This window comes from Mustela putorius, unplaced genomic scaffold (assembly GCF_011764305.1).
Source record: "Mustela putorius furo isolate JIRA1106 unplaced genomic scaffold, ASM1176430v1.1 tig00000083_pilon_pilon_pilon, whole genome shotgun sequence".
Taxonomy (NCBI): Eukaryota; Metazoa; Chordata; class Mammalia; order Carnivora; family Mustelidae; genus Mustela; species Mustela putorius.
Genome location: NW_025421273.1, coordinates 3,753,749 through 3,825,837, shown reverse-complemented (window position 1 = coordinate 3,825,837; position 72,089 = coordinate 3,753,749).

Here is a 72,089-nt window from a genome sequence, read left to right as displayed (position 1 = left end):
CCCTGCTCAGCAGGGAGCCAGCTTCTCTCTCTGCCTGCTGTTCCCCCTCTTTGTGCTCTCTCTCTGACAAATAAATTAATAAAACAGCAAAACAAACAAAAAAAAAAAAAAAAAAAACAAAACAAAACCATGATTTCTTTCATACTTTGAGATTTTAATTTCATAAGTTAAAATATCATAAATGAAACAAAATAAACATATATATAATAGTTTGTATAAGTGGTTAGTGGAATTCTCCTTTATTATTTTGTTAGTGTTAAGGAGAAAAAAATGTATTTTTTTTAATCTTCTCTTTTTTATACGATCTATATTGGTTATAAATTTATAACAGTCAGTTGGGTGGGGGTATCTGTAGCAGAGGCTTCTTGGAATTGCAATAATTTTAAAAATTAAAATTAAAATTTAATTTTAAATTTTTATTTTATTTTAAAATTATTTAAAATTAATAATTTTAAAAACAGGTTTGGGGGTGCCTGGGTGGCTCAGTGGGTTAAGCCTCTGCCTTCGGCTCAGGTCATGGTCTCAGGGTCCTAGGATCAAACCCCGCATTGGGCTCTCTGCTCAGTAGGGAGCCTGCTTCCCCCCTCTCTGCCTTCCTCTCTGCTTACTTGTGATCTCTCTCTGTCAAATAAATAAATAAAATCTTAAAAAAAAAAAGGTTTGGAACATCTTGTTTGATTACCATTTTATTCTTGCTAAAAGCACACGGAAGTGTTTGGCCTCTCACTGGAGCTTCATTTTAGAAAAACACATTATGAACATTATATAACATATGTATTTTCTTTCAACCTAAAAAACCTTTTAGATCATAAAAAGAAAATGAGGATTATTATCAGGTGCTACAATAAAAGGATGAACTAAAGAGCTGCTCTTGGTTTTATTCATGTAATCTCATTTTAAGAAATGATGCTGGAATCAGAATAAAGAACATAAGCAGGAAAGTCTGTGGTATTTTCTAATGACTAATCTTCAGTCGACTTCTCAAAGCATCCTTATATTAAATTATGAATCTCTGATAGATGTTCCTAACCCAGCTCTGACAAAGATCCTAAAATAAAATATAGTGATACCACAATATTTCCTCATTGTAACCCAATTTCCCTCAGATAAACAGCTTTTATGCCAAATAGAATATGAGGAAAAGGGCACCTGGGTGGCTCAGTGGGTTAAGCCGCTGCCTTCGGCTCAGGTCATGATCTCAGAGTCCTGGGATCGAGTCCCGCATCGGGCTCTCTGCTCAGCGGGGAGCCTGCTTCCTCCTCTCTCTCTCTGCCTGCCTCTCTGCCTACTTGTGATCTCTCTGTCAAATAAATAAATAAAATCTTAAAAAAAAAAATATGAGGAAAGAAGACAGTGTTTATAAGAAAAGAAACAGAAAAAAATACGAAGATGTTTGGGGAATCTGTTTCAGGATGTATTTATATGGACCAAACTATACTCTTAATCTTATTTTTTTTCTTCTAAACAGAGAGATCTACAGGTAGAAGTATAAGGAATTATCACTGTTATTAGAATAATGTCCTGTAATGGGTTAGTGGTCAAGATCTTGGGAATGACCCAATATGAGAAAGACCCAGTGTATTTCAGTACATTGATTAAGACAAGAGAATGTAGCACAACTAACTGGATGCCTAGTACTATTAACAGTATTCTTTGGGTCACATAGTATTAACAGCTGGTAGTGAGGGGGATACCTAGAAAAACTATTATGCCTTATATATTAGTATGTTGAGTAGACTTGACAAGGCTTCATGTAATGACATGTGAGAACAGAAAAAAATGTTTGGTGGGGGATCAAAGGAAATAACAGAAATTGCTTTAATCTTGAAAATATTATTTCTTATAGTGTTGTCCTATATATGTATATAATATATATGTATTATAATACATTACATATGTATATGTAAATTAATATATATTAATTTTCTCTCCAATATTTTGTTTTGAGAGAAACAATACAGTTGGCAATTCTTAAATAAAGGTACCTTTAGAAGTCAATAATGTACCTAATGAATCAGATCTTTCCTTGTCTGTACTCAGTTTCTTTCATTCTTTACTTAATAAACCTTTGAAGTGTGTTTACTCACAGCTGAGCACTGGGTACAAAATGACAAAGCATGACTGAGAACATTGGAGAGTAACGTTAGTAAAGTAACTGTAATAAAATAAATAAATACTTGGTATAGAAAACAAATTGCCACAGGAGTACTTCTATTGCCAAATTATGGGCACAGAATTCCTAGAAAGAACAACCAGTTTTTAAAAGACTTCCCATAAAAATTCAGCAACATTTCTCTTGTAAGCTATAATACTTATCAGCAACATTGCAAATATTGGACAGAGGAAATTATATCATTGGGAGATGTGAGGGAAACTGAAAATGGCTGGGAAACTGAAACAATAGGAATAATGAAGACATGTTGGGAAGCTGGCAATTGGGAGTATTTAATGAGAATACTGGGTATTCAGTAAATATCTAGATAAGCAGTTTTCTCTTCTAGAGTAAATAGAGTTTTATGATGAAGTCAAGAGTCTTATGTTTTGATGAGATTTGATTATATGAGACATGTGATTGAAGAAAATTCATATTATTTCTTTATACTAATGTTCTTTTTCTAAGGTAAGTAGTTTTAAGACTAATAAAATCACAGAGACTGATAAAAACATGTGAAATCTTTGGACATTTACTTCCATACTGTGTTGGCTTATATTGCTCATAAAGTTGTAATTTTTCTTATGATTAAGTTATAAAATGCCCACCTTAAAATCTGGGTATTATTACTTGTGGGTAAATCTGTCAAATATCATGGCATGATATATGCTAATAATATTGATTAATATTAGACCTGGAAATACTAAGTTGTCTTTATTTATGCATTATTTAGGTATATTATTTTGGATAGCTCTAAGGTTGATAGACATAATATCCATGAAACATTTGGTGAAAGTATTGGCTATATCTTAATCGAGATTTAAGACTCTAAGATTTATTAGAGTTATTTATTATTATTATATTATTATATATTATTATTATATATTATAGTTAGTTATTATTTATTATAGTTAAAGTAATTTAGAGTATGTTATTTTTGCCAATGAAATAGATCAATAGAACAGAATAGAGAATCCAGAAATAGAAGCACACAGATATGCTCAACTTATTTTTTAAAAAGATTTTATATATTTATATGAGAAAAAAAGAGAGTACAGCAGGGGGAGCAGAGGCAGAGGGAGAAGCAGGCTGCTCACTGAGTAGACAGCCCAATGTGAGGCTCAATCCCAGGACACTGGGAACATGACCTGAGCCAAGGGCAGACAGTCAACCAACTGAGCCACCCAGGTGTCCCTCAACTTTTTGTTTTAATAAACTTAGATTTGATAAACTTAAGTTTTAATAAACTTAGATTTAGGTTCACAGAAAAACTGAGTGTAAAGTACAGAGAGTTTCAGACAAGCATCGCTGTGTAAGTTTAAGATATATGGCATGATGGTTTGCTTTACACATATTGTGAAATGATTACACAATAGGTTTAGTTAGCATCCATCATCCCATACAGATAGAATGAAAGAAATTTAAAATTCTCCTTGTGGTGGGAATTCTTAGGATCTACTCTCTTTGTACCTTCCTCCAGTTCTGCCTGAAGGCCAGGGTTGGTGGGAGGTGTGCTGGATAATATTCCCTTATGTATATGGATACTACCTCACTATCTTTTCATCCCTCAACACATACTTGGGTTGTTGCCATCACTTGGTCATTGTAAATAATACTTCTATGAACATAGGTTCGCAGATATCTTTTCTAAGTTAACTGTCATTTCCTTTGGATATATTCCTAGAAGTGAGATTGTCAGATCATATGGTGGTTCTGTTTTTAATTTTGGGGAAACTTTTGACACTGGCTTTTTATCCTAGTATAAAATTCCCTTGAGATACATCCAAGCATTATTTACAATGACCAAGTGATGACAGCAACCGAAGTATATGCCCCACCCTCTTTACCCCCCAGCAATCCTGGCCTTCAGGCAGAATTGAGGAAGGTACAAACTTCTAGTGCTAGGGATATAATAATGTACAATATCGTGACGATAGTTAACATTACTGCATGGTACATGGGAAAGCTGTTAAGAGAGTAGATCCTAAGAGTTCCCATCACAAGGAGAATTTTTAAAATTTCTTTTATTCTATCTGTATGAGATGATGAATGCTAACTAAACCTACTGTGCAATCATTTCACAATATATGTGAATCAAACCAGTGTGTTATATACCTTAAATGTATATAGTTATGTATATCAATTATTTCTCAATAAAACTGGGTTGGAAACATGAGCTGCTACTGAAATATTGTCTTGTAAACATAGCAAACTTAAAGTCCTAAATTATCTTTCAATTAGAAAAGTAAAGATTAAAAGGAAAATAATTCTGTATGAACTCATTCATGAAATATTTTCCAAATGCCAAAATTATAGAGTTGAAGAACAGATTAGTCAGTGCTGGGGTTCAAGTATAGTGGGATAAGATAGATATGACTGTGAAGAAATAATGAAAGAGATCTTCGTGGTGATGAAATTATTCTGCATTTTGATTGCAGGGCTGATAATATTTTACACATCTGATAAAATGACTTGGAACTATTCATAGACATTGTACTAATGTCAATTTCCCAATTTTATATTGGGTCTCTGAAATTTCCTGTGTATCTATAATTATTCTAAAAACAAATGTTGCAAATTAAAACATGAAATTAATTTAATATTTAATCCAACAGGCCAAATATTGTTTCACTGTACAATCAAGACAAAAGACAAATGTATCAATTAAAATAACATAATTTCCCCCATTCTATTTGAGTTTCTCTTATAACTTTCTAACTCTATTCTATTAATCTATGTGTGGGTTCTCTAAACAGTACTACACTCATGATTTTTGTAGATTTATAGTATATCTTGAGATCAGGTAGAGCTAATTCTCCCATTACAGGTGAAACTTTTTTAATTTATGCAGTCAGAAAGCTTTAAAATACTTGAGAAGATTAATTATATCTTCTAAGTATACTCTGTACTAATGTCTTTAAATTCACTGTCTTTTTTGTTATTTTATCTCTGATTTCATCTAGTGAAATTGTCCAAATTTTCTCATTGCAGGCTCGGTCATGAAACTATAGGACACCATTTATACATTTCAATAATGAAATTCAAAAGAGAGGCTGCTAGTGGCTCAGTCAGTTAAGCTTCTGCCTTCAGCTCAGGTCATCATGTCAGGGTCCTGGGGTAGAGTCCTGCATTTGGCTCTCTGCTCAGTAGGGAGCCTGCTTTTTCCCTCTGCCTGTAGCTCAGCCTGCTTGTGCTCTTTCTCACTTTCTCTGTCAAATAAGTAAGTGAAATGTTAAAAATTTTTCAAAAAATACGTTGATATTAAATTGTAATGAAGACATTCATCAAATTTTAATAACAAATAATAAATAATTTTATTATTTAATAAATAACAATGAAAGAATTTCAAATTTATTTATTTATAAAATAAATAATAAAAATAATTTTTAAATTATAATAATGAAGATATACACCAAATTTTAAATGATTCACTATTGGGATACTGCTCAGTACAGATTGAAATTTAGTATCATATATGTAACTCTTAAATTTAATCCAAGAGAATATAATCACAGAAGTCCCAAGAGAATTTGACCTATTAAATTTATAATGTACACTTAAGAAAAGAATTAAAATAGTTTCCAACTACTTTTGAATTTAATTTTACACACATACATCAAATACAACTTATGAGTAAAGGAATCAGATGTAAAAAATTGTGTGTGAATAAAAAAAGAAAAAGAAATGAAATTATTTTTGTTTCAGGTAAGACATACTGTTTTCTTTCCTGGCTCTCTTCCTTGATCTTCAGCTTTCAGTCTCTTGACATCTACATTAATGATAAGAATTCAAGAACACATAGGTATGGGAATCAGTAATTATAAAATTAAAATAAGTTACTAACAACGGTTTGTATGACAAAACTGTTAAAATTACAATAGCCTTTAAATGTATTTGCCAACTCCTTTGATATTCTTACTTCTGAGGAAATAGCAGATTATAAGCATAGTATCTGCAACATGGTAGAGCACAATTCTGAATACAAACAAACAAAAATAATATTGAGACCAATGTTCTTGGTATATTAAACATTTGGTGTCTGGAAGAAATCCCAAAAGATAATTTTGAGGAATATTTGTGTGATTATTCTATACTCTTATTACTTTACTTATAGATCAGTGGAAGATAACAGAACACAGAAGTAGAACCTCACAAATAAGCCCAAGTGATTTCTGACAAAGGTCCTAAAGCACAGTTCATTAGAGAAAAACAGTAATTTTTTTCAGCAAAAAACGCTGAAGCAGTTTGATGTTTATAGATAAAACAAGACAAATTAAGAGTTACATTTCTTCCTAAAGGCAATGGAGGGGGCTAAGCAATATTATTTGTGTTTTGATTTACAGTTTATTGTCAATTACATTGCTTTTAGTTGTAACTAACAGAAAATGCAAGTAAATCATCTGAAATAATCAAGACTTATTGGGTCATTCAACTGAAAGAGCTAGATCTAATTCATAAAACAGACTTGATTTGATCTGGAATCTACTTTGTTTTTCTCCAAATTCTTATGTATCTGCCTCTGTTGGATATTGGCTTCATGTTTAGTCTGGATCCCTTAAAGGTGAAGATGACTAGAGAAATCATCCATCCTCACTAGCATGGAAAGAAGTTTTGAGGCTTTGTGTTTACCAAACTATTTATTCAATGTTTATTATCTATAGAATGATATGGGATAATTAGATTGGTACGGTTACCATAATAATCTAATTGGCTCAGAATCTGAGTGACTGGGGTTCCACATCATTCCTGAAAATGAATGTGAAGTTAATTCTGCCTAACCAACTGAGTGTTCTTTTTATAAGGAGGTTGTTGAGAAGTGATTGTTGTGTTGAGATATGCTGGATATTTTGTATCTGTTTCTCAGTCAGAGAGACAAAGTGAGCCATGAAATTGGGATAAATTATGGGTGAGATTTGGTTGCAGTGTTACAGCTAAAATCCTTGAGAACTTGCTTGAATAATGGGATATTGTTTCTGTAAAGAACTGGGAAGATAAAGATGAGAAAGAAAAAGAAAATAATGTAATTGAAAATATTGTGTATCTCAGTTGTTGGTGCTGTTGGAATTTTGTGAAGGACAAGTTATTTTTAAGAACATGTTTATGAATATTTGATACTTTATATGAAACACTGACAGTACACTGAGACTTGTAGAACTGATGAAAAGTGATCCAGGCAGAAAGAGGAAAAAAAAAATGTTTGACTCAACGGGGCATCAAAAATAAGCACACATATTTCAATAAAATATGATATTCCCTCCTGACCCCCACTATTCCCCCACTAAGATATTTAGGTATAAACAAGTTGCAACAAAATAATAGGGATACATATTTTGGAATACATACAGAATCAAAAATGGTTTTATAAGGGCCAGTGTAAAATGTTTAAATAATCAACTATATTAGAAAATGTTATGGAATTAGAGCAGGGCTTAAGAACTGAATTAAACACTACTTCCCTAACCTTGAAGTGAATGAACAAAGAGTTGTTGGTCATAATCTAAAGTGGGGTTGAGGTAGCAAGTCCATAAATGTGTTATTAATTTTCCCCATAAAGATAAAATGAGAATGAATGTTTGGAATCAAAAGAGGGAGGAAAGTCAGAAGGTGCCAAAGAGCTCAGAGACACTAAAAGACTAAAGCGTAGTCTGACCTAAAGAAATTCCAGGAATTCTATTGATTTTTGACAGATTTCAAAGAAAAAAAAAACATCGTGAGAAGAGTGACATATATATATATATATATATATATGTTAATGGACTGAACATGTTCAGTTGAACCTCCCTGAATTTTTGAGCGAGTATGCCCCAGGAACAGATTTGTTTCCTTCCATCTCTCAGTCAAAATCCTCAGCAGGCTTTTTCTTTTTTAGAAGTTGACAAAATGATTCTAAAACATATATGAAAATAATAGCTAAGAAAAGTTTGACAAATAATACAGTTGAAGGATTATGCTACCAGATTTCAAGCCTTCCTGTAAAGCTACAGTTTACGAATGGTGAAAGGACTGACAGATCAACTAATGGAACATAAGAGCACTCAAATAAACTCACTCATATATGGTCATTTTCTTTTTTTTTTTTTTGATTTTTTAAATTTTTTTATTTTTTATAAACATATATTTTTATCCCCAGGGGTACAGGTCTGTGAATCACCAGGTTTACACACTTCACAGCACTCACCAAAGCACATACCCTCCCCAATGTCCATAACCCCATCCCCCTTCTCCCATTTTCTTAAAAACAAATGTGACAAGCTAACTTAATGGGAAAAGGATAGACTTCCCATCAAATGGAGATAAGTAAACTGGATATCTACAATATGTTAAAAAAAAGAATTTGAACAAATTTTACATGATATGCAAAAATTAAGTTCAGATGGATCATATAGGTAAATGTAAATTATAAAGGTCCCACAAGAAACTAAAAAGCATAATCTTAGATATGATATAAAGAATACTAACAATAGGAACAGAAATAATGCATCAAATTTCATCAAAACTAAACATTTGCTTTTTAAAAGTCACTGTTAATAAAAATAAAATAAAAACCATGTACTAGGATATAGCATGATATTTACCATATAAATATCTAGTTAAAACTTATATCCCTAATGATATATTTATATCCAGAATAATATATATATAGATAGATATAGATATCTTGAAAATGATTGGCAAAATTATAATCCAATAGCACAGAGGATTACTTGGAAAAAGAAAGACTTCAAAAAAGGAAATGTATAAATGGCCAATGAAAAGACACTTGACCCAATTAGTCTAGAGAGAAATTAAAATTAAAACCATAATGAGATTATACTTCACACCCCTAAGGATGTCTAAAATCAAAGGGATTAATAATACCAAGTGTCTTAGAGGATATAAGAGAATGAAATCATAAAAATTAGGAAAAAAGTTAACATTTCCTTGCAAAGTTAAATATGTACCAGCAACATAACCCAATAATTCCATTCCTAAGTATATACCTTAATGGAATGAAAAAAATGTACAGAAATTTCACAGAAACTTTAATCATAAAAAACAAAAATTGGTGAAAGACTGTCCATCTTTAGGTGAGTTGATATACATTTATATAATAGAATATCACCTAGCAAAAGGAGCAAACTAAAGCTTTTCTAAAAGCATGAAGAAAGAGTATCATTTGGCTGAGTAAAAGAAACCCAACACACACTAAAATGTGCCCTACATATTTACAGTTAATATTAAGTTCTCAGGGTGTCCAGGTGGCTCGGACACTTGGTTAAGGGTCTGCCTTCAGCTCAGGTCATGATCCCAGGGTCCTGGGATGGAGTAGGGCATCGGGGTCCCTGCTCAACGGGGATCCTACTTCTCCCTCTCCCTCTGCTTATACCTCACTCTCTCTCTTCTCTCTGTCAAATAAGTAAATAAAATCTTTAAGAAATACGTTAAGTTCTCAGTCAGCAGAATTAAGATTTGAAGAAAAGTATCAAGTCAGTGGTTGCCTGGGGTTGAGGGACACAGAGAAAATTCAATGGGGTACAGGAAACTTTTGCGGATGATGGAATATGTATCTTGTTGAGGTGGTACTTAAACTAGGCTTATATCTGTCAGTACATATTGATCTGTAAACTTAAATATGTGTATTTTATTTTATGAAAATCAGCTCAATAAATGGATTATAAAAAACAGACAATCTTAAAAAACAGACTTTGTGAAGTACAGAGCTATAATTCTTTGTCACATAGTAGCTCAAAGTGATCTTACAAATCCTAAAGAAATTGGGAAGCTTGGAGACTAAACAGTATCCTTCTAAAGAATGAATGGGTCAACCGGGAAATTAAAGAAGAATTGAAAAAAATCATGGAAACAAATGATAATGAAAACACAACGGTTCAAAATCTGTGGGACACAACAAAGGCAGTCCTGAGAGGAAAATATATAGCGGTACAAGCCTTTCTCAAGAAACAAGAAAGGTCTCAGGTACACAACCTAACCCTACACCTAAAGGAGCTGGAGAAAGAACAAGAAAGAAACCCTAAGCCCAGCAGGAGAAGAGAAATCATAAAGATCAGAGCAGAAATCAATGAAATAGAAACCAAAAAAACAATAGAACAAATCAACGAAACTAGGAGCTGGTTCTTTGAAAGAATTAATAAAATTGATAAACCCCTGGCCCGACTTATCAAAAAGAAAAGAGAAAGGACCCAAATAAATAAAATCATGAATGAAAGAGGAGAGATCACAACTAACACCAAAGAAATACAAACTATTATAAGAACATACTATGAGCAACTCTACGGCAATAAATTTGACAATCTGGAAGAAATGGATGCATTCCTAGAAACATATAAACTACCACAACTGAACCAGGAAGAAATAGAAAGCCTGAACAGACCCATAACCAGTAAGGAGATTGAAACAGTCATTAAAAATCTCCAAACAAACAAAAGCCCAGGGCCAGACGGCTTCCCGGGGGAATTCTACCAAACATTTAAAGAAGAACTAATTCCTATTCTCCTGAAACTGTTCCAAAAAATAGAAATGGAAGGAAAACTTCCAAACTCATTTTATGAGGCCAGCATCACCTTGATCCCAAAACCAGACAAGGATCCCACCAAAAAAGAGAGCTATAGACCGATATCCTTGATGAACACAGATGCGAAAATACTCAACAAAATACTAGCCAATAGGATTCAACAGTACATTAAAAAGATTATTCATCACGACCAAGTGGGATTTATTCCAGGGCTGCAAGGTTGGTTCAACATCCGCAAATCAGTCAATGTGATACAACACATCAATAAAAGTAAGAACAAGAACCATATGATACTCTCAATAGATGCTGAAAAAGCATTTGACAAAGTACAACATCCCTTCCTGATCAAAACTCTTCAAAGTGTAGGGATAGAGGGCACATACCTCAATATCATCAAAGCCATCTATGAAAAACCCACCGCAAATATCATTCTCAATGGAGAAAAACTGAAAGCTTTCCCGCTAAGGTCAGGAACACGGCAGGGATGTCCATTATCACCACTGCTATTCAACATCGTACTAGAGGTCCTAGCCTCAGCAATCAGACAACAAAAGGAAATTAAAGGCATCCAAATCGGCAAAGAAGAAGTCAAATTATCACTCTTCGCAGATGATATGATACTATATGTGGAAAACCCAAAAGAATGCACTCCAAAACTGCTAGAACTTATACAGGAATTCAGTAAAGTGTCAGGATATAAAACCAATGCACAGAAATCAGTTGCATTTCTCTACACCAACAGCAAGACAGAAGAAAGAGATATTAAGGAGTCAATCCCATTTACAATTGCATCCAAAACCATAAGATACCTAGGAATAAACCTAACCAAAGAGACACAGAATCTATACTCAGAAAACTATAAAGTACTCATGAAAGAAATTGAGGAAGACACAAAGAAATGGAAAAATGTTCCATGCTCCTGGATTGGAAGAATAAATATTGTGAAAATGTCTATGCTACCTAAAGCAATCTACACATTTAATGCAATTCCTATCAAAGTACCATCCATCTTTTTCAAAGAAATGGAACAAATAATTCTAAAATTTATATGGAACCAGAAAAGACCTCGAATAGCCAAAGGGATATTGAAAAAGAAAGCCAACGTTGGTGGCATCACAATTCCGGACTTCAAGCTCTATTACAAAGCTGTCATCATCAAGACAGCATGGTACTGGCACAAAAACAGACACATAGATCAATGGAACAGAATAGAGAGCCCAGAAATAGACCCTCAAATCTATGGTCAACTAATCTTCGACAAAGCAGGAAAGAATGTCCAATGGAAAAAAGACAGCCTTTTCAATAAATGGTGCTGGGAAAATTGGACAGCCACATGCAGAAAAATGAAATTGGACCATTTCCTTACACCACACACAAAAATAGACTCAAAATGGATGAAGGACCTCAATGTACGAAAGGAATCCATCAAAATCCTTGAGAACACGGGCAGTAACCTCTTCAACCTCTGCCGCAGCAACATCTTCCTAGGAACAACGCAAAAGGCAAGGGAAGCAAGGGAAAAAATGAACTATTGGGATTTCATCAAGATCAAAAGCTTTTGCACAGCAAAGGAAACAGTTAACAAAATCAAAAGACAACTGACAGAATGGGAGAAGATATTTGCAAACGACATATCAGATAAAGGACTAGTGTCCAGAATCTATAAAGAACTTAGCAAACTCAACACCCAAAGAACAAATAATCCAATCAAGAAATGGGCAGAAGACATGAACAGACATTTCTGAAAAGAAGACATCCAGATGGCCAACAGACACATGAAAAAGTGCTCCATATCACTCGGCATCAGGGAAATACAAATCAAAACCACAATGAGGGGCGCCTGGCTGGCTCAGTGGGTTAAGCCGCTGCCTTCGGCTCAGGTCATGATCTCAGGGTCCTGGGATCGAGTCCCGCATAGGGAGCCTGCTTCCTCTCTCTCTCTCTGCCTGCCTCTCAGTGTACTTGTAATTTCTCTCTGTCAAATAAATAAATAAAATCAAAAAAAAAAAAAAAAAAAAAAAAAAAAAAAAAAAACCACAATGAGATATCACCTCACACCAGTCAGAATGGCTAAAATCAACAAGTCAGGAAATGACAGATGCTGGCGAGGATGCGGAGAAAGGGGAACCCTCCTACACTGTTGGTGGGAATGCAAGCTGGTGCAGCCACTCTGGAAAACAGCATGGAGGTTCCTCAAAATGTTGAAAATAGAACTGCCCTATGACCCAGCAATTGCACTATTGGGTATTTACCCTAAAGATACAAATGTAGTGATCCAAAGGGACACATGCACCCGAATGTTTATAGCAGCAATGTCCACAATAGCCAAACTATGGAAAGAACCTAGATGTCCATCAACAGATGAATGGATCAAGAAGATGTGGTATATATACACAATGGAATACTATGCAGCCATCAAAAGAAATGAAATCTTGCCATTTGCAACAACATGGATGGAACTAGAGCGTATCATGCTTAGCGAAAAAAGTCAAGCAGAGAAAGAACTATCATATGATCTCCCTGATATGAGGAAGTGGTGATGCAACATGGAGGCTTAAGTGGGTAGAAGAATAAATGAAACAAGATGGGATTGGGAGGGAGACAAACCATAAGTGACTCTTAATCTCACAAAACAAACTGAGGGTTGCCGGGGGGAGGGGGTTTGGGAGAAGGGGGTGGTATTATGGACATTGGGGAGGGTATGTGATTTGGTGAGTGCTGTGAAGTGTGTAAACCTGGTGATTCACAGACCTGTACCCCTGGGGATAAAAATATATGTTTATAAAAATAAAAAATCAAAAAAAAAAAAACAAACAAACTTATAAATAAAATAAATAAGTTTCAGCAAAAAAAAAAAAAAAAAAAAAAAAGAAATTGGGAAGCTTGAAAACAATTAATGTTAGCAGGGAACCAAACACTTTTACACACTTAATAGTTTATAAAAATTTTAAAAATTATTTTCACATATTGTAATTAATGGAAAAGCTTTAGAAGCTTGAGGCTTTTAGGATGCCACTATTGGCAGATAGCAGAGGCAGAAGAAAAAAGGGGGATACACAGATTAATAGGCTTTATCTTTTCTTTGCTTTATAAATCACTTTGGATTTGAAAACATACAAATAATATTAATAAGAATAGCTAGGCCTTTGGAGTAATAAGGGGAAGCCAGACAAGTTTTTACTTCAAAACATGTCATGCTTGACTAATAAGTGAACTCTCTCCAGCAATAAGATCAAGTTTAGCTTGAAATTATGGCCCTGTGAAAATTATGAATTTTGTAAAAATCTCCCCTCAGATGTATCGCCTTCTCCTTCTTTTGCTCTTTCTCCCTCTCTTTCTTCCTCTTTTTATTAGTAATGCAATTTTTTGTCAGTAAATTGGATTATACCCTGTGTTCTCATTTTAATGCAATTTATATACAACATGCTGCTGCTATTTTTTTTAAAGATTTTATTTATTTATTTGACAGAGAGAGATCACAAGTAGGCAGAGAGGCAGGCAGAGAGAGAGGGAAGAAGCAGGCTCTCTGCTGAGCAGAGAGCCCAATGCGGAACTCAATACCAGGACCCTGAGATCACGACCTGAGCGGAAGGCAGCTGCTTAACCCACTGAGCCACCCAGGCGCCCCGCTGCTGCTATTTTTAAATGAAAAAATGATCCATTGTTATAAATTAAAACTTGTCATGTTTCTTTTTGTCCCTGGAAATTAATTTCTATTACTAAGAATTTTGTCTTACTTTTCCCCCTGACAAGGCAAGGCTTACAGGTAGAAGTGCCTGTAAGAAAATACCTCGTGCTAAGTTTCTGCCTCTAGGCAGAGATCCTGGCAGTGTTGCTCTATGTACAGTTAATGGACCATATCATAAAGATATGTATTGGTAGACAATAAGAATTGATGGATACATGAATGTTTGCAACATTTAGGTAGAGTTTTAGTCAGGAGTGTTTTGACCCTTTTCATCTGGGTACAGCGTATAAATCTGTACATAGATCAGTTTTGAATACATACTTTTGCTTTTGTGATGCTAGGTAGATCTACTTTCCAGCAGGAAAGGTAATCAAAAGTACACATTTGGGGTGCCTGGGTGGCTCAGTGGGTTAAAGCCTCTGCCTTTGGCTCAGGTCATGAACTCAGGGTCCTGGGATCGAGCCCCACATTGAGCCTTGCATCGGGCTCTCTGCTTAGCCGGGAGCCTGCTTCCTCCTCTCTCTCTCTGCCTACCTCTCTGCCTACTTGTGATCTCTGTCAAATAAATTAATAAAATCTTAAAAAAAGAAAAAGTACACATTCTACTTCCCTTAAGGGCTGCCAAAAAAATTTGCATTTAAGTTGTATATGTGGCCTTGAACAATAGGTTCTAAAAGACACAAGATTTTGATTGAAATTGAAAATAGCTTTGATGTTATTTTGGTGTCCTTTGTGTGTGGGTATGCATGTGCATGTGTGATTTTAGAGTGTCACATTCTACCTGTAAATACTGTTGTGAAACACACAGACTATTATGTAACTACTACACAGTGTGTTTGTCAAAAACAAGTAAATAAACATGCAATGCTTTAAAGTAATGGCATAAACAAACATTATAGTCTCTTAATCTATGCTATCAGGGCCATTTATTTTTAAGGTTGCCACTTTGAATTTCACTGAATCTGAACAAAACACCACTGAAGTGATAGTCTTCCTTTATAATTGTCAGTATCTGCTCAAAAGCTCTCTTCCATCATACTTAAACAAAACTGTCATTTTGCAAAATTGGGTTATTAATTTCCCCAAGGAATGAGTCTCAACCTTTGTGGTACTTTTACAATATAATTATTAAGAGAAAGTTCCTGAATGCTTAACGAAAGGTATTTACATCATATAAATACCTTCACTCTTCTGGTCTGTATGCAGTGGCTGCATTACCATCTGCCAAAGGTTTCAGTTGACTGATGCTGAAGCAATAAATTAATACAGTAAAAGATGGTACCAACAGTTTTAAACCAATTAAAATGTTTGAAGCAGGCTCAATGCATGTTAAAATATTATGCCTATTCCTGCCAATAGTCATGCAGGAAAGAGATATAATGAGTCAATCATAGCTGAAGAACAGAGAACAATAGAGTCAGGGGTGTTCATTGCAGGCTCTTGTAGCAAAGGATCATATAATTAAAAAGTAAATCCTGGCAGGTGCCCACCCTCGTCACCACATCACCCATAAATCTCAGGCGAAGGTGCAACTTCTTTGACAAAGTTTGGTATTTCATATCTGTTTGAGAAATCTCTACTGATTGGGATCTATTTGTAGAAAATTAACATTTAATTTCCAGAATTGCCAGATATCATTATAAAGAGAGGATAGACATTGGCCACAAAATGACTTTGAAAAATATTTTTCTGTGTAGTTTGTTGTTTTGTTTTAAATCTAGTTTTTATTTTTTAATGCAAATGTCTAAAAAGTAAGCAAGTGAAGATTTTATAAAATTCTCTCAATGCATAGGTGAGTCCCATCAGGTCATTTAAGATTGGAAAAGCAAGGGGTTTATCAGGTTTCATATACACGATAGTAAATGTTATCTCTCAGCACAATTTTAAGTATTTGCAAATATGAACAGCCAGGTAAATTCACATTTCTAAGGCTGGTAATGTGCACCTTAAATTCTGATTATTAAATAAAATGGATGGGTCTTAGTGGTGGAAGTTTAGTTCTGTAGTATTTCTGAGAGGTGTGCTCTGTTTGATGGCTACTTAACCTTAGTTTCATTATTTGCAGTTGAATTTAATTATAGCTGGCACTTGAAAATTTGGGTTTGAACTGTGCAGGTCCACTTATATGCAGATTTTTTTTTTTTAACATTCCCAGTCAAAAGTAGGCTATTAGTGGTTAAGCTTTGGGGGAGTCAAAATTTATTCTTGACTGCTATGGGGTTGGCACTCCTAATCCCTGTGTTGTTTAAGGGTCGACTGTATTCCTTCCTCAAGCCCAAATAGTTGATCCGGTCTTTTGATTGTGTGGGCAATTTTAGGGACACTAACATAAAAACAAAACAAAACAAACACTAGGAATTCCTAAATACCGTTTTATCTATATCTATCATTTATTTCCTATCTCTACTTATTTTTTTGAGTATAGTTGACATACGATCTCTTACAAGTTTCAGGTATCCAACTTAGTGATTTGACAAGTTTATACCTTATGCTATGTTCACCACAAGTTTAATTACTATCTGTCCCACTATATAGCTATTGCAATATCAATGACTGCATTCCTTATGGTGTGCCTTTCATTTCCATGACTTATTGATTCCATAACTGGAAACCTGTATCTCTCTCTTCTCTTCACTCATTTTGCCCATTGCCCCACCTCATCCCGTCTGGCAACCATCAGTTTGTTCTCTGTATTTATAGGTCTGATTCTGCTTTTTGTTTTTTTATTGATTTGTTCTATCTTATTAAACGAGTTTTATGAGTACTATGGTGATGACGCAGCCTGTTTCAAATGTCAAGTGTCTCTGAGAAATATGCCTAGACAAGCTTGGCTCACATGTGGCCCCCCTGAGTCCTGGAGTGCAGTGAATGGCCTGATCACAGTCATGTGTGCACAGCTGAAACCAAGGGGTCAGGCAGATTAAACTCCATTGAAATATAGAAACAACCTTACTCCCAAAGTGGGAAAATACTGTTCTAGGAAAACAAAACAGTTAATGTCCACTACAATGCTGATTTGATACTCCCTTTTCTGCTCACATATTTTTTTTTTTTTTTTTTTTTAGTTTCCTAAACATATCTTGCCATGTAATTGTTTATTTGGCCAAACGCGCAGTAATTACATGCATGGGTGAGTAATTACATCACACAGGATGATGTCACACTTCCATGATTGCTCCTGTGATGACCTCTAGTGCCACTGCCTGCAGACAATGCTTCACTGTCATCAGTTACAATCAAAATAATTGGCAAACCTAATATCAAATATTTCTGAGTGCTATGTGCCACACACTTTTCTAAGCATCTTGCTAACATTGAGAAAGAACCATTATATTAATTAAGGTATCTGGAAGAAGAAAAGTTTGGGTTTGAATTGTTCCTCCTGATGGGAGCTTACCATTCTAAGTTTTTATTTTTATATGGAAATTATGTAGCTCTTATTCCATTGCCTCATGATGATATTTATTTATTTGTCTTGTGATATTTAAATGAAAACCAGAAATAATTAATTTATTTATTATGTATTTATGTGTATATTTATTTTAGAGACAGAAAGAGAGTATAGCAGGGCAGGGAGAGAAATAAGAAGAGGGAGAAAGAGATTTAAGCAGGCTCAATGCCCAGCATGGAGCCCAATGCAGGGCTCAATCTCAAGGCCCGGAGATCATAACTTGAGGCAAAATCAAGGGTCAGTAGCTTAACCGACTGAGGCCCCCAGGTGACCCAGAAATCTACACATTTAGCATAATATCTGGTATATGCCTAGGTTCCAGCAAATGTTATTTGTTAATATCATATGCGAAGCCAAGATTTTGCATAATTATGTTATTTGTTCATTTCCACAAAGGTAAAAGATAACATGACTAAAATTTTATCTGACTTCAGAATCCTTATTTTAAACATTGCATTTTTCTTCCAGGAACTCATTATTAATGAAATAGATTTTCTATTATATTTTAACTATAATACATAAAGTCAGATTTTTTTTTCTTTTTTTCTTCTTTTTTTTTTTTAATTTTTTATTTTTTATAAACATATATTTTTATCCCCAGGGGTACAGGTCTGTGAATCACCAGGTTTACACACTTCACAGACCTCACCAAATCACATACCCTCCCCAATGTCCATAATACCACCCCCTTCTCCCAAACCCCCTCCCCCCGGCAACCCTCAGTTTGTTTTGTGAGATTAAGAGTCACTTATGGTTTGTCTCCCTCCCAATCCCATCTTGTTTCATTTATTCTTCTTCTACCCACTTAAGCCTCCATGTTGCATCACCACTTCCTCATATCAGGGAGATCATATGATAGTTGTCTTTCTCTGCTTGACTTATTTCGCTAAGCATGATACGCTCTAGTTCCATCCATGTTGTCGCAAATGGCAAGATTTCATTTCTTTTGATGGCTGCATAGTATTCCATTGTGTATATATACCACATCTTCTTGATCCATTCATCTGTTGATGGACATCTAGGTTCTTTCCATAGTTTGGCTATTGTGGACATTGCTGCTATAAACATTCGGGTGCATGTGTCCCTTTGGATCACTACATTTGTATCTTTAGGGTAAATACCCAATAGTGCAATAGTGCATAAAGTCAGAATTTTTATGCGAAAGATACAGTTGGATGTATAGGAAGCTTAGATGCTACTTTACATATGAGGATATTAGAGCAAGAAAATATTTAGTTCCATGTCAAATATCACAGAACTGGCTAATGGATGAATTGAAACCAGAAATTAGGGCTTTTAACTCCCAGTTTAGTACTTGAAAACGATGTTACATTGAAAAAATTAAGAGAAAGTTTGTAACATATATGTGGTTTCTGAACTATCATAATAAATTAAAAATCAATACCAGTGATTCATGACCAAATTTTAAAAAGAGTATGTTCAATAATACTGAAGTTACCCCCTTCCTCCCTGATAAACATCTTCACTATCTTGAATTTTACTAACACCTTTTTTTTTAATGCTACCATATCTGTATTTGTCTACTTGTTTAATTTTGCTTGTTTTTGAACCTTATACAAATTGCATCAAGCTAACTGAATATCATTAATCTATTATAATGACAGAAGTCCTGATTTGTTACCCCTATCATGTAGAATATAGAGCATATTGAGGGGGGGAAATAGTTTATTGAAGGACTTCACTGTAATGTAGTTTCTTAGCTGTATTTGTCACTTTCTGAGTATCTGTAAATCATCTGAAGCCGTCAAGAAGAGAAGACTCACATGGGATATTTATCTATACTGGAAGGACAAATGTAATTCTTTAAATAAGACAACCCACTTTTTGGAAGGAATCTGTTAGTTTTCAGAAATAATCATGAATACCAACCAAATGGAAACAGAACACTCAGGTGAAAAATGAGGCACTATTAAAATATAAAATATTAGATAGTGTGAATGCTTTTGTCTGGATGTCTGCTCACTCAATAAACAAACGCAGCGTGTTAAAGCCAGCGAAATCTCTCAGTGACACACCTAAATAAAAGTAGAATCACATTTGAAATCATGTGACCCCTCGTGATTTGCCCATTTCTCCCTTATTCTTTTGAATTCTCTCCAGACCCCCTATCAAATCCTGTATCAATTTGCATAATATATTTCATTTGTTATCACTGATTAATAATGTGATGAAATAAAATAAGTAACATATTTTGTTCTCTCTCAATTCCAATATATTTATTCACATATACTGAAATAAAAACTGCCAAAGATATGCAAGGACAACATGAGTAATAAAAATATTGTGTTCCATCTCCTTAAACACCTTTGGTTTCACATAGAGAAAGTCCTAACTAGGATCAACTGGATAACTTCATACATTCACAGTGCTACTCTCCCAACACTGCCTGAGGGATTTTACTCCCCTTCAACCGTTTTACCAGTTCTCCAAAACTGCAGTCCAAGAATTACCTTCTCTAGAAAGCCAGCTTCATCGTCGAGTCAGAGAATCTTTTCCTCTAAGAATCCATAGCGCCCATTCATATGTCTGTTATGAGCCATCATTACTTTGAACTGTGATCATGATGTTTTTGACTACAATAGCTTTGAAGATGGGAATTATGTCTTATTTATCCACTCTCAACATGAAACAAACTATGGAATACTTTTGAGGACTGGAGAGATGAACTAGTGGAAAGAATTTCTTAGGTGTAATCAACAAAACAGTTTCTATACAACAGTGGTCATATATTCTCTTCTCCTTGTCTTTTCCAAATTTTACTAATAATCCTAATGCTTCTTAGCAGTTTGGGTTAGATTACATTTATTTATTTATTTAAAATCAGGGCTTCTTTTATGAATTAGCTTAAATATCAGTATACTAAAATAGTACACATACTATGGTAATACATAAGCCTTTCTTTGAATTTAGCAATAATAATGCTTCTAAAATATAAGCTATATTTTGCATTATCCTGTACGATCTTCATAGCTTATAGCCAATATGGCAAAAGTTCAGCAGATTTTGAATGGAAACAAAGTGGATCACCCTGGAAAGGTCAATGATCAAATAATAGCATAGGTTTAATATTGTTAAAATTGTGACTGTTAAATCAGAAGAAGAAACTGTTGATTTAACCTCCTTATATGAAACATAACACTGTGTTTACCTACTTTTCAAATAAAAGTGTCTTTTTATGATCACATGCCTAACATTAAATTTGGGAAGCAGCTATGTGCATGAGTGACTTTTGAAAAGGATAAAAAGGGTTCTGCAGATCAGGAAATACCAGTTTAATCACAACCTTACCTATTTTAAAGTTTGCGAAACATATTTCAATTTAAAATAAATACATTCCATTGAATGCTAAATGATTGGCATTATGCAAATTAGAGATAGACCATTATAATAGTGCTTCACACAGGTGTACTGTATTTCAAAACTACCATCACAATAATCGACTCAGTTTTCATTTGACAAGCATAGAAACTGTATTGTAAGCTTGCCATGCTTTGAGATTTATCACTAAAAAGCTGTCTTTAAAGCATTTCTGAGTTGCAAATTAATTATAATGAAGCACCATTATGAAGTTATTATTGTCAATGCATTTTACATACTTTGCAGAGTGCTTTTACAAAAATAGTCATGTTTTTAAGGACCATCATCAGACACATATTCTGATTGCCAAAGAATGAATAAAATAAATAAAAGAGTCAATTACATTTGGAATAGAATTAGAATTAGGTACAGATGAAATTGACTAAAACAGTTTATAGCACATTTGAAAACTTTGATAGTGTAATAGTATTCTTGATAATGATAACTAATATTTATTGAAAGGTTACTGAATATTCTAGGCACTATGATAAGGCAAAATGGATCTGAATTATTTTAAGACTTTATTTAACACAGAGAGAGAGAGAGAGAGAGAGAGAGGGAACACAAGCAAGGGGAGTGGGAGAGGGAGAATTAGGCTTCCTGTGGAGCAGGGAGCCTGAAGTGGGACTCGATCCCAAGACCCTGGGATTATGACCTGAGCCGAAGGACACACGTTTAATGACTGAGCCACCCAGGCATCGCAGATTTGAATTTTTTTTAGTGATTTTCATGTTACTTGAAAGTTATTTGTGTCTTTTTCCATTAATAATCAGTATCAATGCTGTTCATTTAGAGATGATGGAGATGAAAGGTACATGTAGATAGGTAGATAGATAGTCTTATTTTGCCTTGTAAAAATATTGAAATTTCTTGGGCTGAGAAATAAATACTTACATTCTTCTAATGTACTGATCATCAATGTATACCAGTATGCTAGACATACACTATGAAAATGAATTATTCCCTGATCATTCATTTTGCACTATTGTATAAGTCCATATAGATATAAGTGGAGTATCATTTTGCTAATATTTGGATTGTAGATATGTTTCATCACTTGCTTTTTTTTTCTTGTTTGAAGTGAATATGTTAAAGTATTCTTAAAATGTGTTAGAATATAGTTTTCATTTTGACTGTAGTAGTAAGCAAATACTTTGACATTACTAAATCTTCTTTTGTTATCACATCACTTACATATTATTGCCTAGCCAACCATTACAAACTTAATGGCCAAAGCACAACCTTTTTTTTAAAATCACAATTCTGTGGTTTGGGAATTTGCAGAAGTCAGACTTATAGGATCTTTCCATAGTTTGGCTGTTGTGAACATTGCTGCTATAAATATTCAGGTGCATGTGCTCCTTCGGATCACTACATTTGTATCTTCAGGGTAAATACCTAGTAGTATGATTGCTGGGTTATAGGGTAGCTCTATTTTCAAATTTTTGAGGAACCTCCATACTGTTTCCAGAGTGGCTACATCAGCTTGCATACCAAGAGTGTAGGAAGGTTCCCCTTTCTTCGAATCCTCCGCAACACCTGTCATTTCCTGACTTGTTAATTTTAGCCATTCTGACTGGTGTGAGGTGGTAGCTCATTGTGGTTTTGATTTGTATTTCCCAATGCCAAGGGATGTTGAGCATTTTTTCATGTGTCTGTTGGCCATTTGGATGTCTTCTTTGCAGAAAAATGTCTGTCCATGTCCTCTGCCCATTTCTTGATTGGATTATTTGTTCTTTGGGTGTTGAGTTTGATAAGGTTTTTATAGATTTTGGATATTAGCCCTTTATCTGATATGTCATTTGCAAATATCCTCTCCCATACTGTTGATTGTCTTTTGGTTTTGTTGACTGTTTTCTTTGCTGTGCAAAAGCTTTTGATCTTGATGAAGTCCCAGTAGTTGATTTTTGCCCTTACTTCCCTTGCCTTTGACAATGTTTCTAGGAAGACGTTTCTGTGGCTGAGGTTGAAGAGGTTGCTACATGTGTTCTCCTCAAGGATTTTGATGGATTCTTGTCTCACATTGAGGTTTTCCATCCATTTTGAGTCTATTTTTGTGTGTGGTGTAAGGAAATGATCTAGTGTCATTCTTCTGTATGTTGACTGTTTAATTTTCCCAACATCATTTGTTGAAAAGACTATCTTTTTCAATTAGACAGTCTTTCCTGCTTTGTTGAAGATTAGTTGACCATAGATTTGAGGGTCCATTTCTGGGCTCTCTATTTTGTTCCATTGATCTATGTGTCTGTTTTTGTGCCAGTTCCATACTATCTTGATGATGACAGCTTTGTAATAGAGCTTAACGTCTGGAATTGTGATGCCACCAACTTTGGTTTTCCTTTTCAATATTCTTCTGGCTATTTGGTGTGTTTTCTGGTTCCATATAAATTTTAGGATTATTTTTTCCATTTCTTTGAAAAAAAAAGTTGATGGTATTTTGCGAAGGATTGCATTAAATGTGTACATTGCTTTAGTTAGGGATTTATTCCTGGACTACAAGATTGGTTCAACATCTGCAAATCAATGTGATACAATGCATTAATAAAAGAAAGAATAAGAACCATGTGATACTCTCAATAGATGCTGAAAAAGCATTTGACAAAACACAGCATCCTTTCTTGATCAAAACTCTTCACAGTGTAGGGATAGAAGGTACATACCTCAATATCATAAAAGCCATCTATGAAAATCCCACAGAGAATATCATTCTCAATAGGGAAAAATTGAGAGCTTTTCCCCTAAGGTCAGGAACACAACAGGGCTGTCTACTATGTTATTCAACATAGTACTAGAAGTCCTAGCCTGGGCAATCAGACAACAAAAAGAAATAAAAGGCAACCAAATCTGCAAAGAAGAGGTCAAACTCTAACTCTTTGTGGTTGAGTTCTGTTTTTAATAGAGTCTTTTCAGTTGCCTGGATCTTATCCAGGGAAAGATCAACAGTAGACCTGAACCTTAGACTATAAGATTGCGCTGGAGCTAAATATTTGTAAGTGGACAGCATAGGAGTGGTAGTGGTAGCCATGAGTATAAATAACAAAATCTGAATCTCAAAAACTGTTAGTTAGAATAGCAATTAAGAAGGGAAAAAGGGAGAGAAATCCACAGAGAAACTGAGGAGGAAAGCAGAAGAGTAGTATCCCTGAAACCAAGAAAGGAAAGTGTAGAAAAGGAGCTCATTAACATTAGTGGGTCAAGGTAAAATCAGCACTTAAAGTAATCTGGGAATTGAGCAATTGGAAGGACACTGTTAATTTTGGCAGTACTGGCTTCAGTGAAATGGCAAGGTGAAAGCCTCAGTGGACGGACTGAGAGACACATGACAATTTAAGGAAGTGCCAATGACATGTGAAATTCTCAGTACAAGGGGATGGGGGTAGAAAATGATTGTTCAAGTGAATTCTGGAGCTGATAGTTTATTTATGTTAACGTGAGGAATTAGAGGCAAAGCAAGGGAATATAGACAGTAACTGGGAGAGGTTGTGGATGGTTAAATCTGGTTTTTAGATGGATGTCAACCTAAATCTAGGTTATGCATTGAAAATTGAGAAAACTTACATCCATTCTTTTAAATTAACTAGGGTAGATGTGTTGTAGATAAGTTTATAAGGGCAGGAGAATAACTGAGGTATCTCATCTTAAATAAACTTTCCCTTTGTAGTGGGTTAGTGTCCCCCAAAAAGATATGATCAAGTCTTAACCCTTTGTCTCTGTAAGATTATTTAGAAATAGAATATTTTCCCTAAATGCAACCGTCCTGGGTTAGGATGTCCAAAGAAGGTTATCCTTACAAGAGCCAGAAAAGAAGGCACAGAAGGGAAAGCCATGTGAAGATGAAGACAGTGATTGCTGCCATACAGCTACAAGTCAAAGAATCCCAAGGGTTGTCGACAGCCAGCAGGAGCTAAGAGAAAAGCATAACACAGGTTCAGCCTCAGAGTCTCCAGAAAGAACCAGACCTGCCAACAATTTGGGTTTGAAATTCTGGCTTCCAGAACTACGAGAGAATACATTTCTTTTATTTTATGTCATGCAATGTGTGTGTGTGTGTGTGTGTGTGTGTGTGTGTGTGTTACAGGAGCCCTAGGAAAGTAATACAATTCTATTTAATGTTTGTGAAAGCATATGTGTTCAGTCACAGTTACTTGCCTGGCACCTTGGCATTAAACCAGAGAAGGAAGCTTTTTGCTGTATGAAATATGGGGTAAAGAAACTAAAGACTGAGCAGTTTATACTTAGTTATTTATGGTTCAATTCTATTCTTACTGAGAATATATTTTTAATATATTTCTTTCATTTTGAATTTATATATGAATCTAACCTGGACTGTAATTTTTCTAGAGAAAAAACTCATTTAACTTATTCCTATCTTTAGTGTTGCTGTGAGGATAGGCCTATTATCCATTAATTCTCAGTTATTTTTATATATTGGTACAATTTGCAAGAAAATATTTTTTAACAAAAACATTTTTCTTTATTTATTTTTTTTAATTAATGTATAATGTATTGGGACGCCTGGGTGGCTCAGTGGGTTAAGCCGCTGCCTTCGGCTCAGGTCATGATCTCAGGGTCCTGGGATCGAGCCCCGCATCGGGCTCTCTGCTCAGCAGGGAGCCTGCTTCCCTCTCTCTCTCTCTCTCTGTCTGCCTCTCCATCTACTTGTGATTTCTCTCTGTAAAATAAATAAATAAAATCTTTAAAAAAAAATGTATAATGTATTATTTGCCCCAGGGGTACAGAGCTGTGAATCATCAGACTTACACATTTCAGAGCACTCACCATAGCACATACCCTTCCCAATGTCCATAACCCAGCCACCCTATCCCTACCCCCTACCCCCCAGCAACCCTCTATTTGTTTCATGAGATTAAGAGTCTCTTATAGTTCACTTCCCTCCTGATTTTATCTTGTTTCATTTTTTCCCTTCCCTACCCCCACAACCCCAGCCCTGAATCTCAATTTTCTCATATCAGAGAGATCATATGATAATTGTCTTTTTCTGATTGGCTTATTAAGGAAAAAAAAAAAAAAACCTTTTTTTTTTTTATTGAAGAAGTACAAGTTTCTTTTTTATTTGAAGGTAAATACAGACAAAAGTGAATATTTTCTATAATTTCCTTCATTGTTTCTTCATGAAAAAAAGTCATTACTAAAGAAAAAATGAGATAGAAATAATGTATATAACAAAACAAACTTTTTTCAGATAAGTGAGCAAACACTCAATATTTATCCAAACAATTTGACTTGTAGTTACATGAATTTTAGCAATACAGTCTGTAGAAATTAAAAATTTTTTCAAAATTATTTCTGCTAATTTTTATTTTAGGGACATTTTAATTAAAATAACATTGACTATTTGGAAACCTCCACTGTAAATAACTAATCAAAATCTGCTGCCCTATGTGCTATGGACGGAATATTTGTGTACTTGCAAAATTCATATATTGAAACCTAACCCCCAGATGATGGTATGAGGAAGTGGGGTCTTTGCAGGTGATTAAATCATTAAGATAGAGTCCTAATAAATGGGATTAGTGTCCTCATATGAGAAGCCAAGAGAGATTCCTTACCCCTTTCATCATGTGAGGTTATAGAGCAAAGGAGGCCATCTATGAACTAGGAAGCAGGCTGTCTTTAGATACCAAATCTGCTTGATTTTGGACTTCCCAGATTCCAGAACTCTGAAGAATACATTTCCATTGTTTATAAGCCACCTTGTCCATGGCACCCTCTTATAGCAGCCCAAGTAGACTCGGAATTCTAGTTTAAAAATACAGCATATAGTTTCACTTATTTGTGGAGCATAACAAAAAGCATGGAGGACATGGGGAGTTAGAGAGGAGAAGGGAGTTGGGGGAAATTGAAAGGGGAGGTGAATCATGAGAGACTATGGACTCTGAAAAACAATCTGAGGGGTTTGAAGTGGCGGGGGGGTGGGAGGTTGGGGTACCAGGTGGTGGGTATTATAGAGGGCACGGATTGCATGGAGCACTGGGTGTGGTGAAAAAATAATGAATACTGTTATGCTGAAAATAAAAATTTAATTTAAAAAAAAATACAGCTTGTTTCAAGTTTCTAGCCATTCTTTATAAAGCTTGTAATCACTGAGCCACATGAGATTATGTGCTGCAACAGAGACTGACAGCTTTCCACAATTACTCATTCCACTTCTTCTTTGTAGTCGGGCACGGAGCTATGATGTTGAAGACTTTATTCTTAAGTCTCTTTGTAGTTTGATGTGGCCATGCTACTAATTATAACAAAGGAAATGAAAATGACAGTGATGTATATAGTCTCAGAATGTACATCTCTAAGGTATTGTTTGCCTTCTACTTCCTTTCTTTCCCTTTTCTGACAGGTGTATAAACAGGACAGTGAGGGCAGCATCACCAGTTCACCTGTGGTTTGGAAGCATCTACCTTAACTAAACGTCACCACAATGTGTTGTGTAAGAGACCAATACATATAATTCTCTGGTATTTGTGCTGCATCTTTGTAGGTTATGTTCTTTACAACAAGACAATAGCTCACTAAATAACAAGCTATATAAACATTTGTTGAATTATGTACCTGGATATTATGTGAAACAAATGACATTGACCTCTTGAGAATTCAGAAGTGTATGCCAACATTGGAAATTATTTTTAGTCAAATTTATTGCTTTGTGGGTTTGTTTTGTTTTTCCCCAGGAGAAAAGAAAATAGAAAATTCAGACTGGAAATCACATACCTGCTGAAAAGTTAATGTAGATCACTGCTTCAGACAATTTCTTAAACAAAAAGACATGGTTTCAAATTAAAGGGTGGAAACCTTTAAAAAAATAGGAATCAGGGAAAGGCAAGAGGTGGTAATTAATTAAATAGGAAGTGGTAGTAAAGTGCCACTGTGAAAAAAGGTCAATGTTATTCTCAAATGTACATACAGAATAACTTCTTGTAAAGCAGACAAGTTAATGTTTGAGAAAACAATCTTGTTCCTAGGACATCTAAATCTTACTGTGATGCATTATCCTTTTGCTTAAGGAGATAAAATAAATTTCAGAAGAGGAAAATAATTCTGGGCTTAATAAAACATATTTTCTATATTTACAGTGGACCTATAGTAGTTATCATCCTCAAATTAATTAAGTATATTTCCCCTTCCTTAAAATAATCCTTGTTTTATTGTCTGTATAAATACCGAGTCAGTTACACCCTGATTTTTAAGGAAAAAATATCACCTAATTTACATGTGACATCCAAATGATATATTTGATGTTCACTATGTAACTGAATTGCTGTGATCAAATATTTGAATTAAGAATAAAAACAATTTTAATATACTATACAAAGGAAAAATAATAGCATTACATGGAAATTATTTTAAATGTTTATTTCGAAATCAAGCATGAGTATTTTTAGAATGATTTTAATTAAAGCCTAATTTAGGACTTAGAATTCAGAGGATTCTTTATAATGTGACACGGTGTATTAGTTGGGGAGGGAGATAATTGGCTAATAATTTAAAAATCAGCCATCTACCTGACTATTCCTCGTCCCTCCTCCCCCCGTCACCCACACAGAAAGAAGGCACCCTTCATCTGTATCAATTAGGTTTCACCAATGATAATGGTTTTCATTTAAAATAAACACGTGTTTAATTGATCTTACGTGTAAACACAGGTAAGAAAATTCTCCCCAACCTGTTTTCTCAGTTCTTCTGCTAGGAGTCTGAATAGGACAACTTCCAATCATTTATGCCAGGTTAGAAGCCCTGTTAAAATATGTGTCCCTCTCAGGGCACCTGGGTGGGTGGCTCAGTTGGTTAGGCAACGGATTTGATTTCTGCTGCGGTTACGAGCTCAGGGTCATGGGATTGAGCCCTGCATGGGGCTCCTTACTCAGTGGGGATCCCACTTGAGATTCTCTCTCCTGCTTCCTCTGTCCCTTGCCCCCCTTAAAAAAATTCTACTCAGCTGGGGACCCCATCTAGTAATATTTATCATGTTTTACAAGCAATAAATACTCTATCCTTGTGAAGGTAGATGTATTCACCAAACTCAAACTCAAATCTCTCTCAGAAAGTCATGAGGTTTTGCCAAAACTTCGGAGGCAGAAGCACAGGTGGCTTCATGTCACACCTACTGTGATGGAGTTGCCTTATCCTTCCTGGATACCCTTTACTCACGCTGCTACCATCCATGGCTCAAAGTAAGTGGCAACCACTTCAACAGTGCTCTTCATTCACTTCCCCACTGAAAAATACTACTCTCTACAGCACTAGAACATTCCGTTGTCTTTGTCCTCTTACGAAAAGTGAACTGGTCGCATCCAGAGTTTATGTAGGGAAAAGTAAAGCAGGCAGAGTAGAGAAGATCAAGGTGTGGGTCACATGGTCCAGACAGAGGTTTGGTAGAACATCAGAGAAAACTGGGAGAGTTCTGTACCTTCTAATATTTATTTCCATTTACCTTACCAGAAAATTTAAAACATATTTAGTGGTGGGAGGTAAAACACAGAACATAATGAGATTTGGCACAGTGTACTCCCCCTCCACCCTGGGAAGGGCCCAGAGCTAGAAAATGCATTCTTTCCAATGCCTAGCTGGGGAGATCTTTCTCTAATACTCCTCTCCTTTCTTTTAACTAAGTATTCATAGACTAAATACTTCTGGGGTTTTGTTTCTTTTCTTTAAATACATATTTGGTAATGTTTAAAATACAATGTTAGTTTTGAATGAAATCTCAGAGGACACAAATATGAACCCTAGCATCACCTCAGTCTTTCTCGGCAGTTACTCTGTGCACTAATCTGCTTTCCAGTGAGGTTTCTGTCAGATGGGCCCTGCATATATTCCTAGACTCAGCAAAATGCCAATCAAAACAAAAACAAAAACAAAAAACACCAAAGCAAAAGCAAAAGCAACACCAAAACAAACAAAAGAACTCAGCAAAAAACAAGCAAACAAACAAACAAAAACATTTTCCTCCAGCCTGGGTTAGATGCTTGCCACATATTTCCACAGAATAGCATGCTTACTTCTATCATAACAGTCCTTCCCACAGGTTGCAACAGTCGCTGTCCTCACTCGATTGTAAAACGTTACTGAATTGCAGCTTTCTTTCATTTGTAATCTCAGGAAACTAGTGTAGGTGTCCTCAACAGTTACTTGCTGAACAATCAAATGAACTACTTACTTTACACATATTAAATTTCAGTTCCTATGGATTAAGGGACTCATGGTTATTAAATTACTTGCAAACTGAAGACATGGCTCCTGCCTGTTAGGTCAAATCTCTCATCATTTTGAATTATGTCCACTGGGAATCAGTTGCTTTCTCCTTCAACTTCTCTGTGTCTTACCAACGTCTATTTATAACTATGAGTATTTTGACCAAGAAAAACATTAGCTAGGAAAGCTAAGTGCATAAAGAGAAACTGTTTAAGAAAACCTTTACTTGTGTTTTATCGCTCTGTGATTTTCTACAGCAACTGTTTATAAGTCTTCCCTAACCTGGTGTCACATCTGTAGGAAACTGTAGGGGCAAAAAAAAAAAAAAAGTGCAAAATACGTGTCTCAGTTTGGTGAACAGCAGTCTGATTAGACAGTGCTGAGGCGCATATTGGCTCTGTCACAGAAAACTCGTGAAATGTCTTGAAAGAATTATTGGTGCAAGGTCTTAAAGAATTAAACACCTGCCAATTTCTCACCCTTTTTCTTTCTGATACATAAGAAGATTACAGATTATAGAATTTAAAGAGGTTTGCTTTTTTCTCCTAAGATTCTTTTTTTCCCCAAGGTGGACTAATGGATTTTGTTTTATTCAACCAGTCAGAACAATCAATCAGCTTTTCTAATGAAGCAGCTATCTTCAGCATGGAATAAATTTTATGACAAAAAATAAATAAATATTGAGATCCTTTAGGATAATCCTTCCTTTAGATATAAAGCAATTGAAGCTCAGGGAAGGTAAGCCATGAGCTCATGATCATACTAATTAAGGGCTAGAATAACATTAGTTCCTGACTTGAAACCCGTTTATTTTCATTATATTAGCTTATTTCATTTCATAAAAACAAAATTGTCAAACTCTTTAAGGATTTTTATTTAAAAGAATCTAAAACTTTGATAACATCATGTCTGATTGATGTCAATATGAAAATGAGAAATAAATGCATCAGTGGTTCTCTAAGTAGGATAAACCACACATTTCTTAAAGTTGGCTATTATTCAAAAATGTAAAAAAGAAAATAGGTGGAGTTCATTTTATCCTTCTATCTCATGATGATCTCTACTTTTGTCATGTAGTCAATTATGATTTATTTGTAGTTTTCAAGTTTGATCTTCCCCACACACTAAGTTTTATTTTCTTGGTTGTTTTATGTATAGCATTCTTCCATGTAACCTAGAAATTATAGGAGATCTTGGGGTTTGGGTTCCACACCAGATCGAATATCACAATAAAACAAGTCAAATGTTTTTAGGCAAACGGGCTTGAGCAGTGAAAACTGAATAAGGTAAAAGGGCCCACAGCAGAAACCAGACTGAATGCAAACAGATTCATTACATGGCCTCCCTCAAAATTTCCAAAGGCCCTAGCTGATCAATAGGGCTACTTGCAACCAGGCAAAGATACCCCAAAAAAGGGGGCGCCTGGGTGGCTCAGTGGGTTAAGCCGCTGCCTTCGGCTCAGGTCATGATCTCAGGGTCCTGGGATCGAGTCCCACATCGGGCTCTCTGCTCAGCAGGGAGCCTGCTTCTCTCTCTATCTCTGCCTGCCTCTCTGACTACTTGTGATTTCTCTCTGTCAAATAAATAAATAAAATCTTTAAAAAAAAAAAATAAAAAAAAAAATAAATAAATAAATAGATACCCCAAAAAAGGAAAATTCCATATGCTCTCATTTCTCTTCCCTCTCCCCTATAACTATGGCTCCCCAACACAGTCTCCTGCAGACAGTCTCCCCTTTGCTGTCCTGCCTGTTACTCCCCTGCCGTGGATTCAGTAAACTTCTATCTCCTCTGTTCTGTCTTGGGTGAATTCTTTCACCTCCCATGCCCCCAGCTTGCACATGATAAGGTTTCCCCACATAATGTATTTTTTTTTTGGTTCCCTAGTGCATATAATACGTTATGTTTACAGTATACTGTAGTCTATTAAGCTTGCACTAGCATTTTCACTAAAGAAACAATACGTATCCCTTAATTATGAAATATTTTATTGTTAAAAAAATGCCAACCATTATCTCAGCTTTCAGCGAGTCATAATCACAGGCTACAAATCACCAAAACAAATATAATATTAATAAAACATCTAAGATATTGTAAGGATTACTAAAATGTGACACAGAGATATGAAATGAACAAATGGTGTTGGAAAAATGGTGTTGACTAACTCGCTCGATGCAGGGATGCCAGAAATGTTCAGTTTGTAAAAAACTCAGTATCCAGAAAGCAAACTAAAGTTAACCAAAATAAAATGAGGTACACCTGGACTTCTCTTTTTCTAAGACAGCAAACTCCTTTCATGTCAGATTGAATGTGCTGATTCAAACGTAGAATTCTATGGAGAGGTTGCACTTTAAAAATCTTATGTGTAGAAGTCTATCATAGAATGTATACTCTGTCACCTTTTGACGGCACAGTAGAGAAGAATGAGACACAAACAAGTTAGCTTTAAGAGAATGGGAGAAGGGGACGACAGTAGAAAAGACTGTCGCCCCGAAAAACTTTTTAGTTTTATATGTATTAGAAAGTGAAAAACAACCAACAAAGAAGTTGGAGTAGATTATACAATGACATGAGTCTTGTAGATGCATAAGAAGAAAGACAAAATACGTCAGGTTATGTAGTACATGACCTATAGTGAGCAAGCCCAAACAAAAGAATTGTCTGACTAACCGCTGATGCTCTCCAGGGAAGGGGAGATAATGGAAAAATGAAGCAGGCTGAGCCCCTTTCTGAGCAGTCCAGGCATTCCCAGCTGCTCGGCTTCAAGAATATCTATCATCTTTTCCCCCAGAGGACTGTTGCCAGTACATGTTTTTCTTAAGGCTATATCTAAGCATGCTTGGTAACTAGCATAATTTCTCATAGGTTGTATTTTAAACAGTACATTGTTCTAAGGAATGGTTACAATATTCTAGTTTGTATAATTTAGGGAGTGAATTAATTTGTTAGAGCTGCCCTAAAAAAGTACTACGGACTGGGTTGGTGACTTGAACAACACATATTTATTTTCTCATAGTTCTAGAGACTAGAAGTCAGAGATCAAGGTTTGGTTTCTTTCTTTTATTCTTTCTTTTTTTTTTTTTTAATTTCTTTTCAGCATAACAGAATTTATTGTTTTTGCACCATACCCAGTCCTCCATGCAATCTGTGCCCTCCTTAATACCCACCATGTTGCTCCCACAACCTCCCACCCACCTCCCCTTCAAAACCCTCAGATTGTTTTTCAGAGTCCATAGTCTCTCATGGTTCACCTCCCCTTCCAATTTCCTTCAACTCCCTTCTCCTCTCTAACTCCCCATGTCCTCCATGTTATTTGTTATGCTCCACAAATAAGTGAAACCATATGATAATGGACTCTCTCTGCTTGACTTATTTCACTCAGCATAATCTCTTCCAGTCCTGTCCATGCTACAAAAATTGGGTATTCATTCTTTCTGAAGAAGGCATAATACTCCATAGTGTATATGGACCACATCTTCCTTATCCATTTGTCCATCGAAGGGCATCTTGGTTCTTTCCACAGTCTGTCGACCAATGTTTATAGCAGCAATGGCCATGGTTGCCAAACTGGAAAGAACCGAGGTTTGGTTTCTTTTGAGGCTGTCTTCTTCATTGGCTGACAGATGACTTCCTTCTTGTCCTTCCTTACATGGTCTCTCTGTGTGCCCTCCCCCCTCTGGTATCTCTTTGTGTGTAAACTTTTTTATAAGGACACCAGTGAGTTTGGATTAGGGCCTACTCTGAGGCCTCATCTTATATAATCACCTCTTTCAATGCCCTGTTTCTCATTACAATCAGACTCTGAGGTATTGGGGGGCATTAGATCTTCAACATATACATTTTGCAGAGAACACAATTCAGCCCTAACAGGCAGCATATACTTCAAACATATTAAGGAATAGGTTCTGCAGTGTGATGAAGCACTGACACTGAGGAAAGCTCTCTGGTTTAAGAGTTAATAGCTCTGAGTATTAGACCTATTTCTGTCTACTCTTGTACAAGTCAAAAATATTTCTATATTTTGATAACCTCAATAGTGAAATGAAAAGGTGGGACCAAAAGACTCACTAAAGTTCAATGATCCATGAAATTTTTAAATATGTAAAAATTCATTTTGATTTCATACTACTTCTGATATATTTTCCATAATACAAAATAATGAAGTTCCAATTTCTCAAGGTTCTTAGGCTATCTTTTAAAATAAGAATATAACTCTTTCCACTTTGTTGCCTTCAAAGTTTTGCTATCAGGACTGTGTTAAAAATGCAAAATGAATTTTTAACAGAGCATTGACACTTGCATTGTTAATGTGCCTTCAGGCATGTAATTAGCTGAGAAGTTTAATCTTTTATATTCCAAAGTTTGATCAGAATGCATAAGTTCAGAAAAGCTATAAAGTATTGACCAGCATCTTTGATAAAAAAAAAAAAAGTTTTAAACAAGCACTTGAAGTTTCTTTCTGTGAGTGCCAATGCTCCTTGTTGATTCTCAATAACTATATTAAATATAATAAGATGTTTATTTTTCTCTTATGAATATCAACCAAAACCAAAACATCTATTATTTTTCACTTTTTGAGACATTTATTTTGTTTGGGGATATTTGAAAAGGGTCATATGTAACTTTCTGATAAATGAATAAAGATGAATGATTCATCTTTAACAAACCTTATCATCCATTAAGGAAAATTAAAAAAAAAAAAGTCTGCTAGGTGACTATATTAGATAAAATTATAGTATAGGCTATTTAGATAAATTTAATGTATTTCCCACTTACTTATGTTGTGTAAATAGTAACACACACTTATTTCTGTAACATTCAATTTCATATAGAATGGGTAAGAGTTATTTCTTATATGAGATTAGAAAACATTAAGATTGTGCTGGAAACTGGTGATTCAGTTGAGTAAAGACCAGAAAAAGATCTCTTGCATAAGAATTGAAAACATATCTGAATTGGAGATAATTAGAGATATTAACCACATCAGTCTGGAGGTAATTTTCTTTCATTTGAAGAACTTATGCATAGGTATACACTCTAATTGTTCAAAAGCTGTCTCTCTAATTACTTTTATATCAACTCATTGTTCAACAGAGAGTAGGTGGTAAGTAAATCTTGTTCATTACAAGTTGCACTGGCTTAAGAGGAAGGTCAGATTTATATGGTGTTTCTGCTTTAGGGAAAATGTGAGATTAGTTCTGCTGTGATTATGCTGTGATTATGTAGAGGTTAAAGTTAAGAGAGGTTAAAGTTTGGAATAGGAATAATGCGGACCATTACAGCAAGGAGACATAATATTATCACGGTATAAAATAAACTTTAGTGGTAGGAAAACTATTAAAAACAAAACAAAACAAACAAAACAAAACAAAACTCTTCTAAGAAAAGGCCACTCCTATGGCTGAGATAATCCTGATCTCAGTATTTTAAAAATATAATCGAAGTTTATTTGCAATCCATTCTCTTCAGAAAACAGCTATTCACAGATTAATGAGATAATACAATTACTTTACAAAGAATTCTTGGATCTAGTTGGAAACAGAAACAGAAATATGAATGAAAAAATGTGATCTGTCCTATTTTTGTGCTCCCATAATATTGGATACATCTTATTGGGATGGTGTAGTACTCATTACATTCTACTTCAGATTTATCTATTGTATAGCCATTTCATTCACTACCTTATAAGCTTTTTGAGTTATAACTTGGTCTCAGTTGTATTTTATTGCCCACAACACCATTGATTCTTTCAAAAAATATTTGTTAAATCTTTGCTATGTGACAATTACATTGTTATGTACACTTTATAATTGACTGGAAATACACTGTTTCTTCTGTCTTGTGTTCCATGGGGATGTGCATGTGTGTGAGTGCACGCGCATTCATGCGCGTGCACGCGGACACACACACACACACACACACAATACATGACCAATGTCTAATGTATTTAAAGAACAGCAGTATTGGGGAATGTGTATGGAAATAGCCCTGTGGAAGTCAGATAAGGGTATCCAGCTGCAGAGTGCTTCACATAAGATTAGAAAGATGGGTAGGATTTTATGTTGTGGACAATAGAGAACAAAAATTTGCAAAGCATGGCATTGTAGGAATCCCCTGTATTGGGGAATTACAGGGATTTTAATATTATAAAGGATCCTCAAGTTAGAGTAACGGGATATATATTTCAGGTGGTGATCTATGTATGGCAGAATGAAAGTCAGAAAGGAAGAAGGAGATGAATAAAAGAAAGAGGAGATGCCCTTGATCAATAGAAAACAGAACAGATCATAGAAGGATCTTCCATCATGGTACAGTGTTTGCATTTTATACAGTTGAGAAGAAAGATATGTTGAAGAAATTTAGTGGAGAGTGACTTAGTAAAATACTGTACATCAATTAGATTTTTTGACAGGCAAGAGATGCATAGATTTTTGAATTGAGGAAGTATAACACTTGAAAGTCTACTCTAGACTTTGAAGTTATATTAACTGGCGATGGACCTACGTATCTTTATTTTAGCAAGCACTGCCAGGTTATTCCTGGGTAGGTAGTTGTTGAAATATACTTTGACAATACTGCTTTAGAAGCAGATTTGAATGTTGTTTCTGTGGATCATATTAAATATTAAGGAGGTGGGTTTGAAATCTCACTCCTAACTAAGAGTAGTGAGGACAATAATTTGTCACAAGTGTATCTGTGTACACATGCGGGTTGCCTCCAAACCTTTAAAATCTGTATCCTATTTTATTCACCTACAATTCAGTGATTAATGTTGGTTAATTTTTTCCCATTTTAAATGAGGAAAAGTGTGATTATAGTAGATAAATGATTTATTCCAAGTCACACGGAAATTGAGAAAAGAGGAAAAACCAGCACTAAATATACATGATTCCTTGGGTCATTGGAATTTCGTCTCCATCTCACTACATTGAAGACACCAGACAAATTCTTGACATTTCTTCTTTTCATAAGTAAAATGGTCAGTTCAGACTAGGGGTTCTCAACTAATTGTATTTTGGCCCCCGAAGGGCACATTTGGCAACCTGTTTGATTAACACACATTGGGGCGTGGGAGTGCTACTGACCTCTAGTGAACAGAGGCCAGGGTTGCAGCTGAACAATCTGCAGGGCAAGGACAGTCCCACAGCCACAAAATAACCCAGGCCAAAATGTCAATAGGAAGTACATATTAAGGTTCATATAGCTATTCCAGCTGTAAATTTCAGTGAATATAAAATTAGTTGTGCACCCAGTGCACCAAATAGGACACATTTGAGAAAATGTTAATGTTCTAAGACTTGGATTTCTTTTTTCTTTCCCCCTCCCCCTCCCCCTCCTCCTCCTCCATCTTCTTCTTTTATTCCTGAATAAATATTTCATAATCTCTCAGTTTCTGTTTATTCCTTATATCTTTTAGGCTCAACACCTGTGTTACTTCATTTTTTGTGTGGTCTAAATATTCTGTTGAAAAGTAAGGAATGCATTAAGGTTCACTGATTTCTTACTATGTGTTAGGCAATTTCACATATGTTGATGCACTTTATCTTTAAAACTATATATTAAAATTGGCATTAATACTGCTGCTACCCTTATCGGGCTTAGAAATAATGGTTTGGTTTTCCTTGGCAAAGAAATGAGCTGATCATTCTTGTCTACATATCTTTTATTTTTTTAATTTTTTATAAACATATATTTTTATCCCCAGGGGTACAGGTTTGTGAATCGCCAGGTTTACACACTTCACAGCACTCACCATAGCACATGCCCTCCCCAATGTCCATATCCCCACCACCCTTCTCCCAACCCCCACTCCCCCCAGCAACCCTCAGTTTGTTTTGTGAGATTAAGAGTCACTTATGGTTTGTCTCCCTCCCAATCCCATCTTGTTTCATTTATTATTCTCCTACACACACACACACACACACACACCATACACATATACTTTCTTCTAAGTTATACAACTTATACATGTTAACCCCCCATGCTGCATCACCACTTCCTTATATCAGGGAGATCATATGATAGTTGTCTTTCTCTGCTTGACTTATTTCACTAAGCATGATACCCTCTAGTTCCATCCACGTCATTGCAAATGGCAAGATCTCATTTCTTTTGATGGCTGCATAGTATTCCATTGTATATATATATACCACATCTTCTTTATCCATTCATCTGTTGATGGACATCTAGGTTCTTTCCATAGTTTGACTATTGTGGACATTGATGCTATAAACATTTGGGTGCACATGCCCCTTCGGATCACTACATTTGTATCTTTAGGATAAATACCCAGAGGAGTCAAGATGGTGGAGAAGTAGCAGGCTGAGACTACTTCAGCTAGCAGGAGATCAGCTAGATAGCTTATCTAAAGATTGCAAACACCTACAAATCCATTGGCAGATCGAAGAGAAGAAGAACAGCAATTCTAGAAACAGAAAATCAACCACTTTCTGAAAGGTAGGACTGGCAGAGAAGTGAATCCAAAGGGACGGGAAGATAGACCCCAGGGGGAGGGACCAGCTCCCGGCAAGTGGCGGAGCAACGGAGCACAAAATCGGGACTTTTAAAAGTCTATTCCACTGAGGGACATCGCTCCAGAGCTAAACTGGGGTGAAGCCCATGCGGGCTCAGCGTGGCCTCAGGTCCCGCAGGGTCTACATATCTTTTTAATAGCTGGGTCTGGTTAAACAGTCTGAACCTCAGCATCAACTCACATTGTGCAGGATTTTCATCATGCTGCAGAAGTGAGATTTTCAGGAAGAAAGGCAGATCAGCATATGTCTCACAGGACCCAATCACAAACATTGCAGAGAAACAGAATGTTAAAGTTTTTGTCATTTTTAGGAGACTCTATCAGTAGCAAGCAAAGGGTTTATTCGGCAAATGGAAAAAAAAATACAAACAAACAAACCAAAAAAAAAAAAAAAAAAAAAAAAAAACCCAGAGGATTTAATCAATAAAACTGAGTATTTACAACTCCAAACTTGTCACTAATTAGCAATGTGATTGGGAGAAATTCAATATCTTTGTTCTCATTTTTTTAAACTATAAGCTTGGAATGGAACATTTCTAACATCCTTTCCAGTTTTATAAAGCAATTTCTGTTTTTGTAAATCACTCATTTGGAATTCACTTGGAGAGGGTGATATTTGTTTCACAATGATCATGTATAAATTGTATAACTTAGAAGAAAGTATATGTGTATGGGGTGTGTGTGTGTGTGTGTCTGTGTGTGTTTTAATTTCCTACAACTCTTTAAGGTCTGATGATTTTTAAAATGTACATATACTTTCTCGTTTTAAACAAAACTTGATGGTGCCTGGGTGTCTCAGTGGGTAAAGCTTCTGCCTTTCCCTTAGGTCATGATCCTAGGGTCCTCTGATGAAGCCCAGCAGGGGCTCCCTGCTGAGAGGGAAATCTGCTTCTCTCTCTGCCTCTGCCCCTCAGCCCTGCTCATGCTCTCAGTTTCTCTCTCTCAAATACATGGATAAAATCTTCTAAAAACAAAACAAACAAACAAACAAAAAACCCTCGATTTTCCAGTCACAGTGCAAATATTTTTAAACTATGTAATAATTTTAAGTAAAAGTTTTTAATTGGTACTGGAGATAAAGGGTCATATCTAACAGGACAATTAGAAAGACTGACTTGGGATAGAAACTTATAGGATACTTCAAGATAACTCATCTCCATTCTGAAGAGACCAAATACAAAAAAGCCATGACTTTTTAGAGTTTTCCTAGTCTGTCCTTCTCTAGATTCTGGACAGTTATCTGTTCATGCGGGTGTGTTGAAGCAGTAGTGTGCATATTGGATTAAAATAGAAAAAGAACACTGGAAGACTGCATTTTCATAGCAAATACAACAGCTTCTGGCTTTATTTGATATTACTGTCATTATGAAAAGAAGGTACAGTATTTTGGCTAGTTCTACTTTTCCTTCACTCCTAATCCAGACGGAACCTCAGCTGTGCTTTTTTTTTTCTTTTCTCTTAGGCTTTTTCGCTCTTTCTTTCTTTCTTTCTTTCTTTCTGTCTTTCCTTTTTTTTTTTTTGAAGAATAATTGACATACAACATTATATTAACTTCAAGTGTACATCATAATGATTTGATATTCATAGGCATTATGAAATGGTACACATAATAAGCCTTGTTGCCTTTTGTTACCATACAAAGTTATCACAATATTATTGACTGAATTCCATGTGCTGTACATTACCTCCCTGTGTCTTATTTATTTTATAACTGGAAGACTGTACCTTTTAATCCCTTCCACCTATTTCATATATCTCTTCACACTTCCTCCCTCTGGAAACCATCAACATTCTCTATATGAGCCTGTTTATATTTTGTTTTGTTTTGTTTTGTTTTTGTTTTTCAGATTCCACATGCGAGTGAAATTATATAGTATTTGTCTTTCTCTGACTTATTTAGCTTAACATAGTACCTTTTGGTATATCCATGTTGTCACAAATGTCAAGATTCTGTTTTTTATGGCTGAGTAATATTTCATTTTATATACTACATCGTTTTTATTCATTCATTAACGATGGACATTTAGATTGCTTCTTTGCCTTGGCTATTGCAAATAATGCTGTGATGAACACAGAGGTATATATGTCTTTTTAAATTGGTGTTTTCATTTCCCTTGAATGAATGCATACAAGTAGAATTGCCAGATTATATAATAGTGCTGTTTTTAATTTTTTTGGAGTATAGTTGACACATGGAGTGATGTTAGCTTCAGATGTACAATATAGTGATACAGCAACTCTGACCAAATGCTTTGCTCACCACAAGGGTGAGCATACAATGTTCTTATAGCACCATTGACTATATTCCCTATGCCATGCTCTTCATTCTTATGACTTATTCATTCCATAACTGAAATGATTTCTACTTTTTACTCTTCTTTACAATGTGACTTTATTTAGAAATAGAATCTTGGAAGATATATTTAGTTGAGATGATATCACACTGGATTAAAGGTGAATACTAAGTCTGAAAACTTATAAGAAAGAAGAGAACACAGCCATGCAGAGAAGATCATTTTAAGATGGAAGTAGGCAGAGATTGGAATTATGCTATCAAAATAATGTAAAAACTACATGGGGCTTGCAGAAGTTGGAATAGATAAGAAAGTGTCTCTCCCTAGAGTCTTCAAAGGGAGCACTGTCTTGCTGAGGTCTGCATTTCAGAATTTTATCCTACAGAATTATGAAAAAATAAATTTCTGTTGTTTTAGGGCACTCAGCTTGTTATACACCGTTTTGCCAGGTCTAGAGAAGTAATTAAATTTTGGTACTCAGAAACGGTGTGCTTTTGTATCATATATTTGAAAATATGAAAGTTTCTTTGGAATTGAGTAATGAGTTGACAACAAATATAAAAGCATATGATAGAAAAAGACTGGGTCTCTTTAAAGAGACTACTGGAGGAAATATGGACATAAAAGGTGCTTCTGTTGAGCTCTCAGAAGTAAAGAAGAAAAAAAATGAGTAAAGGAGAAACACATTATTGGACATTGGGGAAAAAAAACAATCTGTGTTATTTAAAAAAAAAAAAAATTCTTGGCTGCACGGTATACTTCTGTTGGGCAGAAAGTAGAACATGTGAGCAATGAACTTGAATATTTAGCTGAGGACATTTCCAAACCAAATGTTGAAGTTGTAGCCTGGTTTCTCCTGCTGCTATAGTAAAATGTGAAGAGAATGAGATAAAATAAGGAAGAATCTGTTAAACAAAATGGAATCAGAAACTGATGTTGTGGAAAATTCTCAGCTTATTTTTATTTTTAAAAAAATGCTAAAGCATACTTTGGAAAGGATGCCAAGAGTGAGGATGACAATCTTTTGTTGGAGATATTAGGTATGTGACTCATGGATCCAATAACTCATCTCAGCAGAGCCAGAAGTAGAGATGAAGTTGCCCAGAGAACCCTTGGAAAGGGAGAATCCATGGAGAACACTTGTGTCTAATGGTATGGATCCTCTTGACAAATACAGGTAAAAGGCATGGTTCTCAAGAATGTCAAGCCAGGGAAACACTGCAAATGGATTGTACCTCGAGTTTCACCCATAACTGATTTATATAATGTGTTTCAGGAGTTTTTGAGTTGATGATATTTATATGAGATTTTGAACTTAGAGTTGATAGTGGAATGAGTTAAGACTTTTGAGAATGTTGGGGTGGAGTGAACTTGTTTTGCATGTAGAATGAATGCAAAATTTGGAGGAACAGAGGATGACCTGCAGTGGGTTAGTGTACCCCAAAATTCACATCCAGCCATCCAATTTATGGTAGTTTGTTATGGTAACGTTGAAGGGCACAGGAATTAACTCAGAAAGATTTTCTGAGTTTATTTATTTTGATAAAATATTTGATATATTTTATAATATTTATAATATTTGATATTTAATAGATTTATTTTTTATAATACTCTTGCCCGTTCCCTATCCAGTACATTCCCAAACAGGTAACATTCTTCTCAACTAAAACAGGACTGAGATTAGCTTTCAAACTGTTACATCGTGGTAGTCTGCATCAGTGAAGTTCATTCATAGTGCTAACTTGTTACAGATAGTCAAAATTCAACATTGGCTCCCAACATTGAATGCACAAGCAACATCAGCTGTGTAGTCAAACAAAAGAAATATCTAGGATCAAACGTTTAAATATTTCAGTCCTAGCTGAGGCCTTCCAGAATCATAGTTAACACAAGAATCACAAATGCATCATGGTACATTATGCTTCAAAGTTGGTAATTTGTATTCTTTAAGATATAGTTTATGTTCATTTCTGCACTTTAAGTAACTTTACATCTTTCTAAAGTTCTAATGTAAAATAAATAATCTCTTAAAAGAATGGCACAGACCTTGCTTACTTTTGTAGCACCTTCCTCATTCTCAGAAAGACTGGACACACAGTTGAACACTTCATATTCCTGATAGATGATGAAAAAAAAATCACAAAGTCTTCATTGAGTGTACAGTCTCTTAAACTGTCTTTCATATGTATGTAAAGCAGCAAGTAAATGCAAATAATTTTTCTCTTTAACACTGATTTCTTTCTGCTTTTCCTGGTAGTCAAAAGAGGTTTAAAAATATTCCCTTCTTAGCTCACTCAGGAGAACTACAGATTGTTTAGGACAGAAAACAAATAGTGAAATAGATGTGAAAAAGGAGTTCCAAAGCATATAAAAAGCTAATATAAAGAACTCCATAAAGGCAGAGTATATTGTATAACCTGTACTGTGAATAACAACCCTGAGCGCACTGAGAATATAATATGCTTCTTTATCCCTTTCTAGAGCTGTTGATGCCATTAAATATCAGGAGATCCTGAGGCTAGTTCTGTGAACACCTTTAATAACAGTGAAGTGTAAGGTAAGTTATTGACATGATAGCTCTTTATTTTGCTTTGATTTGGCAATAAATAGTAGGTATTTAGGTAAATTATGCAAAGAATAACTGACCACTATATTTCAATATCTATTCTATTTTCAATTCATTGCTTGAAGTAAATTGTGTGCAAATATACAAACTATAAAACTAATAAAACTACAAATTAATAAAAATAAAATATAAAATTAATCATGAATAATATTGTATGTATTTAGTATTTTATTCCAGAGCTTAAAATGTGTCTCTTCAATCACATTTCTTTGCCCTTACTCTATGCCAATTCTGATTAGGAGCTATTTTAATAACTCATCTTAATAAAAGAGATTGAGAAGGCAAATGTTTGTTATTACAAATATATACCCTTTTCTGAACAGCTTGAGAAACATAACAATTATAAATATACTTCATTCACTTATGTGTTCTTACATATGATAAATTTGAGAGTATTCTACTGAAGATAGAACAATGTATGAATAAAATCTCAAGAGATAGAGATAGATAGATGATAGATAGATAGATAGATAGATGATTGATGGATAGATAGACAGATAGACTGTTTTTAGGCCTGAAAGCAGGGAACTCAGGTTGGTTTTGGTCAAGGTTTAACTATAAATGGAAATAAAAGGGAAAAATATTTCTGATTTCATATTCCTCTTATTCCTCTGAAAGCTTTAATTTTTCAATTTGTTTTATGTTGTATTGAGAGAATATTTTTAATGGAAATAAAGATTCCAACTCTTCTAGTATCTGTGATTGTTTCTATGATGTTAATGTAAAAAGTAGATGTCTTTTCAAGATAAATAAAGTATTATTTTACAGATTTCCAGTCCTTAAAATTATACATTAGTTGGTTGAGTTAGTTGAGCACTTAGTGGAGCACTTTATAATATCATATGTTATTTTGATGTTTTATATTTCTATTAATATTAAATATGTGTATACATGCCTGTATATATATACATCTACATATGCATAACCATACATATGTTCATACATATGCATGTGTGTGTGTGTGTGTGTATGTATGTGTATGTATATATTTGTATCTTGGGATTTAGGCATAAATCTCCAGCACATGATACAGATCTAGTTGTGATTTAGGTGGTGAGGAGATTCCCAAAAGTGGTGCGAATGCTAATCTAAACACTTATAAAATTTAAATGATAGGCAATGGTGGATATATGGGAAGTCTGGTCTCAGATTTATGAAAGCTTCTATAAACTGAAACATTATTCTTTTCTAAAGGTAGTCTAATTAATTAAATATTTACTTTGATAGTTTTTGCATTGCTTTCTATTAAGTTGTATGTCAAAATTGAGAAAGGCAATGATTTAAGAACCATATCTATATTTTTATTTTTATTTTTTTATTTTTTGTTTTTATTTTTATTTCATGATGATAAATGATGTTGAGCTTCTTTTCATGTGTCTGTTAGCCATCTGTAGGTCTTTGGAAAAATGTCTATTCATGTCTTCTGTCCATTTCTAAACTGATTTGTTTTGGGGTGTTGATTTTGATAAGTTCTTTATAAATTTTGGATACTAACAGTTAGATATGGCATTTGCAAATAAATTCTCCCATTCTGTAGGCTATCTTTTAGTTTTGCTGATTTTTTCCTTCTCTGTGCAAAAGATTTTTATATGAATGAAGTCCCAATAGTTTATTTTTTGCTTTTATGTACCTTGTCTTCAAAGGCATGTGTAGTAAGACATGCTTGCTACAGCCAAGGTTCAAGAGGTTATCTCCTGTGTTCTCCTGTAGGATTTTCATTGTTTCCTGTCTCACTTTAGATATTTCCTTCATTTTGAATTTATTTTTGTGTATGGTGTAAGATAACATTACATCAACACTTGGTATGGTGTAAGAACATTCTTCCGAATGTTGTCACCCAATTTTCCCAAAACTACTTGTTGAAGAGACTGTTCTCCATTGGATATTCTTTCCTATTTTGTCAAAGATTAATCAACCATATAATTGTGGGTTCATTTCTGGGATCTCTATTCTGTTCCATTGATCTGTGTGTTTTTGTGCTAGTACCCTACTGTCTTGATCAATACAACTTTGCAGTATAAATCTGGAATTATGATGTATCCAGGTTTGCTTTTCTTTTTCTTTGATGTATCCTGGTTTGCTTTACCTATTCAGGGTTTTTTCTTGTTCCATACAAATTTTAGGATTGTTCTAGCTCTGTGAAAAATGCCATTGGCATTTTGATAGAGATTACATTAAATGTGTAGATTACTTTCAGTAATATTAACATTTTAACAGTATTTGTTCTTCTAATCCATGAGCATGGAATGCCTTTCCATTTCTTTGTGTCATCTTCAATTTATTTAATCAGTGGAACATTCCATTCTTTTTTTTTAAATTAACATATAATGTATTATTTGCTTCAGTGGTACAGGTCTGTGCATCATCAGGCTTACACATTTCACAGCACTCACAATAGCACACACCCTCCCCAATGTCGGTAACCGAGCCACTCTCTCCCTCCCCTCTACCCCACAGCAACCCTCAGTTTGTTTCCTGAGATTAAAGTGTTTTATGGTTTTTCTCCCAGCAGTCCCATCTTGTTTCAATTTTCCCTCCCTTCCCCCCATGACCCCCTAACCTGCCTCTCAAATTCCTCATATCAGAGAGATCATATGATAATTATCTTTCTCTGATTGACTAATTTTGCTTAGCATAATATCCTCTAGTTCCATCCATGGGATTGCAAATGGCAAGATTTCAAGGGGATAGAGAGGGAAAAAATGAAGCAAATTGGGACCCAGAGGGAGACAAACCATAAGGAACACTACATTCTTAACATAGTCAAGGTATTTGTAAACTCAATCATTCATCCATGCAAATGGTTTTCAATTAATAAATGCTTAATAAGTTTAAATATGCCATTGCCTTAGTCCTAATTGGTATTCTACCAATAACCTTGCTTGAAATTCAATTATATAATATTCATGGAAACTTCAACATAAGTCTACTATCTAAATCAGAAAAGTATTCAGCATGGAATTCACTGATAAATTGCAGCCTGCCTGATTTGGAGGAACAATTGTCATGCAATTTTTAACAAAGGGCAGGTGTCACCTAAAGTTACTAGGAAGTTTTGTTTTGGTGTAAATATGGTAGATTATGTATCTACAATGAAAAGTTCACCCATAGATTATGAGATAAAAGGAAAAAGGAAAGAAAATTGTATGTGTCCAGCAATGATACATTTGATTATTTGACAGAGAAATCAGTAAGTTAGATTCATTTTAAATTGAGTGGATATAAATATGTTTGTGGACATAAGTATGCACACATATGTGTATATATCTTGATAAAAATATATTGAAGCATTTTCCTTTACTGAAGACTTTTGGGGTTTATTGAGCAATCCAACTTTTCAAAAACTGTAACCAAATTTGAGTAGTATACATTTATCTCAGCATTCTGCATTTAATTCATTAATAAAACTTAACAATATGAGCAAGAGACATATGAATGTATGGTGCTGAGTTCCATCATCAGAAAGTACATACTCATTTTTTTACTCAACTTATTATCTCAGCATAACAATGAATAACTTTACTTATGAACATTCTTAAGCAATGTATTTGGATTAAGCAGATACTTGAGTGTTCAAAGGACACTAGGAATTAACTTCTATGTAAGTATTTCACATTTATACAATATTGTTGTACTGATTCTTCTTGTGATAGTGTATGATATATTAGTTTTATGAGTTAAAAAATTATCTGTAGGGGCACCTGAGTGGCTCAGTCTGTTAAGCATCTGCCTTCAGCTTGGGTTGTGATCCCAGGGTCCAGGGATCTTTGGATTCCTGATCAGCAGGGACCCTGCTTCTTCCTCTCCCTCCACTGCTTCCCCTGCTTGTATTCTCTCTCTCTCAAATAAATAAATAAAATCTTGAAAAATCTTAATAAAATCTTTAAAAAATGTGTTTTACATATAAGCAGTGAAATCAAGAAAATGATGCTTGAATCACAAATTCATCAGATATAAAGTAAGAGTTATTGTTTGAATAAACACTAAGGGTAAGATATAGACAAATCATTGCCACATGTCAATTTTATAGGCTGCAGATTTTTCAATCCATTTGCTCCTCCTTTTGCTTGTTCTTTTCATTTTTTTTCTTTTTCATTTTACTGATGATTTTAACTTCATTATAATGTAAGACTATATAAAGTGAAATACCATATGCTTATAGTATTTGCCAATTTCAATAAAATGGAATGCTTACTGATGCTTACTGAATATCAGTTGAGAAAGAATTATCACAGCCATCTCTTTTTCATATTTCTCAAAAACCAGATCTATAATTTCACTGCAAAAATGCTAACCTGCTACAATCAAGTATTAGTCCTAAAATAAGAGACTCAATTGTTTTTCAGATTAAGGAATTTGAGAGCTATCTAGCATATGTTCCCCAGATATGCCTATCAATTATTTGCCCCTCCTATGGATAAAAGTCTTTATTGTTATTCTAATAATATTCTGTTTATTTTCAATAAATTAAAATTTTAGAGATTTATTTTATTAGAAAATAAGAAAGAGTAATGACATTCTTAAAAAATCCTATTGATTTCTCAACTCTAAACTTTAGTTGCTTTAAATTCATTAATGTTTAGAAGAAGAAAAAGATCAGTTGAAATAAACTTCCTATATTTACGATAGTGGGTATCTAAGAAAATAAACATATCTCCACAAATAAGCATGTATTTGTTATTTATTTACTTTTGCTGCATTTCTGTTAGATAAGTAATTAAGTTATGTAAATGATACACTCAAATTACTTTTATGTTTATGAATAAAGATATTAAAATAATTTAATATATTATCTTTCATAGAACAATTATCATCAGATTGCTTTTTTAAGCCTTCCCTTTTGTACTGTCTGCAATGAACTGAGCAATAACCAGAACAGGAACTTACACATATCCTATTTAGAAGCATGGCTCTTTGAGCAGGAAGAAAAACATAAAAGTTTTCAGAACCATACTGAAAATAATAATGGATCAGTATTTACCACTGAAAATTTGAGTAAGAGATATCTGAATATGTGATATTGCCAATAAATCCTTTAGTCAGAATCTGCTGTTAATCAAATTGAACATGTTTGCCCTTGGGTTAAAACTACATTATAGTGTTTTATACCTGTAACAGAGTAAGGGAGTGATACAAATGGGCTTTTACAGAAACTGATTGTGGTCCAGGTCTCTGGACAGTAAAGTTATAGTAGTTTCTGTAGAAAATGAATAAAATGTATGCAGGTGAAAATTTTTGGATCCCAGTGGGGGTCATCTAAAATGTGTAAACAACAAATAACTGACAGGCATTTTTTTTTCTTCTTTCCCCACAAATGGAGAGGACAGTAGTTATATAAAGAAAATAAAATGCTTCTTCTTTCTCTATTAAGCAAATCTATCTCTGAATCTGTGTGTGTGTGTGTGTGTGTGTGTGTGTTTTAAGTAATCTCTATAACCAACACAGGGCTCAAACTCATGACCCGGAAATAAGGAGTCATATGCTCTATGTACCAACCCCTCTAAATTTGGTCTTTAGAAGTGTTATACAACAGTACTCAATGCAAGAGTTAGCAAAAACTTATTTTTCAGAGCAAAATCTCTGAGCAGGAACAAACAAACCATTTTTAGGGAATTTTTCAACTAAACATGAGGCTAGACAGTTTAACTTAAGCTTATTTGAAGTCTTGTTATTCCCCCCAATGAACTGATTACTTTCATTGGAATCACAGAAATAGATCTGCTGCCACTTCCTTTCCAAGATGAATGCTAATATATTCTGCCTGCTGGAGCAACATTCAAAATAATCCACAAAATGATCTTATCAACCCATTTTGAAAACAGTTTGAAATCTATCTGTTTATTTTTCTACAAAATATAAATGTATAGTTATATGGTTACCAGGAACTTCCAAAGGTCATGTAACATTCTGGCTTTCACATTTTCTGAATAGGAATGAACATGGCCCATTCTTCATTAGTTTATTTTCCAGTGTCAATGAGTAAAACTCATTCTATATATATATATATATATATATATATATATATATATATATATATATATATATATTTAAAGATTTGACTTATTTATTTGAAAGAGAGTGAAAGCAAGGGAGATCACAGAGGGAGAGGAAGAAGCAGACTCACTGCTGAGCAGAGAACTCAATGTGGGGCTCAATCCAAGGATCCCAGTATCATCACCCGAGCCAAAGGCAGACAGTTAACCGACTGAGCCACCCACGCACCCCAAACTATTATAACTTTTTTTGTCCAAGGAGTCGGACAGAATGGTAGAGTTGATTAGTCTTTTATTTATTTTTTTAATTTAGTGTGATCAAGTGATATGGGACTCCTTCAGAAGAGAATTTAATTCTACCTGGAAATCAGAGTTAAGTTTCATAAACATTTTAGTTGGATCTCGGCAGATGTTGGCATTTATTGGGAAAAGGGAGACTTTCTGAAGTAGAAATATAAATGTAATGTTGTTTATTTCTATTTGGCAGTAATACCATGGAGGGATCTATTCTATTCTCTGAAATACAGATTTTTGGTTGTTAAAGTAAGAGACTATATATTTTTTTAATTTTAAAAAATAAAAAATTTATTTATTCATGTGGGGGAGAGAGAAAGAGAGAGCGAGCAAGCTCATGAGCAGGGAGGAGAAGCAGAGAGAGAAACGGACTCCCCCTGAGCCAGGAGCCAGGAGTTAGGAGCCAAGAGCCGGATGTGGGGCTTGATCCCAGGAACCAGAGATCATGGCCTGAGCTGAAGGCAGACATTTAATCATCTGAGCCATCCAATTACCTCCTAAAGTAAGAGTTTAATGGGGCATCCCTTGGATGGTGTGTGGTTACACCCATGCAGCTCAATGGGTTTAGATTCCCTTAACCCATTGTCTCTCCCATTTTCCTAGGCACCCAGATAATTACTTCATATCTTTGTCCCCTGTCATTTCTCCTCTTCATCTTTTGACACTTCCTCCACAATCTGAGTTCCTAATACCCACTTCATTTTATATTTCATTAAGAAAATGGAAACCAGCAGGGGTTAACTTGTACTACTATATCAAATCATGCCCCATTTTTGCTCCTATATACTCCACATTTTTCTCCCATTTAAAATGGATTACTGTGTTCTTAGCTAACACCAGTCCCAACAGCTATTCACAGGGTCACCTTCCTAATTGCTGAAGGACATTTCTTAATGTTGTTTCCCCATCTCTTTCTCTTACATCATGATTTTTTCCCCTTTTTTTTTTTTAATTTTTTATTTTTTATAAACATATATTTTTATCCCCAGGGGTACAGGTCTGTGAATCACCAGGTTTACACACTTCACAGTACTCACCAAATCACATACCCTCCCCAATGTCCATAATCCCACCCCCTTCTCCCAAACCCCCTCCCCCCGGCAACCCTCAGTTTGTTTTGTGAGATTAAGAGTCACTTATGGTTTGTCTCCCTCCCAATCCCATCTTGTTTCATTTATTCTTCTTCTACCCACTTAAGCCTCCATGTTGCATCACCACTTCCTCATATGATTTTTTCCCTTTTATTGTATCATTCCTTTTAGAATAAAAGTACATTTGGCCATCTTAAATAAATTATCTTATTTTTCTCCCATCCCCCAAATGAGAAAACCTTATGATCTCATTTGATCACAGGCCACTTAATTTTTCTCTCCTCTGCAGAAAATATCCTGTAAAGAATTATCTATAATCACTCCCTCCATTTTCTTTCCTCTCTATCTCTTTGAGTGTATTATAATTAGACTATCATATCCACTACTTCACTAATACTATTCTTCCCACTAATAACCCTGTTGCTAAAGCCCTTGGCTGTCTTCATTTAACACTAATTTTGGGCAGCATTTAACCCAGTTAATTCCTCTTTGAAATGTTTCATTTTCTTTGATTCTAGACACCACACTCATCTGGTGTTCATACATTTCTGGCCACTCTACCTTTGTCTCTTGCTGGTTCATTCAGATTTCTCTAAAATTTAAGTGTTGGAGAGCTCAGGCCAACATTGAGACCATGGTGATACAAATGACCAATTCATCTTGAGTACAGAAATTAAGGGAGAGTCAAAAACTGGATGCCAAATATTTTAAAAAATCATGCAAAGTTCCATAATAAAAAATATGTAATTAAAATAGGATCAATGTTATTCATTTTTATTTTGGGCTTAAGCACCAGGATGACTAGGCATGGCCTAGTACCAAAGCACAATCCTCATTGACTTCTATTTTATTTCTACAAATATATATACACATTCCTTCCATAATCTTATTCAGTCTCATGGTTTAAAAAAGAATCTTGGGGCACCTGGGTGGCTCAGTCAGTTCACTGGCTGCCTTTGGCTCAGGTCACGATCCCAGAGTCCTGAAATCAACTCCACATTGGGCTCCCTGCTCAGCAGAGAGCTTGTTTTTCCTTCTTTCTCTGCCTGTCTCTCTACTTAACTTCTTTCTCTATCTCTCTATCAAATAAATAAATAAAGTCTTGAAAAAAAAAAAAGAATCTTCGTTGGTGAATCCCAAGATTATAGCTCCAGCCTGAAACGTTCTCCCCAAATCTGGAATATCTAACTGCAGATTCATAACATCTTCACTTGAACATTTAATGGCCATTAATCTGATAGCAGGGAGCACAGAGAATCACAGTAATTACTTTTCTTTTTTTTAAAGTAATTTTTTTCTGACTTATGTTATGTTATTATTTAAATCATTCCATTTATAGTTGGCTAATGAAATGCAATATGACTTGATATACAGGAAACACACAGTAATAGATAATTGGAATACAAGTCTAAAAGATATCTGTCAGGGTGCCTATAAGTCTCAGTTTGTTAAATTTCTGACTCTTGATTTCAGCTCAGGTCATGGTCTTAGTGTTGTGACAAAGCCCTGTATCAGGATCTGTCCTGAGCGGGGAGTGTACTACTTAACGCTCATTACTCACAAATGGGAGGAAAATGTGGAATATATAGGAGCAAAAATGGGACATGATTTGATATAATAGAGCTCTGTCTCAAAGAAAGAAAGAAAGAAAAAGAAAGAAAATATATCTGCTGCTGTAATTCTCCTGAACTCATCTCTTATTATGCTTTCCTTCTTTGCCTTTAATTCAGCCATATTGCCTCCTTGTTATTTCATGGTTTATATGTTGTGTATATACATTTCCCCGCTACTTATTTGTTCCTGGATTCTACCTTGATTTAGTTTTGATTTCTCAAGTATTTTAGTTCTAATCACTTCTTGAATTTGATGACATTTATTTCCTATATCCTTTTCTCCAATCTCATTTCTAAGTTTTTAAAAAACTTCTAATTAATTTTATTTTTTATAGCTGTCATAAATTCTATAGTATATTTAGTTCTTTACACTTTGTCTACTATTTAGGCATGTCTTTCTTAAACACTTCCATTGTCCATAAGGTTAAAATTCTGCTCTTATTATCTTCTAATTCCCTAAAGGTTTGTATGGGCTTTGACTGCAATCCTTTTCTGTTGCTACTTTTTCATGAGCATTTAGTGAATTTCCCTATTCTCTTCCTTTTATACTTCTTTCTGCACTTTTGATGATGTCACATATGTCATGTAGACTATCTAGTGGTTTTGAGTTCATGAGTATAATTACATATCTAGTTTTGTTTTGTTTTGTTTTGTATTGTTTATTTATCTATCCTAGTTTACCTGGCTTATAAGGGAAAATCATGGATATTCATAAGCATGATCATCAATAATTACTTCGTATGATCATCTGTGTTATGAACAAGTTGGGTTTATCTGAGTTGAGGCTGGAGTCATAAAATAGTTACATTAGGTTAATGTAATATATCACAGTACTAGATAATGGGAAATATACTTTGCATGATCTAATTAAATTGGTAAAAGATGTTTGATAAAATACAGTATCATTATAGATTAAAATTCTTAGAAAATGGAGAATAAGAGGTAAATTCTTACGTTAGTAAGATATTACCTATAACACATTATCAACTCGTATAATGTAATGTAAAATGTTAGAAATTTTTTCTTTGGGAGGAAAAAGATGAGAATGTTTACTAACTCCATTGAATCAGTACTACTCTGCAGGTCATAAACACCATAATCTGATTTGAGAAAAATATAGTAAACAGTCTAACTGACAATAGGCTTTTCTTTTCCCATATTATTTTTAAAATTTTATTTATTTTTAAATTTAAATTCAGTTAATTAATATATAGTGTATTATTAAATTCAGAGGTTAATCTCAGTGATTCATGAGTCTTATGTAACACCCAGTGCTCATTACATCATATGCCCTCCTTAATGTCCATGACCCAGTTACCTCACCCCCTCACCCCTATGCTTCCAACAATGTTGTTTGTTTCCTGTGATTAAGAGTCTCTTATTGTTTGTCTCCTCTGATTTCATCATGTTTTATTTTTCCCTCCCTTCCACTATGACCCCTGTTTTGTTTCTTAAATTCCACATACAAGAGAGATCATATGATAAATGCTTTTATCTGATGGACATACTTCACTTAGTATAATATCCTCTAGTTCCATCCACATCATTGCAAATGGCAAAATTTCTTCTTTCTTTCTTTCTTCCTTTCTTTTTCTTTCTTTATTTTTTTAATATGGCTCAATAGTATGTCATTGTGTATACGTATGCCACATCTTCTTTACCCATTCATCAGCCAATGGACTTCCGGGTTCTTTCCATAGTTTGGCTATTGTGGATATTGCTGCTATAAACTTTGGGGTACAGTTGCTCCTTCTGATAGCTACATTTGTATCCTTGTGATAATCCTTAGTCTTGCAATTGCTGGGTCATATGGTAGCTTTTTGAGGAACCTCCATACTGTTTTCCAGAGTAGCTGCATCAGCTAGCATTCCCACCAACAATTTTAAGAGGTTTCCCCTTGCTCTGCATCCTCACTAACATCTGTCATTTCCTGACTTGTTAATTTTGGCCATTTTGACCAAAATGGTGTGAGGTGGTATCTCATTATGGTTTTGATTTGCATTTCTCTTATGCTGAAGGATGTTGAGTATTTTTTCATGTGTCTGTTGGCCATTTGTATGTCCTCTTTGGAGAAATGTCTGTTCATGTCTTCTGTCCATTTCTTGATTGGGTTAGTTGTTCTTTGAGTGTTGAGTTTGGTGAGTTCTTTATAGGTTTTGGATACTAGTGCTTTATCTACTAAGACATTTGCAAATATCTTTTCTCATTCTGCTGATTGTCTTTTGGTTTTGTTGACTGATTCCTTTCCTGTGCAAAAGCTTTTTATCTTGATGAAGTGCTGATAGTTCATTTTTGCCTTTGTTTCCATTGCCTTTAGAGAAATGTCTAACAAGAAGTTGCTGTGGCCAAGATCAAAAGTGTTGCTGTCTGTGTTATCTGGTAGGATTTTGATGGATTCCTGTCTCACATTTAGGTCTTTCATCCAGTTTGAGTCTATTTTCCTGTATGGTGTAAGAAGATGGTTCAGTTTCATTCTTCTGCATGTGTCTGTCTGATTTTCCCAGGACCATTTGTTGAAAGGACTATCTTTTTTCCATTGGATGTTATTTCCTGCTTTGTCAAAGATTAATTGATCATAGACTTGAGGGTCAATCTCCATTCTGTTCCATTGATCTATGTATCTGTTGTTTTGTGCCAGTACCAACAGTACATTAAAAGGATTATTCACCATGACCAAGTTGGGATTTATTTTTGGGCTTCAAGTGTGGTTCAACATACACAAATCAATGTGAAACACTACATTAATAAAAGAAAGGAAGAGAACCATGTGATCCTTTCAATAAATACAGAAAAAAGCATTTGACAAAGTACAACATCCTTTCTTGATTAAAACTCTTCATAGTGTAGGAATAAAGGGAACATATTTCAATATCATAAAGGCCATATACAAAAAGCCTACAGCAAAAATCATTCTCAATGGGATAAAACTGAGAATTTTTCCCTAAAGGCAGGAATAACACAGGAATGTCCTCTAACACAACTGTTGTTCAACATAGTACTAGAAGTCCTAGCCTCAGCAATAAGACAACAAAAATAAATAAAAGGCATTCATATCATCAAAGAAGAAGCAAACCCCCCTCTTCACAGATGACATAATATTCTATGTGGAAATCCCAATACACTCCACCCCAAAATTACTAGCACTCATTCAGGAATTTAGCAAAGTGGCAGGATATAAATCAATGCACAGAAATCAGTTGCATTTTTATACATTAACAATGAGACAGAAGAAAGAGAAATTAAGGAGTCAGTAATTGTATTAAAAACTGTAAGATACATAGGAATAAACTTACTCCAAGAAGCAAAGGATCTGTACTTTAGAAAACTGTAGAGCACTCATGAAAGAAATAGAGGAAGCAAAAAAGAAATGGAAAAACTTTCTACGCTCATGGCTTGGAAGAACAAATATTGTTAAAATGTTTATGTTACTTAGAGCAATATATACATTCAGTAAAATTCCTATCAAAATACCATCAACTTTTTTCAGAGAGCTTGAACAAATAATCCTAAAATTTGTATGGAACCAGAAAAGACCCTGAATAGCCAAAGGAATGTTGAAAAAGAAAAGCAAAGCTGGTGGCATCACAATTCTAGACTTCAAACTATATTACAAAGCTGTTACCATCTTTTCCCATATTATTTGATTAATAAAATTTGAAATGGACATTAAAAGAACCAAGACTAGTTAAAACAATATTACTGGGTGCCTGAGTGGCTCAGTGGGTTAAAGCCTCTGCTTTCATCTCAGGTCATGATCCCAGGGTCCTGGGATCGAGCCCCACATAGGGTTCTCTGCTCAGCAGGGAGCCTGCTTTCCTTCCTCTCTCTCCTGCCTGTCTGCCTATTTGTGATCTCTGTCTGTCAAATAAATTAAAAAAAAAAATAAGAAAAACAACAGTATTACCAAGAAATGATTCAGTGGTAGATGAATTTGCTCAAGATACAAAAAACAATGTGGGATTAATTCTGAAGTAATAATGTTAGTTTAGTCACAGAAGAATAAGTTAATGGATGAATAAAAGAAAATAGCCTAGAAATTAAAAAAAAAAGGATCCTCTGTTAGAGTAAGCATTTCACATTATTTGGGAAAAGAGGAATCATTAGATTAATAATGGAAAAATGATTGCTTAACTATGACAGAAATGATATTTCATCATGGACTCTAACATATCCAAAATCCATTCCAGATGTTTTAAACATTTAATTATGAAAGGCAAAACTGTGAAAAATGAGAAAGGAAATTTAGATTTTTTTTCTTTTTTTATTATTATGTTCAGTTAGTATAGTAAGTATATCATTTGTTTTTGATGTAGTGTTCAGTGATTCATTATCTGTGTATAACACCATTGCTCATCACAACACGTACTCTCCTTAATGCCCATTGACCCTGTTACCTAATCTCCCACCCCACTCCCCTCTGAAACCTTCAGTTTGTTTCCTGGGGTCTATAGTCTCTTATGGTTCATCTCCTCTGATTTCTCGCCCTTCAGATATCCATTCCTTCTGACCTTACTATAGCAAAGGATTTCTTAAACAAGACACAAGAAACATCAGTGTAAATAAAATTTAACCAACTTGACTTTGTTAAGATTAAAAACATCTGTTTATCAAAAGACAAGTCAAGAGTTGGCTCAGTTAGTTAAGCGACTGCCTTTGGTTCAGGTCATGATCCTGGAGTCCCAGTCCTGCATTAGGCTCCCTGCTCAGCAGGGAGTCTGTTTCTCCCTCTGACCTTCTCCCCTCTAATGCTCTTTCTCTGTCTCTCTCTCTCTCTAGTAAATAAATAAAACCTTAAAAAAAGACAAATGAAATAAAAAATCAAGTTACAAGTTTAGATAATATATTTGCAATGGATATTCTTGATACATAATTGATTTAAAATATACAGAGAATTCTCAAAAATCTATGAAAAAAAGACAAACTATCAAATAAAACATTGAGGGGATAGAGAGAGGCTTATTTGGCACCAAGTCAATAGAGTATAATTAATTAGTTTTCTCAAAGAGGTCAAAATTCCCAATCACATTAATTTCATTAAACAAAAAAAAGAATTCTTACATTTAACGATTTTCTTGAAGTGGAAAATTATTATCTTTGCACACCACTGAATGTAATTCAGTGAAATAATATTATAATATGAATTGTGAGAATTCTCTGTTCAATTAAATGTTCATTGTAAAGAACATAGTAAAACATCATTAGGCAAGTACACTAAACTTTGTATATAACTAATTTTTCAGGGAGAAAATGTAAGTAGCTCTATGTAAGTAATATTATATAGTTACATATTACATTATATTACATATAAAATTATTTAAGTAGTATTATAAAATTAGTTGATGATCTTCTCAGTGTAGGCAAAGCTGTATATTCAGTTTTATTAATTGTCCTTTCTCTTTTCTCCTCTCAAAAAAAAAAATAGTGAGCTTTGATAGTCTATTTTCAGTTTACTGTATTTCATAAATTAAGTGGGAAATTCTGAATTTGACAAACTATCTGCACAGAATCTGCTATCGTCATAACACAGAGATCTCAGGTATATTGAGGAAAAACGAATAAATTGATCAAGGATAAGTTTTGATGAGTAAAATCTAAAGTAATTGACCTTGCTAAACTAATTGGGGACACAATAAATGATTCACTTCAGTAAATACAAATATGAATAATCTAGTGGTGAAAATATTAACTTAATCTTGCCATATGGTTATAATTATGCTGGTACTTTCTAATTGTTTTCAAATGCATGAGGTTCCTAAAAACACACTAAATAGTATCTGGACCCATATACTAGTAGTACCTACAGATAAAACAGGATATTACTTTAGAACATAACCTTGATTTCATCTGTGTCAGTATCATATAACAAATGTGCTAGCAATATGTAAGAAGCAGAACCCTGGATCAGCTGTTGACTGAAAGCAAGAGAGGTCTTTAGGAAAGAAGGGGAAAGCTTTAGGCATAGGATAGTAAGTGAGCACTCTGGAAGAGCTGCAAGTCCATGTGAGGGCTAAAGTGAGAATAAATGGTCCCTTACCCCATCCATGGATGCTTCTAAAAACTCATCTAAATAACTTAATCTAAATATGTTTAATTTCCAGACTTTATATACTTTATAATTGTCTTTAGTTGTTTTAGCACCTACTAGAAGAGAAAAAAATTACAAATATGATTAATGAGGTGTTTGCTGCATCTTGAAGTTCAAGCATGTCATTTCTCTGGAATTTCCTCCAGCAAGATTTGATTTTGCTGGCTTGAACAAAAGATATACATTTTAGACAATTTTTCCTGTTTGCTCTGAAAGTTTTTTACTTCTTCTCTAAGATTTCTAGGTTACTTATTTCCTTTGATTTGGGGGGGGGCACTACTTGCCTGTTGAACTTTGGTTTTCATATACTTCTGACTTAAATCAGAGGGTCTAAGCACACAAATAACCAGGAGATGAAATTGGAAACTATATTTACTAACTCTTACTGGTTCACAATCTATATTTTAAAGATTTTATATGTTTAACCTTATAGACGTTTTAGTGAATTAATGGAAAAATGAAAAAAAAATAATGGTTTCAGTGCTTTCATTGTACTCAAGAAACAATAATCTCAATATTGTTAATTAATTCCTCTTCAAAGATTTAGAACTTAATGAGTTACCCTCGACTTTTCACCTTTGTTACTTCATGAACCTGCAAAGATGATAGATTAATAATCCTGACCTATTTAGCATTCTTTAATTTATTTTGCAGTTAAATGTAATAGGCTTTTATGAACTGCTTATATTTGCATAATTGCCCTAGTACTCAAAACTACATTTTAGCATTCATCTTCAGCTTTTATCAGTAATCAATTTTATTCTTAATGTCTTCATATTTTTTTCCTTTTTTCTGTGAACTTCCTATAAATATCATATCCTTTGTTAATCAATCCCTCCAACTAAACAAAACAAAACAAAAAATTAAAACAAGCAAACAAAAAAACCCAACACTCTTTTCTGACATGTGCAGTGACAAATAGCCAACTAGTATTTGGTTGAATCTGGGTTTGGTGTGCAGGAAGGAATACTGTTTTGTAGTCTGTTAGGTCTGATTCTGCCTAAACCATGATCCTTCACATGCTGGGTATAAAAAAGATACACATCAGTTGTTTAATATACATTGAATTTGCTTCATGTTATTTTTCCCTAGCCAATCAAGTCCATCGTCTTATCCACATCCAGTCACAGAGTGGATGGCAGAAATTGTGGAGTATGTTTGACTGAGAATTACTTTCTTCTTTCCCAGTAGCTCAATCAATCCAAGCAGTCAAACTGTTAAAAAAGTCTTCTGTTTTACTTTAAATACTTCTAAACATAATCCAATTTTGTATATCCTAATGGATAACACCCGCCACCTTTTGTCATTTTTTTCTAACAGCCTCTTAATCAGTTTTATTGATTCCAACTTTTATCTTCTAATGTCTACTATCATCATTATAGCTCCAGTTATAATTCTGAAATGCAAGTACTGATATTTCTCTCTAGAATATCTCAGTAGTATTTTTTTCACTTTAGGTCAAACCCAAACTCTCTGTTGTGGCTTATTTGGTTTTTAATTAGCTGCACTCTCTTTCACTGTTCTGTAACCTCTTTCACTATTTAAAATCTTCATTTCATTCCCAACAACCTACCATACTTCACTGCAGAATTCACTGAATCATTTTCAGTTCCTCCAACATTTTATATTTATCTGTCCATATAGAATCTTTTTAAGTTGTGTTGCATCTCCATAGAAGACTGATACTCTTGGTTTCACACTTCCTGTCATCTTGACATGGTTGTCATGACTTTTACATGTCTATTCTTTCTTCATCTTTCCTGTGCCATCTGAAACTATTTTACTACACCAAGTATCGTAACAGATTAATAACAATACACATTAAATTTTATTAGTATTGTTTGTCTGATTTACCATTAAATTAAGAGAGACATAAAAATAATATGTGCTTTTATTTTATCATCATTGATTTCCAACATTTAGCACAGTTCCTGATAAGTTGTGGTGGTTAATAAATATTTTCTGAATACCATTAATTGGAAAGGACAGATTTTAAAAGATATTTGTTTTACATAGTCCTGAGTTATATATCAGCATTAAATTATTAAGAGTTGGTACCTAACTCTGGGGACACAGCTTTAGTTTAAGCAAAATATTCTAGTAAGTAGTCATGATAGAATAGCTTGGTCTATATAAAAATATAGACCATGTATATGATTCTATGTGGTTCTAGGTGCACAGATCTTTAGGGGTCATTTAACTACTTTGCAAATTAGATGCTCTTCTGTTTTATTTTTTTTTCCCTATAGATCAAAATTCAGCTCATGTGATTAAATTCATAGGATGGTCTTATTGGTGTAACATTGGTGATACTTTATCCATCCATTTCTATTTGTATTGCTTTTTGCCATACTAAATCAGATGATGTTCATGTGTCACCTAGACTTCCACACTAGTTTTATTAGTTGGTCCCCACAGCCACTCTGGCCCCTCTGCAATCCTTTTCATTCAGCTATATCAGTTTTGCAGAAATGCAAATCTGATCTTATAAAATCCTTGTTTAAAAATATCTCCTGCTGTTTTTTTCTCATATAATTTTGTCTTTTTCCTTCACACATTTCCTGCACATTCACTTCAGAAAGGGCAATCATATAAATATACATTTGTGTTACTTGTTTATATGTCCACAACATGTATACTCTAGCTGGGCAAAAATTGTGCCTATCATTTTGACAACTTTATCCCCAGCATCCAACACATAATAGGTGCTGGATAAATTCCACTGAATGAATTTACTAGATAAATTATTCTTAATCTCTATTGCCAGCAAAGTCAACTCTACAACATTGGGTAGAAAAACCTATTTATTGAAGCAGCTTATCTAGTAGTTCCAGGAAATTTAAAGTGTTGGGCTAAAGAATTTCCCATCCCATCCTCACTCTCACTCCCCTCAAGGCTAATTCCCAAGAAATACACTCAATAATAATGCTAAACACCTAAAAATGGTAGCTGTGTGTCTTCTGGCAAGTCTCACTATAGATCGTAACCTGAGTGTCCAGTTTCTGGTGCAAGTCTAATCCAGTAGAAAGTTCTGGTACCAGATGTGTCTGAACAAGTCCATACCAAGAGTTTGATATCTGTTCTCAAAAGTTAAATTTTACTTCTCATCTGCTTATCTGTTTTGACCTCTTCACCAAAGGAATCTATAGAACCATTGAGATAAATATACATATTTGCAGTTGACTGCTAACAAACCCTAGTTTTCTTTGCTTTTCACAAAAAAAGCAGCATCAATACTTGAGAATAATGATTAATTCACTGCTCATATTTTCATTCAACAAGGTAAAATCAACACTGACCATACATTTAGAAGGAAAGATTTTAAAGACTTTAATATTTAAAATGTAAATAATCTTCTTGCATAAAATTATAATTAAAAAGAATATAAAGGGATATTATCTCTTAAAGAAAATCACAGTTGTACTATACACACAGTAGGCATAATTGGGCTACTAAGTACCTGAATGAAATAATTGAAAACAATTAAAATTTATTGAAATATTTGCCCTTTTAAATTATCTACTCTTTTCAATGATATATTAACTTTTTCCTATGAATGAAAACACTTTTTCCTTTTGGCTTCAAGAGAAGTAATTTGATAGGTTTCTGGGCTATTAGTGTGTGTTCATGAAAAGTTTCTAAACACATTTGAATCATCGGATTACTCTTTTGTTGTTATTAGAGGGTGAAGGATATTTTGTTTCTGGTATTATATTATGGTCTCAGGACTTAAGGAGGTGCTTTAAAAAGTGATATTAACTCATTAATCTTGTGTCCTAAAATTTTCTGACCCATACTTATTTCTTTTCCCACAGAGTCCAGTGAGACATCCTTAAAACAGAACTCATCCTGTATTCTACTCTTTGGTTCACAATCTTTACATAGAGAGAAATTAGGCTTTGTAGTTCGGTAGCTGTGGCTCAAACCCATGCCCTGGCATGTTCATTGTTACTTTCAAGAACTACTTAACTGCATATATTTCTGCTTTTTCTTCTCTAACTGGGATACTGATAGGTACCCAGAGGGTTGTTGTAAGATTTAGATGATAGTACATGTAAGTCAACTAATTTAAAAGCTATCATATAATATGTGTCAATAGATAACAATTGTTTTTACCTTATTTTTTAAAAGCTAAAACATTTTTCAGACTGTCTTATAAAGTTTATATAAGCTCAGTATTGAATTATATAAACTCAATATTGAATACTCTGAGGATTTAACCCTTGTTGGGTCTTTCAAAACATACCAGTACTATACAAAGCTACTTTAAATACACATGGATTGTGTATTCTGAGCTTTGATAATCAATCTAGTTAGTTACTTCCATCTTTGAATCTTAGCATTTTTTCCTTCTTTTAAATATTTAATATTTTCCTTAGTCTGTACTTTATAGTTTAGAGGACTACATATACAAAATAATTATTCTTTCCCACAAGATGCCTTATACAAGCTAGTAATGTAATATTAGGCATTCACTTTTCACATAAAGACATTGGATTATATATTTTAAATTCAAAGACAAACAAGGACACATCCTAATTATCTCAAAGTAGGAGAAAAAGTATAGTTTTATTCACAGTACAATTTTGTATTTTCTCATGCAACAGAGAGAAAGAGTAAAACAAAAGGAGTCCATCATAAAATTAAAAGAAATTGGTTGTAATAATGCTTGGCTTTTAAATCTAGGGAAATAGCAATGAAGAATCACAGTAATCAAATTTGGCCTGAATAAAGCTCTGCATAATTAGTACATTATACATGATGATAATGATCTTGTATTTTATTTAATGTTATTTATTTATTTGTAAATGACTACCATATTGCACCTGAATACTTTGCAATAATTAAAATAATTTAAAAGTACAAAATGGGTCTTAAATTAAAGACTCACCAATTTCCCAGACTGATAAATAACTAATTAAAAACCAGAACTCTTATTTTCAGCTTGCACTGGGTTAGAAATTCTGGCATACCAATTCATATCTAAGTTAGAGTGTTGTTCACACAAGTAAAGATTTTACTAATAATTTTATTTATTTATTTAATTTTAAAAAGATTTTATTTATTTATTTGACAGAGAGAAACACCGAGAGAGGGAACACAGCAGGAGTGGGAGAGGGAGAAGCAGGCTCCTTGCAGAACAGGGACTCCAATGTGGGGCTCGATCCCAGGACCTTGAGATCATGACATGAGCTGAAGGCAGATTCTTAACAAAAGAGCCACCCAGGCACCCCACTAATAATTATATTTAAAAAGCCTAAATTTTAACCAAATTTTAGCTGTGAAATGTCATTAAAGGAGAAATAATGATTATATATATATATATCCATCCATCCCTGAGGGGTTGTTTTATATAGCTTCATTATATATATTCAGGACCTGCTATTATAGAGAGCAGTGTCCTCTGGTATGCACAAGTGTTTTTCATCTGGTATGTTTTCCTGTCTTCAGTATAGTTAAACTCATGTAATAAAGATAAGTAACGTAAAAAAAAAAATGTCTACATCCATGCCAGCATTTTTTTATACCTTGTCTTTTTGATGATGGTCATTCTAACAGGTATGAGTATATTCCATTGTAGTTTTCATTTGCATTTCTCTAATAACTAGTGATGTTGAACCTATTTTCATGTACTTGTTGGCCTTTTGTATCTCTTCTTTCCTTTTTTTTTCTTTTTTTATTTCTTAAAGATTTTATTTATTAATTGACAGAGACAGCGAGAGTGCACAAGCAAGGGGAGCAGCAGAAGGAGAGGGAGAAGCAGGCTCACTGTCGAGCACAGAGTCCCATGCAGGGCTTGATCCCAGGACTCTGGTATCATGACCAGTTTTTCTTTCTTTCTTTTTTTTTTTTTTTTAGGTAAGATTTATTTATTTATTTTAGAGAAAGTGAGAGAGAGCAGGGCTTAGGGGGGCCACAGAGGGAGAAGGACAGAATCTCAGACAAACTTTTCACTGAGTGTGGAGCCTGATGCTGGACTCAAAATCATCACCTATGAGATCATAACCTGAGCTGAAACCAAGAGTCAGATGCATAGTCAAATGAGCCACTAAGGCACTCCTGTACTTCTTCTTTGAAGAAAGGTCTTATCAGGTCCTTTTTCCATTTTTAACTGGATTATTTGAGTTTTTTGCTATTGAGCTGTAAAATTCTTTATATATTCTCAATATTAAGCCCTTATCAGATCATGGTTTGAAGGTTTTTATTTGTTGCCCCCCCCCATTCTGGTTGATGGTTTCTTTTGCTTTGAAGATTTTAGTTTGATGTAGTCACACTTTAAAAAAAATTAATTTGAAGAGTTGACACACCATGTTACATTAGTTTTGGGTATAGAACATAGTGATTTAACTTCTTCATATGTTATGACATACTCCCCACAAATGTAGCTATCATCTGTCATTATACAATGCTGTTAAAATATCATTGACTATACACCTTATGTTGTGGCTTTTATTTCCATGGTTTTTTCATTTGATAATTGGATACTCCTATCTCTTACTCCCCTTCACCCACTTTGCCCATTCCCCATGCTCCTATCTTCTGGCAACCATCAGTGTGATCTCTGTATTATAGGTCTGACTCTGCTTTTTGTTTGTTTATTCATTTGTTTTGTTCTTTAGATTCCACATATGAGCAAAACCATATGCCATTTATCTTTCTCAGTCTGACTTATATTTTACTTATGCAATAACTTCTTGGTCCATTTATGTGCAACAATTTGCATAAACCCCAATCATTTTTAGGGCTACATAATAGTCCACTGTGTGTATGTGTATGTGTGTGTGTGTGTGCGTGAGTGAGAGAGAGAGAGAGGAACAGCTGCCTTATCCAATAATCTATCAATGAGTTGCATCCATGTCTTGGAAGTAAATAATGCTGCAATAAATATAGGGCTCATATATCTTTTAGAATTAGTGTTTTCATTTTCTTTGATTATCTCCAGCAGTGGAATTATTAGTGCATATGGTATTTCTATTTTTAATACTTTGAGGAAATATAATGGCTTTATTCTCACCCACCTCTTTTGTGCTATTTTTGGCAAATATATCATATATCTATGTGTTATGGACCCAACAATAAATTACATACATGTTGTTTTATATGATTACCTTTTCAATCAGTAGAGAGAAGAAAAGAAGAGAAGAAATATGTATTTAATTGTTTTATAATTATGTAATTACCTTTACTATTGCTGTTTGTTTTGTGTGGAGATTGAAATTACAGTCAGGACTCACTTGCTTCCAGTCTAAAGAAATTTATGTAGTATTTTTGTAGTTTGGAGTGCCGGCAAAAAATTCACTCAATTTTTGTTTATTTGGGACTTTATTTTAGCTTCAGTTTTGAAAGATAACAATGTTGGATTTAAATTCTAGGTTGATAGTCCTTTATTTTGTCACTTTGTCTTATTTTTCTTTCTTAAAGGCTTATTTATTTTAGAAAAAGGAGGAGAGAGAGATAAGAGGGCATGAATGGAAGGGACAGAGGGGGAGGAAGAGAGAATCTCAAGTAGACTCCATGTGGGGCTTGATCCCACAACCCTAAAATCAAAACTGAGCTAAAACCAAGGGTCTGCCCTTCCACCCAAATGCCCCTATTTTGTTACTTTAAGTATATTTTCTCACTGGTGTGCTGACTTCCATTATTTTTGCTAAGAAGTTGGTTAATAATAGTATTGGGATTCCCTTATAATTACAGGTGTTTCTTTTTCCTGCTATCAAGATTTCTCCTTTTCTTTGGCTTTCAGTATTTTTACTATGATGTTTTCTTTATCTCTTTGTCTTTATCCTACTTGAGGTTCCTCAAACTTCCTGGAAGTATAGATGAGTTTTTTTTCATTAAATATGGACATTTTCTCTGAATTCTTTTTCTACTTTCATTCTCTTCTTCCTTCTGTACTCTAATGTATATGTTGGTGTGTTTAATGCTATCCTTTGTTTCTCTGAAGCTCTGTACATTTTTCTTTTGTTTCATTGTTCTTCAGATTCTATAATCTTGTATGATTCTGTTTTCAAGTTTTCTAGTTCTTTCTTTTGCTAGTTACATCTATTGCTGAAAAATGCTAGTGAATTTTCCCTTTTAGTTTTAACTGTAGATTTTCCATTTTTAATAACTTTTTAAATTTATTGATATTTTCTATTTTTGAAGTGGCATTGTTCTCATACTCTCCTTTACCTCTCTAATCAGGATTTCTTTTAGTTTTTTGAACATATTTATAATGTTTACTTTGAATTCTGTGTGTTAACTTTGATATCTAGTCACTGTCACAGGTAGTGTCTGTTGTCTGATTTTGTTGTTGTTGTTGTTTTGTTCTTTGTTGTCCCCCCATCTCATATATGGGTAATTCTTTTCTGTTTATTGAATGTCTCTGAATTTTTCATTAGACAATTTTTAAATTTTTCTAAGATTTTATTTTTAAGTAATCTTTACACCCAATGTGGGACTTAAACTCCCAACTCCCAGATCAAAAGTTGCATGTTCTACTGACTGAGCCAGTCAGACATTCCCCATTATACATTTCAGATAATGAATTGTTGCAACTCTTGGCACATCTACATTAAAGTCTTATTATTCCTATTTGCTTTTTATTTTTAACTACTTTCTGAATTATTAATGAGGTTTATCCAACCCATCATTTCTCAGGAGTATTAAGCCTCTGACATTCTTTCTCAAGTTTTGCAGTCAGCCTGGAAGAAAGTGGTTTTAGAAAGCCTTACCTTGACTCTTTCTTTTCCTGACCACAATCAGCTGTTAAACTCTACAAATTCATGGCAGATTGCTTTATTGCTTTAAATTATACTTTGGGGCACAAGTTGCTTTACAACCAAGTCCAGTAAAACTCAGATTCCTTTGAAGAAGTAGTCCCCTGTGTCAGTTCCTGAGATTTGTTCTCAACAGTAGTAGGTCTTCTCCTAACTATTTATTTCCCTGGTTATCGTCTGCAAATAAGCTGACCCATAGTTTAGCCAATATCATCAATACATCTGTCAATTTCCTTTCAATTGTCTTTCACCACAACCTTCAGTATTTTTGACACAACCATTAGGTTTCTACTGCTCCACACCCTACTGTAAATAAAACCACTTTCTAGAAGAAAAGGTTTTAAGTTTTCCTTTTTATGAATTACTGCTCTCCCAGGGCAAACTCCCTGAGGAACAGCTCTAAAGGTAAGGGCAGGAATGCAATGGCAAGCTTCTCTCTGAGTGCTAACCCCACTTTAAAAACTGAGGACTCAGGGGCAGGATATTTGAGTTAGATCTTCCAATCTTGTGATTCATGGCCTGGAATCATCACCATATAGGTCATAAATTTAGAAAATTAACATTGAGGACATCACTGATTTTTTTAAGACTTTATTTATTTGACAGACACAGATCATAAGTAGGCAGAGAGGCAGGAAGAGAGAGAGAGAGAGAGAGGAGGAAGCAGGCTCCATCTGAGCAGATAGCCTGATGTGGGGCTTGATTCCAGGACCCTGGGATAATGACCTGAGCCAAAGGCAGAGGCTTTAACCCACTGAGCCAACCAGGTGCCCCTAGGACATCATTGATTTATACCAACACAGTAATTGGCTTGGATGCATGAAGCCTGAAGATACCAGAGAGATTATAATATCAATGATATCAATGGGAATATAATTCTTCAACCACACACAGGTCTGTAGCATGTAAAATGACAGTCACTAACATATGTGCAGTGCTTACTTAAAAATGCTAGTACTACTATATATTTACCTGTCCCTTTTGAATTATATAAGGCTGCATTATTTTCATAATACAGATGAGGAAACTGAGATTGAGAGGCTTAAATTGTTTTGCTTCTTTCCTGGAAATAGTAAATGACAGAGCCAGAATTCAAACATAAGCCCTCTACTTCCAAATCTATCCTTGTAAATAAAACTTGTCTTTTTGGATAAATGTAAAATAATTCAAATAATTTTAAGGATTAATAACATTGTCAATTCCACATAACATTTTTTTTTTTAAGATTGAATTTGTTTATTTGTCAGAGACAGAGAGAAAGAGAGAATATAAGCAGCAGGAGCAGCAGGCAGAGGGAGAAACAGGCTCCCCACTGAGCAAGATCCTGATGCAGGATTCAATCCCAGGATTCTGGGATCATGATCTGAGCTAAAGGCAGACACTTAACCAACTGAGCCACCCATGCATCCCTCCAAAATTCTCTTAAAATACAAAAACTCTCACGAATTATAAGGCGGAATTACCACACTGTTCAAACCAATTAAGTGTATAGGAAAAAAATGACCTCTAAATCTCTACTAGTTCAAATGTTTTAGAACCACTGTAAATGTCACACTCTTAATTTAACAGTACTACCCCATTTTCTAGTATTAATCAATATTTGAGGAACTAAAATGATACAAAAGATATATTTACCTCTTTCAAGTTTATGACCAAAGCCAATACTTCTGTATCTATTCTGCACCTAGATAGTTCCATGCTATAAATTTTTGCCTGATTTAAAATGTTTGTATGTCAGGGAAAAAGCTAAGAAGGCAGCATAGTATGAGGACCTTAGGCTTGCCTCCTGCCTAGTACAATACTAGATAACTGTCAAATCATACTGAATACCCAAAAAGATTAAACATGTGGACTGACAGAACAACCTGCACATCTAAAGGCAAAGAAGAGACCATATCCAAGAAGGTAGGAAATGTGGATATTGGGGCTGGGGAAGAAACAGATCACAGGTGTTGCAGTGGGGAAAGAGCCTTAGTTGCAGTGAAATTAGGTGGCATAGAAGAGAGAAGGAGAGATATCCACACAGGGAAATGCACAAGGAGAGCACTTCCCTAACGCCATTGTCTCTAAAAATGAGAGGGGCCAGTTTTCAAGAGTTTTTGGAATCAGCAGGATTTAAAGACTGGAGTTTCATATGTCCTCTGCCTTGGCTTGGATAGAACTTTGAGAGTACTGCCCTACTCCATAACAAAAGGCAGGCAAGCACCCCAGGACTGATAGCACAATTTGAGGATAACCTAAGGTGCACAGAGAGAGGTTTGCATTTTCTGGAGCACATCTGAGAGAAGACCTTCCATGAGAGGTGGCCTTCACAAAGTTGCCTTTTCAGGGACAAAATTTCTACAGATCTCTAGTTCCTTCTCCTGGCCTATATAGATGTGAAGGCACATGCTGAGGGCAGCTAACTGAAACACTGGCTGATTAGTCTGCTTTGCTCCAAACCCCAACACCTGCACTGGTGTAACTATCCTTCTTGGTTAAACCTGCACTGTCTCAGTGCAGTAAGAACCTGCCCCAGAAGACCAACCCAGGTCCCAGAAATAATATGTCCCTAAAGTTTAGAGTTTTAAAAGTCCACAGACAGCTGAGGTAAAGCGCAAAGTGCACTGCACTGCTCCTGGAAGGCAAACAACCAGAAAGAGATAGCATGAAAACAACAATCAGAAAAGCATGTGAGACTCACAAAGGAAAACTAATTGCTCTTCTGGGAGTGTTTCTGTAAGTGTAACCAGTACTGATACCCCACTCCAGGGACAAAGGAACTGACTGGTACCATCTCTTTCTCCCATCCCCCAGCATAAGCACAGAACATCCTTTGGTAAACAGCATAGTACCCACACTGGCTGCCTAACCTGCTTACACCAAGTCCTGCCCCACTGTGGTCTGTTGGTGCCGCCTTTCTCCAGAAAGTGTCTCTAATCACCAGTGCAAGAGACCCCTTTCCTAGAAGGTCAATAGAAACCTCTGCACGCACCACATCTACTCACCATAGAGTTCTTCAGGGTTTCAGTTCTGGTGAAAGTGGCATCAGGTTTCATTTAACAAACAACCCAGAACATGCCTAGCTAAAACTCCACTCTGGCTAAGATCCAAACATAGCGCACAGCAGGCAGGGAAAACCTTGGTAGAGATCTGACCTGAGGGATAAATCAGCTAAAACACAGGAGCAGAGTGCATGCAACACATACTAGAGATACTCTCTCTGAAGTGCCAGACCAGAGATAAACAAGAAACAGTGATATGCCTGATGGAAAACTTAAAGCAATGATCATAAGGATAGTATCTGAGCCTAAGAAAAACACGGAAGACCCCAGGGAAGGGGAAAAAAAAAAGCAGATGGGAATGAAAAATAATACCTGAGATTTGAAACAGACTGGATGTAATGACCACAAGGATAGAAGAAGTAGAGGAGAGGATAAGTGATATAGAAGATAGAATTATGAAAAATGATGAAGCTGAACAAAAGAGAGAAGGAAAAACTACAGATCATGAGAATAGATTTGCGGAGATCATTAACTCCATCAAATGTAATAACATCTGTATTGAGAATCCCAGAAGAAGAAAAGAGAGAAAGAGAACAGAATATTTACTTTAAGAAATAATATCAGAAAACTCCCCTAATCTGGGGAAGAAAATGGACATCTGGATCCCAGAGGCACAGAGACCTCCAATAAAAAGCAAACAAACAAATAAACAAACAAAACAAAACAAAAAACACACAGGCCAACAACAAGACTTATTGTAGTTAAATTTGCTAGATATACTGATAAAGAAAAAAAAAAATCCTAAAAGCAGCAAGACAAGAGATGTCCCTAACTTACAAGGAAAGACCAGTAATGTTAGCAGTAGATCTTTACACAAACACTTGGCAAGGCAGAAGAGCCTGAAATGATACATTCCACACGCTGAACTGGAAAAAATATGCAGCCAAGAATACTATATCCAGCAAGCTACCATTCAGAATAGAAGGATAGATAAAGAGCTTTCAGATAAACAAAACTAAAGGAGTTCATGACCACTAAACCAGCCCTGCAAGAAATATGAAAGGGGACTCTTTGAGAAAGAAGGAAAGACCAAAGTGACAAAGACTAGAAAGGGACAGAGAAAATCTCCAGAAACAACAACAAAACAAATAACAAAATGGCGTTAAATACATATCTAACAATAATTAATCTGAATGTAAATAAACTAAACTTTGCAATCAAAAGAGAATGGATGAAAAAAAAAAAAGACCCATTTATATGCTACCTATAAGAATCTCATTTTAGACTTAAAGACATCTGCAGTTTGAAAGTGAGGTGATGGAGAAATATTTATCATGCAAGTGGAAGTCAAAAGAAATCCAAAGTCCAATAATTATAACAGAAAAACTAAATTTTAAACCAAATACTGTAACACTGTAACAGGAGAT